Source organism: Glycine soja, chromosome 17, assembly GCF_004193775.1.
Source record: "Glycine soja cultivar W05 chromosome 17, ASM419377v2, whole genome shotgun sequence".
Classification (NCBI taxonomy): domain Eukaryota; kingdom Viridiplantae; phylum Streptophyta; class Magnoliopsida; order Fabales; family Fabaceae; genus Glycine; species Glycine soja.
In genome coordinates this window covers 14,662,435-14,734,523 of record NC_041018.1, presented here as the reverse complement: position 1 = coordinate 14,734,523, position 72,089 = coordinate 14,662,435, and the positions used below count along the sequence as shown (strand labels likewise).

The window sequence follows — 72,089 nt, the reverse complement described above, 5'->3', positions numbered from 1 at the left end:
TTGTAAGCACAATTTGATTTTGTAACTTGTCAAGATTTGAGACGTTCAATCTTTTACAGCACAACTCCTTGAAAAATGAGCAAAACTCTACGAACACTATAGTCACTTGATCAGGTAAAATATTGCATATAGCTATTGTAAGTAAATGTTGCATAAGGATGTGACAATCATGACTCTTAAGCCCAAATATCCTAGAGTTTTGATCATCAATGCAACGGGATATGTTACTTGAGTAACCATCTGGCATCTTCACATTCTTTAGTGTAGTGAGAAATATCTTTCTTTGTTGTCTTGTCATTGTAAAAAATAAAGGAAGATATTTTCCATTTTCATCTAGCCAAATATCTTTTTTTATTCCCATATCTTTTAGATCTTGACGAGCTTGAAGATGATCTTTTTATTTTTCAGCATTAATCAATGTGTGCAACACATTGTCAAAAACAATCTTCTCAATGTGCATAACATCAAGGTTATGGCATAAAAGATTATCCTTCCAATAAGTAAGATTGAAGAATATGATACTCTTCCTTTATTGCTCCTTCTGACCATCTGGCTAAAAGATCCTTTTAGAAGTTACATTCATATCATCAAGCTGCTTCAAAATGTCTAACCCGGATAACAATTTTGGTGCATCCCTTTCTTCAATTGTGCCATCAAAGTGCATCTTCATCAATCTAAATCTATGACCTCTCTCCAAAATTGTCGATGACCCATGAAACACCATTTGCTACTAGAAAATAATCGACAAGGGAAAGCATCAAAGTTACAAGATGGGTAAGCATATCCAATATAAGTATTCCACCTCGATAAATTACAAAGTCCAGGGAAATCACTGATTGTCCACATGAGAGCTACTCGTATTCTAAACACTTCTTTCAAAGAAGAATCATAAGTTTCCACACCTTTTGTCCATAGCTCATTCAACTCATTGATTAGAGGTTGTAAGTACACATCTATCTTATTCCCTAGCATTTTTTTACCTAGAATGACCATAGAAAGAATCAAAGAAGATTGCTTCATGCACTCCTAAGGAGGTCAGTTGTATGGAATTAGAAGCACGACCATATACTATGCTTATTATTCATGGTTCGGTATAGGCTGAAGCCATCACTTGCAAGGACAAGGAGAACATTTCTAGGTTCTAAAGCAAATTCAGGGTGAATTTGATCAAAACTCTTACATGCATTAGAATCTCTTGGATGCCTTAACAATCCATCTAGGTTGCTATTTAAAAAATGTCATCTCATGGACTTTGGTATTTTGGAACATGCAAATAACCTTTGTAACCTTGGTTTCAAGGGAAAGTATCGCAAGACCTTTGCTTATACGTTCTTTCTACCTCGGTATGGGCTGAAGCCATCACTTGCAAGGCCAAGGAGAACATTTCTAGGTTCTAAAGCAAATTCAGGGTGAATTTGATCAAAACTCTTACATGCATTAGAATCTCTTGGATGCCTTAACAATCCATCTGGGTTGCTATTTAAAAAATGTCATCTCATGGACTTTGGTATTTCGGAACATGCAAATAACCTTTGTAACCTTGGTTTCAAGGGAAAGTATCGCAAGACCTTTGCTTATACGTTCTTTCTACCATTAGTACCTTTGGCTTTCCATCTAGATTTTTTGCAATGTTTGCAAATCTCCAAATTTTCATCTTCTCCCCAATACAACATGCAATTCTTCGGGCAAACATCTATCTTGGTATAATTAAGAAAGAGCTTGTAGATCACCTTCTTTGCCTCATAAAATGAAGTAGGAATCTTTGCATATTCAAATGCATCTTTCAATAACTCCAAAATCATCATCATTGCTTTCTCAGTCATACCACACAAACATTTTATATGATACAACCTTAATAGAAAAGACAACTTTGAGTACTTTCGACACCCTTCATACAACTCTTTGATACCATCTTTAAGAAAATCAACAATTTCTTCATTTACTTCATTAGGCACAATGTCTACAAACTCATATGCTTCTTCATACATATCAGGCTCCACATCATGGTGTTTATTGTTCCCAAATGCATCATTTATCATATCTATCACTAGATTTTCATCTTGTAATGGTTCATCTATTGCTTTAATGTCCCTTAATTTCACTATTTCATATATTTTGCCATGCCATATCCAGACTTTGTAATTTTTTGGGAATTGCTTACAAATTAAGTGGTCAAACACCACATCTCTAGTTTCCCATCTATCGCAATGACATTTACGAGCGACACGGACACCTTATTGCATCATTGACAGAGCGGTTCTCAAATGCAAAATCTAGAAAGTTATTTAACCCCTCTAGATATTCAGTTGTATTTTAGGGCATATCAATCCATGATTTATCCATTATTCAGTTATTCTGGTAAAATCAATAATCAGTTTATAAATTAGAACATAGCCATAAAATGAAAAAGCTTAAGAGATCAAAGGAGCAACAATACATGAAAAGAAATTCTTGAAACAAATCAATAATTTTTAAGAGAAAAAGAGAAAAAAAACATATTGGTGCAAAGGTTTAGACTTTAGAAAACTATGAAAATGCAATTCTTGTAACAAAGAAACACAATGTTCCACCAAGAGTCCTTTATTAATCCTACAAGTAAATCTATAGTATCTTAATTATTTGCTCCTTTAGAAATTCTGGATATGTTCTTGAACATTTGGAATTTTTTATCAAGCTGATTTCAACTAAATCATTCTTCAATGCAAACTGAGTTCAAATTAACAAATGAATATTGTACCTAAAATGAATAATCACAACAGTAAAGATAATGAAGCATCCTAAGAAGTGCATTAAACAAATCCAAGATTTAGAAAAGCTCTCTACTTACTGAAATTTTTGGCTTTATGGTTGCAGCCTTAGTATGACCAAATCATTTGAAAGAGCAGCAACTAACAAGGCACGTGCTATAATTATACTGCCAACAAAAAGAGATCGGTAAAAATTGATCGTCTTAGCTTGTTATTGTCGGGTGGTTATAGTCAATTATTGATCACTTATTTTTTTTTTAAATCAAGATCAGACCTTATCTTATGAAGGGTGTGAATGTGATTATGTACGTAAGTAAAGAAAAGTAAACTAACATAGTAAATTGGCAGATAAAAGTGCATGAATACGTAAGATGGCATTAACTATCAAAGCATAGAAGGCATAATTAAACTTGTAAGGAATTTACCATGACTAGATTATGATATCTCCAAAAGATTACTTATTTCCCTTATTTATGGTCCTCCATTGTGTAGTTGGGAGAAATGAAGCCAATTGATCATGAGAGAGAAAATGAGTGGCAGGGTGAGGGAGCTAGATTCTAAAACACCATATACTTGATTTTTTTTTTTTTAATTTGAGAAAACAACAAAACTTTCATGTCTTATTACCTCTGTGCTTATGCTTGCTCTTTCAATTTTAGAATTTATGTCACCAAGTAACATCTTAATTAATTTCAGAATTTATGCCACCAAGGAAAATAATCCTAAGTAAATTAAAAAAATTTATTTTATATAGTTAAGTAAATAAAAAAAATAACGTTACCAGACTCTTATATTTCTTATGAAACCATATATTTTTTCTCTTTTGATAGAAATTTTAAAAAAATAAAGAGAGGAAAAAAACATTTCAACCCATGTTGGTGCAAATATTGAGGTAATTTATTGGTGATAGATTGAAAACAACATACTCATAGTTTGATCACATTATTGCATTCAAAATATATGGTCCCGGTATTAAAAACTAAAGTGATAAAAATTCTAGAACATACTCGTGAAATTTGTTGATTGGAAGATACTATATGTCTCTCAGGGAAATAGAAAAATCTAGATAGATTTGGAAATATTGTTTTAGACTGTCGTTAACATTAAATTAATAATGTCAAACCAACACATATAGGCTGTGCAACATTGTTAACCGTAAATAGCTTGCTGCAAATCAATTGTAAACATCACTTCCGTAATAGCTAGAGGCCTTTTCCTTCCAAATTCTAGTCTATTGTCTTACTAGTCCTCTTATTCACTATTTAACTGTTTCATAAAATAATTTATTTTTCTAATTATACTATTTTTATATTTTCAAAAACTAACAATAGCATCATTTTTAAGCAAAAGGGTTAATCCAACAGGGAGAGTGATTTGGATCATAAAAAATTCTTTAAAAGTTAACCCACTCGTTTTTGAAAATCATTTGAAAATTTAAATTTTAAAATAAATATAAAAACTTGAACAGTACAGTAATTCCTATTCTAACTCCATGAAAATTAAAAGAACTTGCAAATCAAGCATGTACTTATATCATCTAGAGCATGTCGTTGTAGAAGTTGTTATGCATTTCCAGTCAACATCACTATAATTTATATTACAGTCAATTTACATATCAAGCACAAGCCAAAGCTTTCTATCATATATCCTTTGGTCTCCTTGTGAAATATGGCAGCAAAAAGTCTCATCTTACGGCCAAAGTAAAGCACCAAAGGCATGTGTATGCCTAAACATATCATGATTTTGAAAAGTCCACCTATTTCTCTTCAATTACTTTTGTTTGGTATTATTACACAACACACATAGTTCAACTAAAAAGTACTCCAAATTCATGGTCATGGAGAGTAAAAGTACAGGTACACAAATAGCTTCAACGAAATTGATTATGGACACATTCAGCCAAAGAAGTTACTCATTTAGGGGGAAAAAAATGAAAACTTAGTTTTTAGTGTATTCTTTTTCTATTTGATGATCAATAGCTTGCTAGGGCAATAAGCTCAGGAACAAAACTTGTACCGTGCAATAATTCCTATTCTAACTCCATGAAAATTAGAAGAACTTGCAAATCAAACGTGTATTTACATCATCCAACAACTTATTGTTGCGGTTAGAACCAAAGTAAGGTGAAATCTACAACAAAGTAATAAGATATTAGTTCATATAGAGAAGAGTAATTTTGTGAGAGGAGACAACAAAATTGAAGGAAGTCATTATTCAATCAGGACAAATTACATCATCTTAGAAACCTACGTTACCACTAGTTAAAATATAAATACATCACATTGTAAAAATCCGAAAATTCATAACAAAATTAGATATTAATTAAATAGGTGTTTGAGTATATCTAAATGATGCAAAACATGTATTCTTACTCTGAGAAAAAAAGCTTATCATAATTCCTTCAATAACATAGTAGAAATATGAGCTATGCGAGATTATGATTTTTTTTATAAGATTAGCAACAACACTTATATAGGATAATTAATTGGCCATATAAAGGACGACCTCGTCTATAGTAGGAAATCTGTTACTTAATTCCTAGTAACAACTTATTTATTGTTCCCTTAAGCTTGAGCAATGTAATTTTGTCACAAATAACATTCAAGAAACCCCTTTAGTTTCTCCACTCTGCTTGAATCCCATGGTTTACAGTTCTATTTATTGATGTTGCCATGAAAGCATATCTTAACAAAACAGAGTTACATGAACACTACCTGATCAGAGAGAGAGAGAGAGAGTTGCACGAACACTTCCAGATCTACGAGAAAAAAAGTGTTACGTCAACGATTCCATATCTACAACAAAGAGAATATGAACATTTTGGACACATAACTATATCTGAGTTTGTAAATTGCATTGAGAATAGAAAAGAATGCTATGCAGAATCCTAAATCGAAAATGAGAGTTGGAGTTTGGGTGCTGGTATTTTGCCATAACAAAGGTTTACACTATTGAGTTGTAATTTTTTAAAAAATAATAATAATATATTGCTGTTAAGTGACACGCGTAATATAAGTTGGTAATGATCGTTAGTTTTTTTTGTAAAAAAAATTATAACATTTGTGGCAGTTTATTGAGATTGCCAGAAAAAACAGCCAGAAAAATATTATTATTTTTTTTTTGTAGTGAACGAACGCAAGGAGGACGGGACCATTATCAACTGAACATGACATTGTCACCAGTTACATTCTGCACTTATAAAGTATCAAAATTTTTGTAGTTTTCATAAGATATTTTGAATTTAAAAGGTGGCGGGGTGTTTATACTTTATACACGTGCGGCTGGTTTATGATAATTGCATATGGAAGTTTGATTAATCATTGAATAATAAACAATTTTTTGTTTTTAAATATCGCAACCAAATTTGGCTTCCTGATTCCTTTCTTGCTAGCTAGAAGGCCGCCACATAGCTAACAAGAAAGGGATAAACTATTGTGGAGCAAAGAATCAAAGAGGAAATATTCTGTCATTGAAATAAATTTTAATAATCTATCGCTCCAATATATTTTAATGTAACGTGTTACAATTAGTAAGCATGTCAGTTTTATCATATATTAAGTTCTTTGTTGAATTTCTCAAATCCTATAGTTTATATTTTTACAGTTGTTAGTTTCTACAAGTTTCTATTGGGTTAAGATTCCCTTAAAACTAGTATTTTAACTCTATAATGTAAGGGTAATTTTATATTTACCTAATACTTACAAAATGAAAATAAATCAAAAATAAAAATATTATATATCTTAAAAATTAAATAAATATTTTGAAAGAATAATTAAATAGATTTTTTAATTGTTTGTTTATTATAGTTTAAAACAAGATAAAAAAAAGTCATACAAATGTTATTATTATATAAAAAATCTACATTTTAGCGTGGAGAGATGAGAAGAGTGGGAGAAAAAGAAAACAATTTTACTCTCTGATTGTGAGTAAAAGTCACACTCAAAAAAGAGAGCAAAGAATATAAATTTGAATCAATTGAGAGAGTGAGAAAAAAAACAAACATATTCTTCAAATTGTGTATTTTAATTTATATATAGAAAGAGAAAAATTTCACAAATTAAAAAATGATTTATGGTTATTTATAAAAAAATATTATTGACATATATTTAAAATGTTATATTTTATGAAAATTTTGTATGAGGCAATTAAATAACTTAAAACTATTAATATATTAGTGTCCATAAATATCACTTGATAAAAAATAATGACACTAAAGAAATATATCATATATTAACAAAACTACTGATCATTGTAATTGTTTCCGGTAATACACAATATTTAAAAAAAATAAAATCTTAGTATAATTGAGTTTAATTTTTATATGTACCTTCACTGTAAAATAATTATATTAACCTAAAAAATTTTATACTAGGTACGACTTTTAAAATGTTTAGCGTAAATTCTAAAAAATTAGCATGTATATAATAACATGTGATTAAATAATGATATAAAAGAAGTTTATATTATTGGTAAAAATAATTTTACAATATCAAACATATAAAAAATTACAATTAATATAATTTTTAAGAGATTTATTGTAAAGGATAAAACTATGATTTAAGATTAGATTACAATATAAAATTTATATATATATATATATATATATATATATATATATATATATTAATTTCTTTTTAAATTTAAATATTTTTAAAGTCTACGATAAATGATGAAATTTTATTATGAATTTTTAATAAATTTCTTTCTAAACTTAAACATGAGTTTTTATTTTGAGTTTTCTATTATCGATTAAGTGATTTAATATAATAAAAAAAATTATTAGAAATCCAAAACCATCATTTTAAACATATTTAAGTCTTCTTCTTTTTATCTTCTTCTTATGCTCCATTATACTCTTAATGAGTGCACAATGATATTTTTGTATTAAAATATGACCTTGATGTTTGTTATAGGATCTCCCGTATTATAGGTAACATGATAACTTCAACTTAACCAGCATATTTGTCAGCTAGGAAAGGAGTACAGTATATATTTTCCTTTTCGATGTTTCCGTTTGGTTCTTACGAGTTACATCAAGAAAACCTGACTACTGCCACCTAAAAAAAACAGCTTTTTTTAATCAACGCCCCAATATACGTGTTGCTTAATCTACAAAGATGATGTTGCTTTCCTCAGTGATGATCCACACATGAAGGAATATGGTGTGGAAGATGATCCACAGTGATGAGAGAGTGAGATTAATCTATGTACTAGAAATTGTGTTGCACCACGCATAAACCACATGAAAGAGTGACTCATTGCAGTTGCGTAATATTTTGTTGTATCTTTCCATCAAATTCTTCTAATAATTCTTATTGTTTGATAAAAAAAATTAGATAAAGATAGATCTATTTAACATATTAAAAACATAAAAAGTATATTCAACATTTTGATTAAGTAATTAAGAAAAAGATTAAAAAATATTATAAGAAAATTAGAATTATTCTTTTAGAATTAGGTCACAAATATTTGATCCGGATGAGCTTTAAATTTTCACTACACTCCATCTTGATCCAGTCACCCCCATCCCATGGTGCTCGACTGCACGGACATTATTAAATTGAAGCCCACTACTAAATGAATTTCATCACCTACCACAATTCAATGGCATACAACCAACTAACATCAATCAATACACAAGATCGATGAAACCACGAGCCCCATCCCCATTTCTTTTGGTCTTTTCGAAATGGACACACACACTCCAAATTTTATTTACTTTTCTCAAACCTACCAATAATGGACTCCCCACACCACACCACACCACACCGCACCATCAATCATAGATGACTCCATTTGTTTAGACTTCTCCCTAACCACTTACAAGAGAAGAGAAGAAAATAATGAAATAAACTTTTTAAAAATTAAAATTTTATTATGTACAAGTTAATTTGTAGAAACTCACATCATCCAATTACAATGTTTAGGGGAATGTGTTTAAGCAACACGGGAATAAAGATATCAGGGGAACTCAGTTGCGGCAAATGACCCTCCGTGGACATGACCTCAACGATGGACGCACCTCCAATGTGTTGGTGGAGGTACTCCGCGACCACGACGGGAACCGCTAAGTCCTTCATGCTCTGGATGATGTGGCATGGGACAGTGACGAGGTTCAAGATTTGTCTCATGTCGCTTCGAAAAATGGTCTGCAACACGCTCAGCGCAATGTCGGGTCTCATGTTGAACAAGGTTCGGCTGAATTCCTGCACCGCCACCGACTCCATATCCCCGCCAATGGCCATCGGAGCAAACCCTGAGCACCATGCCTTGTAATTCGCCGCCATAGCATTGAATAGTTGGTCCAAATCTTCTTGCTCAAACCCTCCAAAGTATTCCATGTCGTTCACATACCTTCACAAAACACCAAATTATTCAACAATTCGTTCTTAATAATAATAATTTTTTTTATTATTTGTAAGAATTAAACTCCAAAGTTTACAATTATTTTGAGTTGCTCAACTAACTAATGAAGTTAGACTTTCTTATTATAATAATATTAATAACTTTTACAATAATAGAAGAGCATTGAATTAAAACCTAATGAATGTATAATTGGCAAACACATTAAGTTAATGGGGAAGAAGAAAGAATTTTTAACATGATTAAGTTTAGAATTAAGAATTAGTTTTATTATCTCTGTCGTCTTCATAAAAGATAAAAAAAAAAAAAAAACCTAATTAATGGGGTGAAAAAAGCATTGAATTGAAATTTACTAGATAGTTATAAACGAAGGTCAAATACATCATTATCACACAATCATTAAGCTTCAACTTTAAATCATTATGTAATGATTACCTAGGTGAAGCGGAGATCATGATGATTTTGGCGAACAGTTCGGGGCGAGAAATAGAAGCAACAGTACCGATCATAGCAGACACTGAATGACCAACAAAGATACACGAATCAACTCGAAGCTCTTCTAAGATAGCAAGCAAGTCATAGGCATAGCCTTCCAAGGTTGAATAGCGCTCAAAATCGAAGTAATCGGGGTTGGTGGTGCCAGCTCCCATGTTGTCGTAGAGCACGACACGAAACTCGTCGAGGAGATGAGGTACGAGGTGTTTCCACACGGATTGGTCCGTGCCGAACCCGTGAGCCAGAACTATGTGCCGCGTGCCGGATCCTAAAACCTTCACGTTGTGAGCTTCTTCCACTATCCCCATTTTTTTGTTGTTGTTGCTTAACTTAAATTAATTTCTCCCTTTGATTTTGTGTTTTGTGGGGTTTCTCTCTCTCTCTCTTTGGCTCGCTCAATGAGATTGACGCGTAGCTTCCCAAGTTTCAGACCTGGTTGCGTCGTATTTGTAATTAAGAAGCCTGTGATGGCAACGGAGAGAAGGACCAGACGAATAGAAAACTATATTTGAAAATGATACCCTCACATTATTTCTTTGCATCATCTTTTAAAAAATGAATAAAAGAACCTGTTGAATCGTATTTCTTATTCTATTATTTAAAAATATAAAAAAATGTGCTATTAAAATATTCTGTAACACACACACATATATATTCAGGGACAGATCCTGAAGTTTATCAAAGGGGTTGAAATTTTTTTCATAATTATTTTTAAATATCCAATTTTAATAAATAATAAGTTTTTAAAAAATACTTATTATTAATTTTATGAATAAAATTAGATTTTTTTTCTGTATAAATCGGGGTACTCTCGGCAAAACCAAAGATTAACCCAGATCGTGTCTAGAATTTCTAGGCCTCCAACAAATTTATATTTAAAAATTATAAGTTAAAATTTAATAATAAAATAATTTACACATCTCGTTCAATCAATTTAAACACCTCATTCAACAATAAGTAATTTAACCAATATCTTTGCAATATAATTTATCTCAAGTTAGTTTAATTAAAAAATAATTTTAATTTTCTTTTAAGAATGAAAACAATTACTAGTATTATTAATAATATTATGTAAACATTGCATTGCATGCATGTAAAAAAATTAATTTTAATATTTCTAATAAAACATTGATTTCTTTTTTTAGTACTTTGTTTGCTTCACCAACAAATTAAAGAAGATTGTATCAAATTAATGTATACTAAAACTTTAAAAATTAATATAATATTTGTTTAGTTCATTCTCATTTTAAATTTTCAACTACTACGAACTAAGAGTTTGGAAGGAACCTATATATAAGCTTAGAGCTTGGAGGGGGCCTAAGACAATGACCTCATCATTGGCCTTGTGATAGGCCTTGTGATAGCTACCACACTAGATTAACTCTCGAAATACTAAAATTCATTTAAGAAATTGACTTCTTTCAATAAATGTTTTTCTCATATTTATGAGTCAGAAGTCAAACTCATGACTACATATTTTTAAAAAATGTTATCTACAAATCATCCCACAACATGTTGGGTTGTAAAATTAATTAGAGATATGATCTACTAGTAGATTTTTTTTAAGCAAATATCAATTCAAAAACTTATTTTTTTATACATTTTCCTATATTAGTATTTTTTAATTTTATTTTTTCTTTATTTTTTTATATATACATAAAACATCCTTAAGGAGGGGAACGGGGCAATGCCCTTGCTTGTTCCCTAGATTTGTCCCTGCATATATGTGTAAAAAGTAATTAAAAGCAATCCAAATTAAAAATAAAACTTTTGTGGTATTGTATCTATAATGTATAGGATTTTTTTTTTTATAAAACCAATTAAAAGCATTCCAAATTTAAAACAAAGGCATGCTCTTTCTATCAATAAAATAATCTATTAAGTCCTAAAATGAAAAAAAATATTATATATAGGTAAAATATGTTTTTAGTCCTTAATTTTTTTACATTTATGATTTTGATCGTTAAACTTTTTGACGACAAGCCAATATCCTGGAACTATTTTCTTCGTTCAATGTTTTTGTTATTTTTGTCAATTTTGATTGTTAAGTGATGACATAATGTTTGTATTATTGTTAATGTATTACCAATTCATTTTGTGGTGACTAAAAATCAACAAAAATTGAAAAAAATCCATATGAAAAATGAACGAAAATGAAGAACACCAATAGATAATGAACCAAACAAAAAAAAAAAATCAGCCAAGGATGCAAATCATACGAATAAAAATTAAATCACCAAAATCAACCAATCTTGTCTTCCTCATCGGATTTGGAACTCTGGTATTCCTCACCGAAAAAAATAGTGAACTAGGTCACCTTCAACCCCAAGAAGCTTTGTTTTGTTCTTGCAACTTAGGCAACGAAATTAGACATATGGGCATGTGTTTTGATTGTCTACTCATGGAGAACAAAATCCGTCAATCAATTTTAAAGATTGTTGAACAATGAAGTAGAAATTTAAGAAGGCAGAAATCTTGTTTGCGAATCATGCCTAAAATTGATTTTGTTTTCAACAATCTCTCAAAATAGCCTTTCCAAAATTATGTTAGCATGCTTCTAGAAAGATTATTCCAAAAGTATAAAAAAAAGAGTGTCTTCCAAAATAGACTTTATGGAAGCATGCTAGCATAATTCTAGAAAAGGCTATTCTAAAAGTATGATATCATGCTTTTGAAAGGCTATTCTAGAAGTATAAAAAAAAACAATGTCTTTTGGAATAACCTTTCTGGATTTATGTTAGCATGCTTTTGGAAAGGCTATTCCAAAAGTATATTAGCATGCTTCAATAAAGGCTATTGTAGAAGTATAAAAAAAAATAGTGTTTTCCATAATAGCCTTTTTAGAATGGGTTCACATTTCTCACCTCCTTGGTCATCCTAACTCCCTCGCACCTTCTTCCCTGCACCATGATCGTCGACAGTGGTGTTGGCTATTGGTGCTTCCGTATAGTGATGGTGTTGGGTGGAGGTGAGGCACGATGGTATTGAGTGGTTGGGTGAAAGGATAGTTCGGTCTGATTGGGTCTTTTGGAGGTGTAGGGAGAGAAAAGGGTGCATGAAGTAAAATCCTCATGATTCCATAGAATCAGATTTCATTACTCTCAAAGGAGAGTTACTATTCTCACTTTCAAAATTATTATTTGCAGTACTCGTGATGACAATTTTTAAAATTTCAAAAATACCCTCTCAATAGAAATATAATTTTGTTGAACTACTATACAACAAAATTACATTTCTGTTGTTTACTAAAGGAAAAAATATATTAATGAAAATATGATTCTATCAATTTAACATAATCATATTTTTGTAAATTTATATTTTTCACCCCTTAATAATAACAAAAATATAATTTTGTTGCATAATAGTCCAATGAAATTACATTTCTGCTGTTTACTTTTTTTCACCCCAATTTACTAAAACGAAAGTACTTTCTTTGAGAAAGATGACTGGATTTACTAAAAAAGTATGCTTCCGTTGAGAAGGATACACAAATTTGATCGCAGTGTTGAAGTATATACTTGAAGTGTTGCTCAATTAATTTCAAAACGAGAATTATGCACCGTATTTATTCTTCTATTTTTTTGAATAAGCAAAAATTTCATTAATCAGAGAATAAGAATGACCACAAGAAGTGGCCATCCCATTACAGAGATTACAAAAGACAATGCTGCACAAAATACCAACGGCCCCAACCCAAAAAACGATAAACACAAGACAAAAACTGCCTACAAATTAAACACCCCTAAACTTAACTGCGAAAACCAATCCACTAATCAAAAAAGAAAATATGGAAATGAAGCTTGACACAAACCCGAAACTAGCCTTCAAAAGCAATTGTCACTGATTACGAAGCAACTCCGCCATGGGATATTTGAACAAGGCTGATGATATGGGGGAGGGAACGGGTGTGGGGAAATGAAACTAAGGGTAATCGAATAATTTCAAACGTTTTGGTAGTGAGAATAGCAATTTTGACAATGAGAATATCAACTCCCCCTCTCAAAGCAAGAGGGACCTGATCCAGAGAACCCAATAAATTCAAGAGCAGTAGTATTATTCAGTATTCGTCTCTTATAAATGTGGCATTAAGCCCTAAAAAATTTAATATAATGATTAGTTGAGCTTTCATACTTCCTTATTAATGTGTTAATTGTTAAAATGTTTATTAAATTTATATCTTCATGTCAGAGTAAGCTAATGTGTTCATTTAAATTTAGTTATAAATTTTGTACTTTCATTGAAGGGGTAAACTAACGAATATGTTTTTTTTACTGGAACTAACGAATATGTTAAAACTACCAAAATACTGTTAAATTGATTCGTGAAAACAATTAATAACAGACACATTTTTTAAATGTGAAAATTTCACATTAATCTATAAGAATCTCATTAATTATTAATAGATATTCATATGTTCAATCTTGAAAAGTTAAGATTGTAGATTTAACTTTTTTTTAGGGAATTATTGATTTAACTTAAATTTTCACTTTACTTCATAGTAAAATGTTGTATTTTCATTGTCAAAAGATAAACTATACTTGTACAATAAATTTTACAATCAAAAGAGAAAAAAAGAAAAAAGTATTAAATATAACAAATGATACGATTAAAATAAATAGACATAAAAAATGATATTATATATGCATCATATTTTTTTTTTTTATTTATTGGATGTATATGTGTCACATTGTTGTCAATATATTCAGGTAAAAGTTTTAAATTCTCAAAAGTTAACATGTCAAATTTGTTATAAACCATACATAGAAATATATTTTTATATAAAAAAAACTAAACCTAATTGATTGGACAAGGGTATAAAAAAATTTGATCAGCAAATGAATACTTATATTGAATAAAGGATAGGTGTAAGACCTACCTTCCTAATAGTTACAAAATCAATCAGAACCCATTCTAAAGATCCTTGTGATCAATCATTTAGGGTCAAACATTCAACAAGGTAACTAATGTCAAGGTCTAGAGCCCCAAATTTATAAGGCTCCCAATTTTTTTTTAATTTTTTAGTTTTTCAAATGAAAAGTCACTCAAGAGGGATTCAGTAAATCCGTTTCCTCTCTAGTCTCTCTCATTCTCATTCTTTCTATTCTCAGTTGTCTACTACTACATTCAAGCAATTATTTGACTTTTCAACTTTCATATAATCATATTCTAATTTGTGAATTGGTATACCCCACATCAAGTGACCAACTCCAATACTCCATCTCCAAGTGACAAGAAGAGGATACTCACAAATGTTGTTAAATCTCAAATTCTCAACAGGTTTGATCATTTCACTCATTTGCTTTGTATTTTAGTCTATAAAGCAATTGATTGAATTGAAATTAAATTGAATGAACATTTACAAATTACAATTGTTACATCTCATTTTTTTTAATGTTTATCGTTGTAGGTGCAAGCAAAGTGATTGTCACTATGGTTTGGATTTTGGATACTCATAGATGTGACGGTGCATAGTCATAGCTTAAAGAAATTTATGTTCACGGATTTAATTTTTCACTTTCCAGGTTTTATTGTTATCTTCTTTTAATTTTAAAATAATTGTGCTTGTTATTTTTATTTTAGTCTATCAGTAAAATATGTCAAATAAAAAGTATGCATCTGGTTTTAAAAAATTGAAAAAAGAGAAGAAGAAAAGAATTGAAAAATTGATTCAATCTCAACAAGGCGCTCTTCATAAATTTGTTACTATTCATAAAAAGGATGTTACAACTAGTTCAACACATACAAATATGACAGAAAATCCTCCTCTAGAAATTCCAAATAATATTAATACGTTAGAGTAAAATAGTGATAATGAAAACATTCAAGGGTAGAAAATCTTAACAATATGAATAGTCCTAATCCTAGTCAAGAACAAGAGGATAATGAAAATTTATAAGAAGATAGTTTAGAAACAAATAAGGAGCTCAATAGTACATCAAATGAAGTTTCTAAAAATATTTATGATCTGGGACAATGGAAAAATATGGATGACAACTTCAGAGATTTAATTGTTGACAATGGTCCAATTAGATATTCATTTTACTACCAAAAAGTAATACCAAATGGAGAAAATATGATCAAAGATGGCTAGTGTATTCAAAGGATTTAGATAAAGTGTATTGTTTTTGCTGTAAGTTGTTTTGCTCAAAAAGTAGTGCTTGTATTGCTAATCAATTAGTTAATGAAGGACTAGAGATGGGAAAAATATTGGTTCCAAGCTTAAGAGTCACGAAACAAGTTATGAACATGTAACTAATATGGATAAATGGGTCGAATTAGAAACAGGATTGGGAAAGAAAAATACAATTTATAAGGAGATCCCAGAACAAATTAACATGGAGAAAGAACATTGGGAGAAGGTTTTGGTACGGATTATAACTATAATTAAATATCTTTCTAAAAACAATTTATCTTTTCATGGGACAAATGAAAAAATATACCAAAAATACAATGGAAACTTTTTGAGTTTGATTGAGTTGTTAGCGGAATTTGATCCAATTATGCAAGAGCATGTTAAGCGTATAAAAAATGGTGACCTTCATAATCATTACTTGAGTAAGACTATATAGAATGAACTTATAGAATTGTTAGCTGAGTGAATAGGCAATTTAGTCCCTGAGATTGTACCCATTTTGCATATTAGTCCCTAACTTAATATTAAATTCAAAATAGTCCCTATCTTTGCATAAGTGTTGCAAAATAGTCCTTCCGTTAAATTTTAAAGTAACGCCATTAGTGAAGTCAATTTTAGTGCCACCTGGACTATCCAACGTGGCACTAAAGGATGACGTGGCATGACACGTGGACGTGCCTCTTAAAAGATAGGGACTATTTTGAATTTTTCATTAAGTTAGGGACTAATATGCAACAGGGGTACAAAGTCAAGGACTAAATTGCCTATTTACTCGTTTTGTTACCATCAAATGATGTGACATCTTTTAGGAGGCACGTCCACGTGTCATGCCACGTCATCCTTTAGTGCCACGTTGTATAGTCCACGTGGCACTAAAATTGACCTCACTAACGGCGTTACTTTAAAATTTAACGGAAGGACTATTTTGCAACACTTATGCAAAGATAGGGACTATTTTGAATTTAACATTAAGTTAGGGACTAATATGCAAAATGGGTACAATCTCAGGGACTAAATTGCCTATTCACTCATTGTTAGCTCCTCAAATAAAAAATATTATACTAAAAAAAGTTAAAGATGCAAAATATTTTTCTATCATTCTTAATTGTACTCCGGATGTAAGTCATCAGGAGCAAATGACTCTTATTTTGAGGTGTGTTGATACTTTCAGTTGTCCCGTCAAAATAGAAGAATATTTTTTTAGAGTTTTTCCAAGTCAATGACACAACAGAAAAATGTCTTTTTAAGGAACTTACTCGGGTATTAAAAAATATGACCTTGATATTAATGATATAAGGGGGCAAGAGTATGATAACGGGTCTAATATGAAAGGTAAAAATCAAGGAGTACAAAAGAGATTGCTGGACATAAACCCTAGAGCATATTATACTCCTTGCAGTTGTCATAATTTGAATTTAGTTCTAGGTGATATGGCCAACTCATGTACAAGAGCCGTTTCTTTTTTTGGAGTTTTGCAACACATTTATTCTTTGTTTGATTCTTCGACCAAACGGTGGAAACTCTTACAAAAAAAATGTATATAAGTTTTCAGTTAAATCACTATCTCAAACTAGATGAGAATGTAGAATTGGAAGTGTCAAAGCCATAAAGTTTCAAGCACCAAAAATAAGGGACGCACTTGTTCAATTATCAAAAACTAATGAAGATCCTAAGATAAAGAGTGAAGCCATATGTTTAGCAACTTATGAGATGGAGAATTTTGAATTTTTATTGGGAATGAATATTTGGTATGATATACTTTTTGCTGTGAATTCTATAAGCATGATCATGCAATCCAAAGATATGAATATAGATGTTGCTATAGATCACTTAAGAGGCCTTATAACTTATTTGAAAAATTATAGGGAAAATGGTTTTGTATCTGCATTAGAATCCACCAAAGAAATGACTATTGAAATGGATATAGAGCCCAAGTACAATGAAAAACGTAAGATTCATAGGAAAAAAACATTTTGATGAGATAGTTCATTTCACTAAAGATTTTTTTCGCGTTGATTATTTTTTGTATATACTAGATCAATCTATTTCTTTTATTGAGAGTCGATTTGAACAATTTTTAGAATATGAAAACATGTTTGGATTTTTATTTGATTCAAATAAATTTAAAATTTTGAGTGAAGATGAATTGAAAAAATATTGCATCAATCTTGAAAAAAATTTGAGTTTTGAGGATCATTCTGGTATTGATGGTCTTGATTTGTTTTTATAATTAAATTTATTGAAAGAAGATCTAACAAATGAAATTAACACACCATTAAAAATATTGAACTATATAAAAAGGTTAGGTTCTTTTCCAAATACATACATTGCTTATAGGATACTATTAACATTACTTGTAATTGTTGCGACCGCTAAAAGAAATTTTTCAAAATTAAAATTAATTAAATCATATTTGAGATCAATCATGTTACAAGATAGGTTAAATGGATTAGCTATGTTATCTATTGAGAGTGAGATGTTAAAGTTACTTGATTATAAAACTTTAATAAATAATTTTGCAACTCAAAAAGTCAGAAAAATAACATAAAAATAAAAATTATTAGTCTATATTAACATTATAATATAGGTCCCTATCTTTCTTTTTTTTAAAAAAAAAAAGCAAATAATAGTGAATTATACTTTATTGCTGCAAACCAACTACAACTCACAGACTTCATTTAGGTAAAGCAAAACAGGAGGCTTTACCTCAATCACGTACTTATTGATATACATTGGTCTTAAGTCCTAACTTATTGATAACGAAGTAACAACAAAAGCAGCAATGTAAAATAGCAAGCAATAATAGATCATTATAGTGTAATATAATCATCATCATATTATGGATAGTTAGATACTACCATACTAGCAGGTCAAGTAGATAACTAAGCAATTTGATACTATGAAAATATATAGTAGCTAGTCGCATATTCGTCCATCCAAGTGGTTTGAGTTCTTGGAGAAGCTAGCAACATATATCAGAGTTTAGGTCATGGGTTGTATAGATTTTTTGAGCAAATCAGGTCATCCCTTTAACATCAAAAAGTAGAAACCATTCTCATATTTCATGAAGCAAAACAAACCCAACAATAAAATGTATATTTAGCATCTTAATTACCTTTACCCTATGAGCTAGTTTTTGGCACAACATTTGGATTGACAATCATTGGCCTTTGAGTATAACAGACTCTTTCTGAACTCTATCCAAAAAGAGGACTTAGTGGGCGATGTGGGATTGTGGGAGGATGGGTCTTGGCGATGGAGATTGGAATGGAGAAGGCAATGGTTCATGTGGGAGTTACCTATGGTGGAAGCACTCATGGAGGATTTTGGGAGGGTTACTCTATTGCAAAATGAGAATGACAAGGTGTTGTGGAAAAATGGTTCAACAGGGGTGTTGTCAGTTAAATTGGCATATCAAACTGTCTCTTTTAACTCCTCTATTGTTGAAAACCTTTGCTATAAGCACCTTTGGAAACTTTAATTTTAATTACGAAAAATGTGGTGGACTTTATTTGGAGGGTCTCTTTGAATAGATTTCCAACTATGGATAACTTATTGTCTAGAAGAATTGAAGTTCAAATGCTGGGATGTTCTAGCCCCTTTTGTCATGAGCTTGATGAGACTCTAGAACACCTTTTTTTTCACTTGTCAATTTGCAATAAGAGTCTGGAATCACCATTACTCTTGGTTGGGAATTTTCACTGCCCAACATAGAGAAACAATACATCATTTTTTCCAACATGATTACAGCTGGTTTGGATCATTGAAAAACTAAGTCTGGAAATCGGTTTCTTGTGCTTCGGTGTGGGAGCTGTGGTGTCACAGAAATAATATCATCTTCCTCTAACAATTACTGAACCTGAATTCTGTTTTGGAGGCTATAAAATATAAGTCTTAGGCATGGCTGGAGGCTACACTAAAAGCTTTTCACTTTTCCTTTTTTGAGTGGCACTCTAATCCTTTGACTTGTATCCAGTGCCTATAATGGATGGGAATGTATTAGTTGGGAGGGACACATGTTAAGTTGATTAAGTTGGGGCTGTTATGTTGTTAATTATCAATCTGGGAACTATTTTATTTGCTTGGGTTCGGTATTTTGGGGTTGATACTTAAGTTGGGTTTATGTTATATACGTAATTAATAGACACAAACATAGTGCAAGGTAGGATTTTATGTTGTTGCTTGCGTACACAACGGTATGATAATTGTATAACTTTATCAACTTGTTTTTGGTGGCCGCTACCACTGGTACCTCGATAATAATATATGTTTTGGCTTAAAAAATATAACTAGTTTTTTAGCTTAGTTAATTAGACTCAAACCCCACATTCTAACAATTAAAGGAAAAGAGAAATAAGAATGCTTTTATAATGGTAACACTCAAATTAAAGAAAAAATGAGGCAACCTTGTTATCCAATACGAGCATACTCAAATTGTAGGGCTTTTTTTCATCAGCCTAAATTGTTGGGAGTGTATTATGATTAATGAATCTAATGAGTTTATTGCAAAAGTATTTCTTTCGCACGTGTTAGACGTATGAAATTTCAGGTACCATGAACTAGTCTTGTGTATTTACTGAGTTTCTCACAGTATTACTAATCAATTAGAACGATAATGATGTTAAAATTGAAATTTATTTATATGAATAAATTCACAAGAGAATTTATATTTGTTCTGAAGTGTAGGCATTGTTGGTTGGAAGACATTCAAGTAGACCTATAGCCTAATTACAATGGGGCCCAATTTTTTCCTCAAGTTGGAAGAAATCAAGATTGATAACAGATATACGTACCACGCATTAATTAATGATTCTATAAAGTACACTATTAGAAAATATGCCTTTTACATCGGTTATTTATGACTTTCTATATCAATTTTTAATCGATGTTGAAAATACCGATGTTGAAAATATTATCGTTAATATCGGTTTTTTAAAATCAATGTTAACGTAAAATTGACAACATCGGTTATTTAAATAACCGATGTTATATAACAAAAATTACACCAAAAAAATATATGAATGTTGACAGTTCACATCAGTTTTTATACAAAACCGATGTTAACGTTTTGGATATTAACATCGGTTTTTTTAAAAACCGATATTGTTATTAAGAATTTTTTTAAATACACTTTCTGTTTTTACAAAAACATCCAAAATTTAACCTGTAAATTTCAAATCAGAACACACAACACAACATATATCATTTGCATTCTGCTTTCAAACAGTTTTTAGCAGAAAGCTAACTAGTAAACTATCAATTGTAAAAAATTAATTGGTAACTATGAATAAATAATTTATTAATAACTATCAATAAAGAATATTCAATGTTAAAATGAAACAACAATTGTAAAAAATGTAAAGCAAGCTAGTAAACTAATTAAGTAACCTAAAATTACATAGTTCCTTAACATCCTAAGTTTGATTTCTAACTTTGAGATAATACTGTGTCCACTGGATGCGAAGCGCCTTCAATCTCTATGCTTCCAATGGTCTAACATCATTAAAATATTGCATGATCAAATAAAACATAAGTTAATAATGTAATACCAATGATAAGAAAATCAACTCTGTTTGAAATAAACAATTATCGTTTTTCAATTATTCTTGAAACTTCCTAAGATTATAGTGGATATCCAGTGCATGACATAATAGTCACACTCAGTGTTTCCTTTTTGTCTATTACACTAAATACATAATGAAATTTGAATATTAAACGTTAACTACAATTAGTGTACACATACATAAAATATATATAAGTAGAAATTTTATTTAAATCACGTACCTTAACAACAATCCACCTAGCACCAGCCTTGGATTTAAGTTGTGGAGTATCATCAAGTCCTTTCAAAGCACTGTTGAATATAAGGAACATTAAAATATTGATGTTGTTGAGTAATGCTAATGCAAATGTATTGAAAAACAATATTGACATGTTAATTATTCCTTTCAGGTAGTTGTCTGGCCTGTTATGCAAGGAACAAAACCAGACAACAAGATTTTCCTTAGGCAAAATGTCGACCATTTGTCAGTGTGCGCTGCAGTGGAGACCAATATGGGTTATTGTAGTATTATACATTATTTAAATTCAGTTGTTCAGTTTTACTTATCCATTCAAGTAGGCTCCAAGGTAGACATTGCGTTTTGAATTCTGCATCTAACTCTTCATGTAACTTTCTAATTCAAATTGCGATTGTCCAGATCTCTAAATGGATCGTGGCTCGAGGAATCCATACACATCGGAATTCCTCACTCACATACTTGTCTCAGTCAAATGTCTATTGTTGTTAACACAAAGTTAATTATGTATAAATTTAAAACAATAACTTAAGTAATTAACAATAATCTAAATTGACTTACAGAATTCACAACTGTATAACAGAGATGCTGAGACATTGACCACCGTGTGCTATAACAGAGATGCTTCAGGGATATCAAATTCAGCCTGATCACAAATAATAAATTAGGTTTTATTGTTAGTAAATTATAAATTTTGGCTAATAAAGAAAATGAAAGATGAAAACTAAAATACCTGAATAATCTCCCATATCAAATCCTTCTGAGTAGTAGGGACTTCCTTCCAAGTCTCGTATGTCATGTCGACCTTATCACGAGTGACAATCCCCAAATATATTCTTAATTTCTTCTTGTGGGGATTGTCAGCATTCCCAGTCGCAGGATCGACGTGGACCACCGGTCTCTCTGCCCCAGGTGGTCTAGTGGCCAAGGATCGTAGTCGTGTGGCTTTACGTGTCCGCTTAAAGGTAGACGGAGTTTGTGATGCTACTACAAGAGGAGGAGGAGGCAAGCCAGGTGGAGTAGCCATGGGCCTATAAAGAAAAAAACTTGAGTTAGTTAACATTATCAAAAAATTGAATCAGTTATGTAAATGAATGTACCGAAATGAAATACATAATTAGAAAATTACATTAGACGATTTTAATTAATTTTCCTTCATCATGATCATTACGATTAGCATGAACGTCGTCAGCTTCTTCTTCTCCGACGATGTTAGGAGTCATTTGTGTGGACAAAGGACTAACATAAGTATCAATTTATGAATCATCATCTTCTACATTAACACCAATTGTTTTCCTGTGTAGAATCAGGGATCACCTTTCATCACAAGGGTCTTGAACATAAAATACCTGTTTAGTTTATTCTGCCATGATGAAAAGGTCATTGTGGTAAGCTAGTTTCTTTAGGTCTACCAACGTAAATCCTATAATATCGGTCCGCACACCAATGTTGTTGTCAACCCATTTACATTTAAAAACACAAACAACAAATTTGACATAGTTAAGCTCCCAAATTTCATCAATGAACCCAAAGTAAGGGATGGAAACTACACAGGGATTGTCATCATATACACTGACGAAGTGTTGAGATTCAGCCCTTAGGGTAACCCCACTGTTTTGCATTGTACTTTTCTCGTCTTGTGCTTTTGTATAAAAGGAATACTTGTTTATGTCATATCCTTGCCAAGTTATAACATTTCTTTTAGGCTCATCTGCTTGCTTTCTTAATGTTTCAGAAGCATTTTCATCAGCAAAGATTGTATCTTTAAACCAATAAAAGAAAGACTTGTTATGCTTTTTCAAGACCCAGTTCTTTGACATTTTTGGATTACTTTGTTTGACTAAACCTTCATGCTGAAGTATGTATGACAAAACTTCATTACTGTTATTCAAGACATACAAGTGAGCTTCTAACAAATCTTCTACACTTGGAGTGATAACATGTAATCCTCTTGAACCCTTACCGTCTACTCTGTCGTCATGTCGAGACTCGGGAAGCCCAACAGATTTAGCCTTTTCAATGTACTCTAAACAAAATTCAATGGTTTTTTCTGCAATGTACCTTTCAACAAAAGATGCTTCGGAACGATGTAGATTCTCCGTATATCCTTTTAAGATCTTCATGTATCGCTCAACCGGGTACATCCATCGCAAATAAACAGGACCACAACATTTAATTTCTCTGACCAGAGGACAATTAAGTGAACCATGATGTTAAAAAAAGCAGGAGGAAAATACATCTCCAACTAGCACAGTATAATTGTAGCCTCGTTTTCCAGGTCATCAAACTTGACAAGATCAAGGACTTTGCTACATATGACATTGAAGAAAAAGCACAGGTGAGTTATGGCTAACCTTACTTTGTTAGGCAAAATGTCTCATATGACCACAACTAACAATTGTTGCATCAACACGTGACAATTATGAGACTTTAACCCTACCAGCTTAAGCTCCTTTAACTGCACAAGGCTCTAAATATTTGAATAGTATCCTTGTGGGACTTTGACCCCCCGCAGACACTGACAAAAACCGATCTTCTCCTTTTTCGACAAAGTATGACAAGCTGGAGGCAAGTATATTTTTTTCCCTTCAGACCTTGGATGCAACTGCGATCGTATGCCCATCTCGACTAGATCTTAACGGGTATTCAAACCATCTTTCGGCATGCCTTGAATGTTAAGGAGCATCCCAATGACACTATCATATACATTTTTCTTCACATGCATAACATCAATACAATGTCTAATGTCAAGGTCAGACCAGTATGGAAGATCAAAGAAAATAGACCTCTTCTTCCATATGCAAGTCTTACTTTTTTCCTTTCTTTTGGGTCTTTCCAAATATAGTATTCAAGTGTTGAACCTGCTGGAAGACCTGCTCACCAGTTAACGATATCCGCGCAGTTTCGTGTTCTTGACTTCCATTAAATACTTTTTTCAATCGCCTGTAAGGGTGATGAGGTTTTAGAAAACGCCGATGTCTATTGTACACTTTTTTTCTACCATGTTTCAGTTGTATGTAGCTTGTGTCTTCTTCATAGATGGGGCATGCATGATGACCCTTAACACAGTAATCGCTCAGATTCCCATATGCTAGAAAGTCATTAATGGTACAAAAAAACATTGCACATATTTGAAAAGTCTCATTCCGAAACTCATCAAACACTAAAGTCCCCTCGTCCCACAACTTTGTCAGGTCTTCAATCAACGGACTTAGATAAACATCAATGTCATTTCCTGGCTATCTTGGGCCCGATATCATCATAGACAACATCATGTATTTTCGCTTCATGCACAACCAAGGAGGCAAATTGTAAATTACTAGTAGAACTGGCCATGAACTATGTTGAGTGCTTAAATTGCCATATGGATTCATTCCATCACTGGCTAGTGCAAGCCTAAGATTTCTTGGCTCTATGTGAAAATCCAGAAACAACAATCTATCTTCTTCCACTGGGAGCAATTAGCCGGATGACGGACCATTCCATCGCAGTTTCTGCCATTTGCATGCCATGTAAGGTCTTTAGCGTCGTCTCCATTAGCAAAAAGACGCTTAAACCTTGGAACGATCGGCAGATACCACAACACCTTCGCTGGAGGGCCCTTCTTTGAGTTTTCATCACTACTACACTCGTCATCATCCTTGACTTTGTACCGTGATACCCCACACCTAGGGCATTTGGACATTTCTTCAAATTCATGTCTGTACAGTATGCAATCATTGGGGCAAACATGAATCCTTTGATACTCCATACCCATTGGACACAATATCTTCTTGGTCTGATAGTAACTTTTAGACAACGTGTTTTCCTCTGGAAGCATATTGTGCACTACTTGAAGCAGTGAACTAAACCTTTTGTCACTCCACCCATATCTGGCCTTCACATTAACCAAACTTAACATTGCCGGCAACAGCGTCAACAAATTCTTGCACCCCGGATACAAAGGCTTCTTTTAATCACTTTGTAATGTATCATACATAGGAGTGTGTGCTTACTGAAAAGACTCTTATCCAAGGTCATGAATCATATCCTTCAAGCGATCTCTCATTTGTACATCAAACGGTTCATATTAGAACCCATTCTGCATGTCTATCATTTCACCATGCCATATCCATGTCGTATAATTCCTCTTAATCTCATCGCACAATAGATGCTCCCGTATGTCGTCCACTATTTGTCGTCTTCCGTTCAAACAATTGATGCAAGGACAATAATATTTCCCGTCCTCATCCGGTCGACTTCTTTCAAAGGCACATTGCAAGAACTCTTCAACGCCTTCCTCATATGCAGGGCTCATGCGACTTTCATTCATCCAACTTCGATCCATCTAAATAATAACTTCGTGATACTCACAAAGTTATTCGATGTATGAATATCTCACTTTTTTATCATAGGTGTGGCCCTATCCCATTCAGGAAGACCTTTTTTTTATGGTAGCTTCATACATCAAAGTTAATTCTATTTTGTTAAATTTGACAAAATTTCGGCAGCATTTCACATTGGTCTCCAAGTATACGACATGAAATCGCTGAATTTAATTTTCCGATAATCAAGTATGCACTCAGAGAACAACTAGAAATGCTTTGTACCGAAATTTCATCAAATTCAACAAAATATTGTTAACCTTAACGCATGAATCTACCATAAAAATATCAACCTCCCCGAATTGTCCAAACGGACAATTCAAGATTGAATAAAATGATTAATGTAAACTGTCCGCAAGAATCATTGTTTTCAGTCTCAAATGGAAATCTAAGGTTCACTCATAAAGAACACTATTTGTATATCATATATCAATTGTAATTAATGGCAGGGAACAAGTAATAAAAACATTAATTGGTAACAAACATTTGTACCTGTGATGATGAGCAGCACGATTCAAAATGAAAGGAACAATCTAACAAATAACTCAATGACCACCTACATCAATCATCATTCCGAAAAATAGATATCAATATGTGACAATGAGTAGGCTTAAAGTATGACAAAAACATCAAATTTTCCAATCATATGAACCTTTCAACTAGAATGGAATAAACAAGTGAATAAGGACATAGTTAAGTTTCTGAGTGCAGATCCAATAACATGATTTTGCATGAGATTATGGTTGTGTTTCCCCCTAGTATTGCTCTTGGTAGGTCTTTAGTGATTCCAACATCATTGAAAAGGTAAGTTTTTTTAAAAATAGTTGATGATAGATGTGAAAAGTCAGATTTATTTGAAACCATATTTTTACTTAACATCAACGCTGGCCTTCCTATCAGTTATAGTTATGGCAGTTATTTCAATCCTCAATCATATAAAACTGGCCTTCCTATCAGTTATAGTTATGGCAGTTATTTCAATCCTCAAGCATATAAAGCTGGCTCAGAATGCCTGTATTTCTAAGTTTATTCCTTTGCTTATAAACTTAGCATATGATAGGTTTACATTTATAGCTTTTCTTTGGTGTTCTTATTACAATATTAAAGATAATTGTCAATTCTGACATGCAAAAACTGGCAGCCTAACTAGAGTTTTATTTTGTTTTATCTTTGGGTAATCCGTGGCTTTCCCCTGTTTTATCTCAATTTTACTTTGCTACCTTGTGGTTTCAAAATGACACTTTGCCCCTCTGCACTTTAATTAGTTAACACATGACCCTTGTAAGGTATGTCAATACTATTCATCACTGTATATAAAATTTATCTCGCGTATAACTACTCTAAACATTTTATGAAAAATTTACACATGCATTCAATTTTGGGCAGAAGTTTTCACACTGAATTATTGACAACTAGAAAGCAGGCATAGATGCTTAGTTGAATTTACAACCTAATATCTGTCTCATGATTTGAACATTTTACACATATTATACATGCATATAAACCTTATCTCACGGACAATTAATAAAGAGATCAAAGGATTTTGGACTTGTTGGCTTCATGAACATGAATCTTCTTGAAACATAGAACTGATGGACTTGAAAATTTAGCTTCACATTTGAACTCCTACTTTTATTCTTTGACTAAACTATCTACATCAATTAACAGTTACATAAAAATATAGAAAATAGACAAGAAAGATCAATGATCAATCCTCAAAGTTACCTATAAGGCTATGACGCCATAGTTTTCTGTTTTGAGAGCCTGTTTGATTCAGCTTTTCTCAAGAAAAAATGCTTTTATTTTGAGAGTGTGTATACGTCACTTTTTTAAAATGTTTTTTATGCTTTAGAAAAAAATAAAAACCCAAAAACAATTAGATTTCTGATTTCTTTTGGAAGGAACTTTGGCTTTTGGAAAAGAAAAAGGCTAAAATTATAGCTAAATTTTAAAATTAAAAATAGTTTCTTGTAGTTGTAACTAAACCAGAAATAGTTTCTGCTTAACATAAAAATCTATAAAAAAAATCACTTTTTTTCAAAATCTTAAACAAACAGACCCTAAATGTGCTCCTTACCTGGATTTGAAAAAAATCACTTTCCATGCCTAGATAGTAGGCTTGAAATTAAAAAGGCGAGAAACTATATAATGTAGGGACTTCATGATTACGATGCATAATATTAAAAGTAAAAACCACACAAAGGTATTTTCTAGCTTAGAAAGGTTATGGGCTGCTGGAAATCAATTTCTCATTTTTAGGAATATATCAGACCATTTGTGTTAGGGGGATTAAATTCTGTTATCCTTAAACTCCCTTTCCTTTATTCCTCTATTGGAGTGCTTATGTTTAGAAAATTAGTGTTTACTTTCTTTCTTTTTCTGCTTTTGATATCAATCCGGAATCCTCCCTAGCTGACCTTGAGCCATTTATGTATTGGTCTTCTGGTTGAAAACAATACAGGAATTATTTTCCAGGCCTCAGTTTCCAGAAGTAAACAGCCATTTTTTTAATCCACTAGGAGACAAAGTGAAATTTGGCCAAACCAAAGGATAGCAGACCATAATTTACCTTACCCTCCTATCATTGTAAAGTTCCCTCTTTTTTCTCAAATAAAATATTTTAATAATAATAATAATAATAATAAATAATAAATAATTCTAAAAAAGCATTTTCAGAGCATACATCACTTGTAACATGATAAATATTTATTGACTATGTATATACTGCAAAAGTTCAGATGGTCATCATTTGTGCCCAATCCGAAGATTGCTATCATAACATTCTTTGCTAAAATTATAAATGCAGTAAGAAAATGAAAATCTTCAAAAATACATCCTCCAAGCAGAATCAGATAAAAAAAAACGAACAATAATAGGCATTAGATACTATGATATAAAAATTATAATTATTAAATACTAAGATGCTAAAAGATTTGGATAGCCTATCCCCATGTTTATTAGCTGTTATCCCTAAACATACTCTGCAAGAAATCGTCCACAAGTGACAGCCGATATCAACTTAAAAATGGATTGTAAATATGCTAATATTATAATTAGAAGGTATTTAGCAAGGAAGTGCATCCTGCAAGAAGGTTATAAAGTTCAATTGGGTAGTCCTGAAAGTACCTAGAGGAACCTATTTAGCAAGGAAGTGCATCCTGTTGTATAGGTGATGTTTTTGAATATTTTGTTGGCATACTACACAGTCTACGGTCCAAGGGAGATGCTCATAAAATTCTAATTACTTTGCAAGTTGGAATAAGTAGTAGAATTGTAGGATCTACATTTTCTGTGTTTCATAATTTTTAATGGTCAGGTATATATATGTTGATTGAGAAGTGTACTTACTGGCTTTGTTGATAATTTCCTGTTCTAGGTGCAAATGGAGGCTGATGACTCTTCCACACAGAAAGAAGAGCAGATGAAACCTATGCGAAATAAGGTAATGGGGTTGTGTGAATAAAGCTTCAAATAAGGAGTTAAACTTCACGTAAATAATATCCTGCCAATGTATACTAAGGATGGAATTAATACTTCATATTAGCTATTTATACTTCACATTAGCTCAGTCATTTCTTCAAATAGGTTGTAGGCAAGTAGGCAAGTAGGCAAATTGAAAACGAAAACACTACGAGATCACAACACACGAGACCACATCATGTTATCAACACAACATGAACTATTTATACTTCACATTAGCTCAGGCATTTCATCAAATAGGTTGTAGGCAACTTGGTTAAATACTTAAATCCCAAAAGTCCTAACAACCACCCCAACACAAGGCATCAACTACCATTCAAGATCATGTACGACAAGTAAACAGAGCACAGTAGATTGGGTGGGAGAAGGACATACCTGTGGATCTTGTGACGGTGAGTGTTTTCGCACGCCGGAGAAGCACACTTGTGACGGTGGTCAGCGTGGTGTTGCGAGAGTGCGAGCGAGAGTGTGCAGACAGTCCAGTTTTGGTTTTTAATTAAGTCATCCAAAGTCGATTTTTTGAAAAAACCGATGTTGATAAACTTATTTTATTTACAATAATGTCACCGCATTTTTGTTAACATCCGTTTTGTCAAAAACCGATATGAATATGTCGATGTTAAAACTGCTTTTTGTAGTTGTGGTAGTTATCTAACGATCGGGTCATACTCCTAACTATGTGAGATCAAAATTAATTTTGCTATTCTTCTCATAAAGCAAGAATTAGCCAGTGAAAAAAATATCTAGGTGAATGGGAATTGAGCTAATTCCATATTAACAGATATAAAAAAACCGCTACTTTTGCGATTCAGGATCATATGCGAGAAAAAAATGTTCGTATGTGTAATAATGTCATTTATTAATTTTTAGCATTAATAGTTCTCTCAATTCTATGGCGCATGAATATTAAGTTGGAGTTTGTATGGCATTCAAATATAACTAGAAAACTCATGAATGCATGTGATAGCAATTGGTAAATCTTTGGCTTACAACAAAATATTTTGATTCATGGGTTTTTTCCTCACCAACTCACTTGCATGTCATGTTTTATCCGTCTAGTGTTTGGTTCATAATATAGGAGACAACAAATTCAGATGCATTGACATTCATGATGTTAACCTAAGGATTTTTTTTTAAAAAAAACCCTCAAATATTTTATTAATTTTTTTGAAATATGCAGAGAATTGTTGAATACTTTGTAAATATTTAAAGGGAACAAATCCTACATTGATTAAATGATGAATAATAATATAAATGTTTATAATTAAAAAATATTTTATCTACAATTGTTGTTTGATAAATTTTTACTTGGTATATTCTTTTTACTCAGTCAAACTTTATATTTTCTAAGGGACCACTTTTCTCCTTTTTTATGCGCACATTTTCTTCTTTTCATATATACCAGCACGTTTAAATTACATAGTGTGAAGATAATAAATTTGTTAGGCTACCTATTTTGTTCTAATTTTAAGACACCAACAGCATAATTTTAACCTAGAGTGAATAAGTTATCTTTTTGAAAGGAGAACGAACAAGTTATCAATCCATCAATCATTACACTTCTTTTTATAAAAAAATATATATTAAGGGTTAGTTTTGTTAGATTATTAGTAAAAGAGATTTGAACTTACCATTTTTTTAATCACCAAATTAATTTTATAACGAATATATTTTATTAACTAATAATTTAGTTATTATATATGTCTTATTTTAAAAAAGAAGAAAAAGAAAAGACGACATTATTAAGGATGGGGGCAAGAGCGAAACGGGGGCGAGGGCGAGGGCGGCCACACTTGGTGCCTCAGTCGCCGGTAACTCATCTTCCACCACCGGAATCATCAGTGAAGGAAACTCTGGTTCGATCAGATGATAGAATTACTAAAGATCTGAATGTGAATGCTGAAGAATTTGAGGAGGAAAGAGATGTAGAAGTCGAAGATGCGGAAACCCTAGAATCAATTGATAATCGTCCTGTATCACCAAAAGCTGAAATCAAACCTATGGATCCACCAAAGCTATGGGTTGATGCTGTTAGTGACAATCGCAACCCCTCAAAAGGGTTATCTATGGAGTATGTTGCTCCTAATATGGTTAATGGCGAAGTGGAGATTGAGATTGAAGAAGATGATATAGCCACTGAGATGAAGTTTTGGGAGACAGCGCTAATTTTGTATGTTTTGGGTGAAGATCTTAGTATGAATGCTGTGAAAAGCTACATGGTGAAGATGTGGAATTTCGTTAAACTCCCAGAGATGTATTACCATGACGATGGCTATTTCATCTTGAGATTCAATTCACATGATGACATGGATGTTGTTTTGATGAAGGGCCCCTTCACAATAAGAAATGTGCCATTGTTGTTGAAGGAGTGGAAGCCAGACTTCAACTTGCAAAAAGACATGTTGCGAACACTACCTCTTTGGGTCAAGTTGCCGAAGCTACCATTACATCTGTGGGGAGTTAAGAGTTTGAATAAGATTGGAAGTGCCATAGGTGTGCCTTTGGTAACAGATGAGTGCACTGCTAGTAAAATTCGAGTGTCTTATGCTCGTATTCTTGTAGAAGTTGACATTACAAAGACCCTGGTGAAAGAAGTTACCATCAAAGACTGTGAAGGTAGGAAGATATCACAGGGTGTAGAGTATGAGTGGAGGCCATTATATTATGAGAAATGTCATAAACTGGGTCATCAATGCAAAAAGAATGGTATTCAAAAGGAGAAGCAATGGAAGCCTAAGACAAAACCACTTGATGAAGCAGTGGTGGCTAATGTTACTGCACCACCAGATGTTCATACTAGTCATGAAGTCATAAATGAAACAGGGGTGACAAATGCTGTTGTGACTCCAAAAGAAGACCAATTGAAGATAAATGAGGAGTACAAAGGAGACATTTGGACAAGGGTTAGCAAGCCAACTAGAGACAGAGGTAAGAGGAAGATTTATACTGGATCTACTTCTGATGTTAATTGTATGAATGGGTTTGAGGCACTTAGGGTTTCGAGTGACTCTATAGTGGCCCCTGATAGGGGCCCATGATAATCTCATGGAATGTCAGGGGATTAAATAAATCAGGTAAGCTTCGAGAGATTAGCTCCCGTCTCTCCAATTTAAAGCCTGATATTATGATATTACTGGAAACTAGAGTTAAGGAGACTAAGGCTAGTAGAACAAGAGAAAAGCTTAATTTGCATAACATCTATATTGATAACTATTAGTCTCATGCTAATGGTAGAATCTGGGTGTCTTGGGATGATATGAAACTGACTGTGCAGCAAATTAGTAACATAGATCAATTTATTCATTGTGGCATCTATGATAATATGGGAAAGTTCAAATACTGGCTGACTGCAATATATGCTCAAAACCAATTAGAACACAGAAGAGTGATATGGAAAGATCTGGAGCATTTGCATAGTACTATTCAGGGTCCATGGTGTGTCATTGGGGATTTTAACAATGTGGCGAGTGCTAATGATAGAATTGGAGGCAGGATGGTTACTGAAAATGAGTATATTGATTTAAAAGAGATGATGAATGTTGCTGGCTTGAGTGAAATGGAAAGTATAGGAGATTATTTTACTTGGAGCAATAAACATAATGTGGGAACTATCTACTCTAGGATTAATAAAGTATTGGGGAATGTGAAATGGTTTCAAGACCGTTTGGATTACCACCTGAAAATTCTACCTCCTAGCGTTTCAGATCATGCTCTGTTATGTGTGGAAGGTAAGATGCAGCCCAAGAATAAAACCAGAAGATTCAAGTTTTATAATTGTATGGTTAATATGATAGGTTATGAGGAAGTGGTTCATAATAGTTGGAATAGGCCTATAAGAGGTACTCCTATGCATGTTCTGTGGCAGAAACTCCAAAGACTTAAACTTGAATTGGTTCAACTTGGTAAAAGCATGACCAATGCTAGACAGGAATTGGTTAAAGCCAGAAGAGATTTAGACTTAGCCCAAAATGCTATTACTCATAATAGGATGGATGGCAACTTGATTGATACTGTGAAAAAGTGTACTGAGAGGGTGATTAATTGGAATGAAATGGAGGGTAATATGTTAAGACAAAGAGCTAAGGTGGATTGGCTTAGAATGGGAGATGAAAATAATGCTTTTTTTCATTCTATCATCAAGGCCAAGCATCAGAATAGAAGTATGAGTATTCTACAGAAAGGTGATGGGACTATTCTTACTGAGCAAAGTGACATCCATAATGAAGTGATGGAGTTTTATAGAAAGTTAATGGGAAGTACTGCTAGTAATTTGAGGCATATTGATATCCAAGCTATGAGGGATGGTAAGCAAATTACTTTTGACCAAGGAGCTTTTCTTACTGCAACAGTTACAGAAGCTGAGATTGTTAAAGCTCTGCAAGGAATTGGTGATTTGAAAGCACCTGGTATAGATGGTTATGGGGCAAAATTCTTTAAAAATAGCTGGCATATAGTAAAGAAAGATTTTATTGCTGCAGTGAATGAATTTTTCGAGAAAGGAACTTTATTAAAGGTTTTTAATAGTACTCTTGTGACACTCATTCCTAAATCTATTACTGCTAAGACTGTCAAGGATTACAGGCCTATTGCAGGTTGCTCTACTTTTTATAAAGTGATCTCAAAAATTTTGACTAGGAGGCTAGGGAGTGTGATACAGGATATTGTTCATACTAGCCAAGCAGCTTTTGTGCCCGGTCAAGTCATTCACAATCATATTCTCCTTGCAACTGAGTTGATGAAGGGGTATACTAGAAAGGGTAGGACCCCTAGGTGTATGATGCAAATAGACCTCCAAAAAGCTTATGATATGGTTGACTGGGGTGCCTTGGAGGGGGTTCTTACTGAATTTGGATTGCCAAAGAAGTTTATTGGGTGGGTCATGAAAGTCATTACTACTGTGAATTACAGGTTCAACATTAATGGAGAGTTGTCTAATGTGCTAGAGGCTAAAAGAGGCATTAGGCAAGGGGACCCTATTTCCCCTTTGCTGTTTGTCCTAATGATGGAGTATTTGAATAGGATTATGGTCAAAATGCAAAAAGATCCTAACTTTAATCATCACAGCCAATGTGAGCGATTGGGGATTACTCATATGTCTTTTGCAGATGATGTTCTTCTTCTTTGTAGAGGTGATGAGAGGTCTATAGAGATGATTCTAAAGGCCTTCAGTTTCTTTTCCAAGTCTACAGGACTACAGATTAATCCAGCAAAGTGTAAGGTGTTTTGTGGTGGCTTGAATTATGACAACATACAAGTTGTAAAGAATATCACAGGGTTTGAAGAAGGAACTCTACCTGTCAGATATTTGGGGGTTCCTTTGTCTTGCAAAAAAACTCAATGCCCATCATTACCTGCCTCTTGTGGAGAAGATAGTGGGGAGAATCAGACATTGGTCTTCTAAGCTGTTAAGCATAGCAGGTCGAATTTAGCTTGTGAGGAGTATTATCACTGCTATAGCTAAGTATTGGATGAGTGTTTTTCCTATGCCAAAAAAGGTTATTCAGAAAATTGATAGTATTTGTCGATCGTTTATTTGGTCTGGCAGTGCAGAGGTGAAGAGGAAAAGCCTTGTGGCTTGGAAGCAGGTTTGTAAACCTACTAGATGTGGTGGTCTAAATTTGATTAATCTTGAGCTGTAGAATTTAACTGCTATGCTTAAATGTTTATGGAATATCTGTTCTAAGGATGACAATCTTTGGGTAAAATGGATCCATGCTTATTTCTTAAAGGGAAACAATGTCATGAGTGCAACTGTTAAAAGTAATAGCACATGGATACTAAAGAGTATTATGAAACAGAGGCCTCAAGTTAGTAATCTACAACAGATTTGGATTGAAATGTTGCGTAAAAGGAAATTTTCGATGAAGCAAGTTTATATGGAATTGGTGAAGGATCATAACAGGGTTGACTGGTTTAGGTTGTTGAGATATAACAGAGCTAGACCAAAAGCCAATGTCACTTTGTGGCTTGCTTGTCAGAATCGGTTGGCCACAAAGACTAGATTGAAAAACATGAATCTGATTCAATGTAGTTTGTGTAGTCTTTGTAAAGAACAAGATGAGGACTTGGATCACTTGATGTTTAGCTGTAGAGTCACAAAAGCTATTTGGTTAGAGGTCCTCAAATGGATGGATATTGATCACACACCTCAAATGTGGAGGGATGAAGTTAGATGGATTATGCAATATACGAAAGGAAAAGGATGGAAAAGGGAAATTCTGAAATTAGCTTTTTCAGAGGTTGTTTATGGCACATGGATCTATAAAAATAGAGTTGTTTTTGAAAATGATAGTGTAAATATGAGTATAGCTAAAAGTATCATTGATACAATAGTGCATAGAGGGTGGCATTATGTCAAGTATAGGGCTCATATAGCAACAATGTTAATATAAGTTTGTTTTATCTTTTTGTCGATTTAATGAGCTGTATTGTTTGCGATCGCTTTGTACTTCTTTAAATTTTTGAGATATATATATACTCTTTTATTTCAAAAAAAAATTAGTTATTATATATCAAGAGATTCTTTAATTAATTAATATATATATATATATATATATATATATATATATATATATATATATATATAATAATCTCTTTAAAATATAAAGTTCACTTAAATGAATTTTACCACCAATAATAAATTCTTTTATACATATACAGCCCGGTCAACGTATTTGAGAAACACAAATTATCTATTTACTATGTTAGATTCCCATGGTAATAATTTAGATATTATTAATGCATGGGACACACGAGGGGTGTGAATTGTGAAATATTTGAGGTGTAGGACAACATAAACGGCAGTAAAAAGAAAAAAAAAAAAAAAACAAACAGCAGTAAAGACGAACCAATTAAAGTAGGACGCACGTACTACATAAGACCCTGTCGTGGCTCATTCATTTTTGGAAAATGTTCGATAAACTTAACGTGCTATTCAACATACAGAAAATAAAAATATAAGAATACGTAAAAATAGAAAAAAGTAAAAAATATTAATAAAGTGTTTAAAATGCAGAATGATTGATGTATTATTATCAATTATTTGTCCTCTGCCAAATTGTGTCGGATGTGGTTGAGCAAAACCGGAACCACAATATCCGGCGAGCTCAGCTGCGGCAAGTGGCCCTCGGTGGGCATGACCTCCACGATGGTCTTCCCTCCCAAATTCTGCTGCAGATACTCCGCCACCACAACCGGCGCAGCCAGGTCCTTGGTGCTCTGAATGATGTGGCACGGCACCGTGACGTGGCATAGGATTGGCCTCATGTCGAACTGGAATATGGTCTGCGCCAAACTCAAGGCTATGTCTGGCCGCATGTTGAAGAGCGTTCGGCTGAACTCCTGCACCGCCACCGAGTCCATGTCGCCGCCGATCACCAGCGGAGCGAACCCCGAACACCATGCTTTGTAATTCGACCGGATTCCATCGTAGAGTTGGGTCAGATCTTCTTGCTGGAACCCTCCAAAGTATTCTGAATCATTCAGAAACCTATAGAACAACGAAAAAAAGAAAAAAAACTATAATTAGTGAAAAAATTACGGGCAACATGAAAAAAAAAAAAAAAACTTCACGGTGTAAAATTAGGGTATTCTGGCTTCGAGTTAGAACTAATCACTCAAAACACAAATATATTTTAACATGTTGATTTTCTTTTCGTCAGAGATGCACTTTTATATACACAAATTTAAAGTAAAGATTCAATTTAATCATGTATATGAAAATTTTTGTACACTGTATCCCCGTTTTGCTCTCTCTATTTAATTTTTTCTTGTGTTATTTTAAGAAATTTAAGAATTTTGAATTATTATTGAGAATTTCTCTCTTTACTGTTCCATAATTCATTCAACTATTAGCCCAGAAAATAACTCTACTAAAATTCTTAAGATTTCTATCAGAACTATAACAATTCTAATTAATGTTTTTCTTCTTTAGGAAATACTCATAATAACAAAAAAAAAACAGAGGAAAAGTAAGTTTACATATATAATTAACTTAATCAAATATTAATTTAATAATTTTTTATTATAAGAAGGTGTAATTATAAATTTTACTATGAAAAATCATTACATGCAATAAAATTAATAAAAAAGAGCTTATGAAACTGCAATTTTATTTTGACGAACAGAATAAATTAATTTAGTAAAAAAAATCTTGTACACATAAAAAATAATTTAATTAAACAATTTTTTATATCAAATTCTACTTATTTTTTTACTTAATTCCGGATTAATTAAGATTTTTTTCTGATTAACTACAAGATTAAGAAAGAAAGAAATGATTTAATTTACCTTGGAGAGGCAGAGACAAGGATGAGTTTAGTGAAGAGATGAGGGTGAGAGATGGAAGCGAGGAGGCCCACCATAGCAGAAAGAGAGTGGCCAACGAAGATACAAGATTGCACCTGAAGCTCTTGCAAGATGGCGAGTAGGTCATAGACAAAACCATCGATCGTGTAGTAACGTTCGAAGTCGAAGTAGTCTGGGTTCGTGGTACCAGCACCCATGTTGTCGTACAAGATCACTTGGTAATCATCGACCAGATGCGGTACAAGGTGCTTCCACACCGATTGGTCCGTGCCGAACCCATGAGCAAGAATCACGATTTCATTCCCCTTCCCTACTATTCTCACGTTGTGAGCCTCTTCCACGATACCCATAATCTTTCTCTTCTTGAATTGTTTGTTTATTTTGCTTTCCGTTTTCTTTTAGGATTGTAAGATTGTTGGGTTTGTTCGCTAACTATTCCTTTCATGTCCATGGCCGGGTAATTAAAGAGAGTGGGGTCGAATTTATGGTGGTTGACATTGTACAAATGATGCTCGAGCCAACTTGCATATATTATGCCCATTGTATCAATAAATGTGTGTACTTGTTCTGTGTCATTATAATTTTCTTAATCTTATTATAATTATCGTTTAAGAGAAAAAGTATGGTTTCAAATTAATTTTTATTTTAATTTTTTAATATAAATTAATTATATTTTTTTAGTTATATCTCTTATAATATTAATGATAAATATCAAAACCTATAAATAAATTCAGGGTGATATAAAATTACTATTTTCTTTCACCAATTTATTTATTATTTTTTATTGATATATATAAAACAACTCAAGAATAATGCTATTATTTAGGAATACAGTGAGTATAATAAATGATAAACAACACTCCTATCACACATTATATGTATGAAGTTTTTTTTCAAACTTCAATGCAATTATTATACACAAAGAATTAATTGAAAAGAACAACTCATATTTCACAACATGACTTCAAGTTCTATTACTAACATGAGGATCTTAATTAATCATTCAGTAATCTATAAATATTTCTTCAAAGGCTTATAGAATAGAGTTGATCTTCATAAGTTTCGGATAAATTCACCTAATTTTTTTAGTATAGAAAAAATTAATGTAAAAGGTGAAAGGCCACGTGACAAGAACTGTCATATAGGTATTTGGTGGGGGGTGATGCACGTCCTATTTAACTTAGATAAAAATGACATTCAAACCTGTTTTGGTCGATCGCCATCATTTTTTAGTTGCTTCGCTCTTTCCTTTAAATTGTGCAAATTTCAAAGGACGGTGTAGTTTTTCATATTTATGCGGCTAGGTTAACATATTGAAATATGTTTTTTAAAAATATTCCCATTTATATGGTAAAGTAGTTTAAAGAAATTTTCTATTTCAATAGGACAAACTAACACAATTGGAGAATCAATTTGTCGCAGAAAATTTTCCACACTCACGTATCTTCAGCCTCACATTATTTGAAGATTTAGCATGTATTACGTAGGGCCCATGCCACTTGTTCTAAGTTCCAATATAGTCAAACATATCCACAGCTAGATTGGCCAACGTTGTTTCTTTCTGGTAAAAAAGACGGCTATCACCACAGCATCTCCGGCGCAGGATTCTTATTGGGTTTTTTAGCATTAAGATACGGTTTCGTGAAAAAATTGTGCAGTAGAGAGGATCTCTGAGGCGGAATGGATTCCTAAAGAAAAAGAACCACATCTTTATATAAGAAAAAATGCTTAACAATAAAATATTATTATCCAACATCAACCACATATGTAAAAAAAGAGAAAAAATAACAGAAAGAAGAATAATGACATCTCATCTCACAAAGGAAAAAAATTAAAGAACAAACAATAACATGTGACCAAAGATTAATCTGGATTCACAACAATAGAATACAATCTTATCTCAAATATTGAATACAAATCAACTGTTGTAACAATAGTTTATGGTAAACCGAAAAAATTATTGGCTGAGTCACGGATAATGTCGCTTTCTTTAAGACGTTTCGTGATACTGCAAAAAATTGTGCAAGTAGACTATCAACCCCGACGTCCCCAGGATAAAATAGTCCAGATAACTGTATAAGATTCCCACTGCACTGAGGGAACCTTTTCTAGAATTACACCCTCTTGTATGACTTGAAAAGTCACTCTAAAGCCACCCGAAAATATGACTTGAAAAGTCACTTTAATAGCCAACCGAAAAATGTGACTTAAAAAGTCACTCTTAAAGTCAACCGAAAAATATGACTTAAAAAATCACTCTTAAAGCCAACCAAAATTTTAGAGCGACAGAAAGAAAGAGGGAGAAGTTTGTCGGAAATGCATCGACTGAAATATGGGAGGGAGAAAGAAAAGTTGAGGAAATGCTTCTCAACTGGGGCAAGGAAAAAAGAAGAAATGAGCTCTCTATATATAGGGAGTGAAGCACTATTCAAGTGTTTATCCTGAGCGATGTGGGACTTGAAGCCTTTTTTTTTTCCTTTCTTTTTTTTTTCAAACTTTCATCCTTTGTTCTAACACCAACAAAACAGAGCCATCTCAAATCTAAAATACAAACCAACATTACAAACCAGATTCACCAAATCAAGGGGTGAGATGGTGGTTGTGCGAGGGAGGGGTTGTGATAGTGGTTGCGCGAGGGATGGGTCACAACGATGGTTCGAGGGGCGGTGGTGGTTGCACGAGGGAGGGGTAGCAATGGTGGCTCGAGGGTCGACGATGGTTGTGTGAGGGAAAGGCTGCGATGGTGGTGGTGCAATGAAGAAAATAAGAGAAATAGAATGAGGGAAGTGAGAAGTGGGGGAAATCCGATGGAGAAAAGAAAAGAAAGAGGGGTGTGGCTCGATGAAGAAAAGAAGAGAAAGAGAATGAGGGAAGTGAACGTGTGTGGAGAAGTGGGAAAGACACTGAACGTGTGGGGAAGTGGGGAAGGCTCTAGAAGTGTCCGAAGAAGTTATGTATTGGGAAGGTTGAAAAAAAAACATAATTGGAATGTCGAGAAGAGAGAAGTGAATAATTGGAACGTTGGATGTGAATGTTGTGGAGAATTGGAACGTTGGATGTGAACGTTGTGGAGAATTGGAACATTTTGGATAAAAATTTTAGAATATTACCATTGAAAAGAGAAAAGAGAAATGGGTTGGGGGATGTTGTCCGTTGAGAATATTATCGTTGTGCACACAAATTTTTTTTTTTACCATTAAGGACACTATTCACTATAAATTTGAGTTAATGTGGCGGAGTTTTGCATATAATATTTGTACTCCTAATTTTTTTTTGGCAAAATTGCAAAATTGGTCCCCACTTTATCTCCAATTTTGGATTTGGTCCCCCTATAATTTAATTCACAAATTTGGTCCCTCAGTTTTATAAATCCCTGCAAAATTGGTCCTAGAAGCCCAATTTGGACGTTGACCGTTAACCTCAGACGTTGACTGCCACGTGTCAACGCCTGAGTGGTTCCCTGTAAAGACTTCATTTTTTGTAGGTAAAATTGCACTTTTGGTCCCTCAATTTTATAAATCTCTTTATAAATTGTTCCTGCAAAATTGGTCTTTTGAATGGTTTAGCCACTGGTGCTAGAGACATGGTAGGTCTTGATAAATCTCGCACTTCTTTTTCATCGCAAGTTTTTCACTCACTTGGAACCCAAAGAAAAATCACTATTTGTCTCTCTCCCACTTTCGGAGTTGTTTAACTTGGGAAAGTAGCGCATGAATCCCAACCTGGGTTTGAAATTTTCAGATATCTTACTTTAACAGGTTCTGTAATAACCCCCCCCCCCTTTTTTTTTCTTTTTTTGCTCCCCTATGCGGTATTATGTGTATACGACTGCTTAAGTGACCTATGTAATGGTATTTTTGTTTGAAATTTGAAATACAACTTCTCCAGTAATGAAATTTGGCTGAATTTATAAAGGGATTTATAAAACTGGGGGACCAAATGTATGAATTAAATTATAAAGGGACCAAAATTGAAATTGGAGTAAAACTGGGGGACCAAAAGTGCAATTTTACCTAAAAAAATGAAGCATTTACAGGGAACCACTCAGACGTTGACACGTGGCATTGACACATGGCAGTCAACGTCTGAGGTTAACGGTCAACGTCCAAATCAGGCTTCCATGACCAATTTTGCAGGGATTTATAAAATTGGGGGACCAAATGTATGAATTAAATTATAAAGGGACCAAAATTGAAATTGGAGTAAAACTGGGGGACCAAAAGTGCAATTTTTCCTTTTTTTTTCTTGTTCCTATCAAGCCTCAATCTTTTATATTCTCTCTAAAATAGATCCCAATCAATATAATTATCAATGTTATTATAGTTATTTGCAAAATCAATCATCCTTTACCAGTGAAATTTTTTTAAATCCACCGCAATATGTTATGTATCCACCACCACCCTATACCAGTGAAAATTCTCAAAATCCACCACAGTATGTTATGTATCCAACACCCTCACACATGTGATATATGCATCATTCATCCAATGTAGAGCCACCTACCAATGGTAGTTCTCAAAATCCATAATTTTGTAGTCAACCATCACCCTCCACCAACCAAAAGTCGTGTTATAGGCCTTCTTTATCCAATATTGAGCCCCCTAGAAATGAAGTTGAATCACTAATCGGTGTAGACAATATTCAACTAGATGAAGGATATCAAATTCTAGTGGGGAAAAAAGTCGTACAATATTCTCAGTGACAGAAGATGTGATTCTTATCTAATTGTGGCTCAATGTGTCAAAGGATTCGATTATAGGAGTCGACCAAACATCAAATTAATATTGGGCAAGGATAAAAAATGCGTACAACAATGATGATGTGTGTCAAAGTGGCCAATTTTTTGAAAGTAACTAGACTCAATTAAAATCTCGGTGGTAGTGAAATTTCAGAGAAGGATGTTTTGGTTGATGCTGATATGATTTACTCACAGGATATAGGTAAAAAATTTGAGGTTGAACATACTTGATTGTTGTTGAAAGATCAAGCAAAATTCGATGCAGAATTTATGTCAAAGTGTTTAAAAAGAACAAGGGTTTCTGCTAGTGGAAATTACTCGTCGTCTTCTAACCCAGAGACACCCATTGAAGTTGAAGAATATGATATGTCATCGCCAATGTCTCGCCCAATTGGACAAAAAGCAACAAAAAGGAAGAACAAAGGAATAGAAAATTCTAACACTCTCGATTTATCTGGCATAGAAAGTGTAATGAAGGAAAAAAATGTGAATACATCAAAACTTATTCGGTTAAAGGAGACATAGGAAAGGCATCTGCAAGAATAGGAATGACACATGGAATATGAAATTCTCATGAAGGATACATCCAACATGTCCAAACAACAATGCCAAGACCACGAAAAATATTGTGACCATATTAGGAGAAAAATAGGATATTAAATGTTTAGTTCTTATGTACGAATGTTATGCTAATGTTGTGTTTGATATTTAATTTTAGCAGTGTAGGTCATTGTTGTATCTTAAATTCAGAATTTTATGTTGTAAAACTAGTTGTTGGAAAATTAGCCGTTATGAAACTAGTCGTTATAAAATTAGTTGTTACAAAACTAGTTGTTGGAAAACTAGCTGTTATAAAATTAGTCGTTGGAAAACTAGCTGCTATAAAACTAACCGTTATAAAACTAGTCATTGCAAAACTAGCCGTTATGAATGAAGCTATATAAATGTCCAATGTTTCATCATTCTCACATGTTCTCATACAAAATACGCAATATTTCTCTCTGATTTCAAACATTTTAGTTACCATGTAATGGATCCAAACATTGATTTAGATGAAGTTTTGGATCAAATGATAGATGAGAAATTGGAAGACAATACCGATGAAGAAATCATTAGGTTGATACTTGATAGCCAATAACAATTACATGGCAACATGTTGTATCCTTGGTAAGTGTACCTAATAGCATAAGTAGTATAAAACGGTAAGATCAAGTATCATATTCCACAGAGACTGTGCTTGTACTCAGAGTTATATATATCTAATGATTAAGTAATTAATGAATGGAAAAGAGAGTTTTGTGCATTAGAAACAGTATTAACATAAATAAATTGATAATTAACAACAAAGCATTAACATAAAAGTTGAAAGAGTATGCTAGGGGCTTTGCTACCAGAACTTTTCTTGATGTAATCTTAATAGATTTTTCTCTTTTAACATTAATATGATTATTATCCACATCTACTAGTTTATTCTAACAAAAACCCCTTGAGTGAAAGAACCTAAATCATGTAATATTGCTCCTAATCTCTTAGTGATTGATTACTAAATGATTTGCATTAAGAGCAAAGATGCATGAATAGGCTAAAGAAGACCATTCTATCCCTAGATATAACTCACTCTAGATATTCTTCCCAAGTTCATAGCATGCAAATATTTCCTAATATTTATATCCTAAAATAGTACACAAATATGGATGATCAAACCATAAATATGTGAATAAGCACAGGGATCAACAATAATAACAACATTATAATAGTTCATAATCATTACATCATAGAGAGTTTTGGATTACAGAGCATCCAACACGGGGAAGTTTTAGTCTCTCATTGTCATGAGAGGCTTACAGATAGGGGGATAAGATATAAGGGATTTAATGGAAGAAGAATGGAGTGAAATGGATCGGCCAAAGCTTCGAAAATGGATTTCCTTGCACTGGCAGTGGACAACTTGCTTCTCCTCCAAGTATTCTTTGTTGTCAAGACCTCCTTCTGCTTTTGAAGTTTCTTTCTTATATAGGGACAATGCCTCCTTGCTAGCCAATCATAGCACGTCTATGCGCTTATCATGATTCTCACACAGATTCTCGCATCGAGCGCACATGTCTAGCTGGATTGCTAGTGGATTAAGTGGATCCACGCTAAGCCGCGAGTTTGCGCACTTGCCTATGACAATTGTCTTCCAATGAAACTTTCTTGCGCTAAATAAGTAGTAAAAATAGAGAAAGTTTAGATAATTGCTATGTGATTTTAGTATACTATTTATGTATGCATATCACTTATCACAACACCACTAGGCATAGCCAAAGAAGAAGAATGGTATATGGGAATCGTGAAAAAGGTAATGATCGATTGTTTAATGACTATTTCTCAGAAAATCCTATGTACACAAAGATTCAGTTATGAAGAAGGTTTCGTATGTGAAGGCATGTGTTTCTCTTAATTGTAGACGAGCTCAACAATCATGATGAATACTTTCAAATGATTGGTCGATGCACTGCGTCAAAAAGGTCTATCTCCATTGCAGAAGTGCACAACTGCTCTTTGTATATTGGCTTATGGCTTATCTGCTGATAGTGTGGATGAATATGTTCGAATTGGTGAAACAACTATAATGGAATGCTTGGAGCGATTTGTATCAAGCATCTGCACCATATTTGGGAATACTTGAGGAGACCAAATAACGAAAACACTGAATGACTACTACAAATGGGAGCGGCACACGGATTTCCAGGTATGTTAGGTTCCATTAATTGTATGCACTAGGAATGGAAAAATTGTCCAGTTGCATGAAAGGTCAATTTTGTCAAGGTAATCATCACAACCCAACAATCATTCTTGAAGCCATGATATCACAAGACTTATGGATTTGGCATGCGTTTTTTGGTTCCATGGGTTCAAATAATGACATTATTGTGTCAAATTGATCTAATGCGTTTGATGAAGTTTTGTTAGGATGTACGCCCGCAGTGCAATACATAGTGAATAGAACCCAATATAATATGAGATACTATTTAGTGGATGACATTTATCCATATTTTGTCACATTTGTGAAGACCATCTTAATGCCACAAGGAGAAAAGCGGAAATTATTTGTACAACGACAAGAATCAGCAAGAAAAGATGTGGAACAGGTGTTTGGAGTGCTCCAATCTCGATTTGCAATTATACGTGGTCCGACATGTTTTTGGGATCCTGGTAAAATGAAGAATACCACCTATGCATGCATCATATTGCGTAACATGATTGTTGAGAATGAATGTGACACTTATCAAAATAATATTAATTATGATAGTATAAGTAATAGCACGTCAACATTCGAAGTATCTTTAGGTGCTCACCCTAGTATCAGATCAACATATATCTAAAGGAGAACAGAGGTTCACGACAAACAAAAACATCGCCAACTTCAAACAAATTTAGTTGAGCATATTTGAGAACGTTTTAGAAATAAAAATAAAAATAATTAATTTTATGTAATATTTTTAATTTTTCATCGTTATGTTTTTTATTTCAAGTCGTTGTGTTTAATTATTTATTATGTAAACATGTATTTTTATTGTTACGCCTTTCCTTTCAATGTTATGTAATTTTGTTTATTTTTAAGTGATATTTAATATTTTCTTCAATTATTCATATTTATTATTTATATACATAAAATCTGAAAAACGAATTAATTATTTTATTGGAATAACAATTATTTTATAATAAAAAAAATTAAATGTGTGAATTTTTTTAAATTTCTTGCGTCAGAGTAAAATTTTGTATAGATTTTTTATGAGTAACATGATACAGTGAGGACCATAAAAAGTGTTAAAGGATCACAAAAAAATGATTAAGAAACTCATAAAAAACCTACGCTAGAGATGCTCCAAGGTTTCAACTTAAAATTCCATGAAAATTATTTAAACTTTATTACTAGACCGAGTATCTCTAATCAATTAGGTTAAATAAGTGTAAATAACTAATTAGGGTTAGAAAGAATTTATTAGAAATGCATTAGAGTTTATAATAATTTATGATTTTCATAATTTTTCAATTAAATTTGTTTAAATAATTTTTTAATATATGTAATTTACTAAAAGATTTTTTAAGATATTATAAAAAAATATGATCAAACTTATCATATGTATTTCATTTAATAAAAATTTATAAATAAGTGTTTAGTTATGACGTGTTTATTCGCATTAAATTTGTGATATAATCAAATATTATTTTATTCTTCTTAATTTCTTATCTCTTTTTATCCAAGAGTTTTCTAAGCAGGATTTCTTTAGCATTAATCTAAAAAATTTAATGAAAAAAAACTAAAAAAGTTTCTAACTTACGACAAACATTAATATCAAAGCCAAATTGCGGTATATCAGTATTATTCTGTTCTAGCTTATCGAAGATAGTGATGGTTGAAAAACAAAAGAAATAAAAAATTAACTAATTAAATTTCTTTTTGAAAGGCCAACTAAAAATCATATTAATTAACCTTTTGTACGACATGAAAACATGTTTACAGCTATTTAATTATTTATCTTATCATTAACTTTAATTAAATATTTTTATTTTATGTATATTTAGTTATTGTGAATATCATATTTTATGTCTATCGGTAACTGACTTAAATGTTTACAAATATTTATTCCTTACTTAGGATGTCTCAAATGTATCGGTGAGTGCTACACTTCTACTTCCAAAAGATTTTGAATCTCAGTCACGTGGAAGCACACTTAAGTAGGCATAAGCCAAATTTTCGTCAAAGTCAATAATCTCTTTCCAGACACTTCATTTATAACATTATTTTATAAATAATTGTGCATGTTTGTTGTTTACTCGTCACCATATTAAACATTATTTTTTTCCTTTTATTTTCAAATTCCCAAAATGTCTTGATGGTAATAAAGATTGATAAAATTTATGAAAAGATTAACAGTGTGTTACCTGTGCATTAGAAATGCTTAATAACTCATTTTTATAATGATTTTTGAAAATTGATTTGATGATGATAATTAAGTTTTCTATAAAAAAATGTGTTTCGACCAAAAGTAATAACTATTTTAAGCTAAGCGTATAGATTTATTGTAGTCCCCTATTAGAATAGGATTGTACCCTAATTCTAAGCCTATCAACTTGGGGCTTAGAATTGGTGTCCATAAGGAAATTTTATACCTTAGCTAGGGGACAAGGGGTATGACAAGGGCTGGAGTTCTCCTAGGTTCATTTTTCCTAGCCTATGTATTAGTGTTAAGTCAAAAAATATTTATATTTTAAGAATTTCTAATTATTTTGATTAAATATAAATGTTAAAAAGTTATGTCATATGTTATATCAAAGAGCATGCATAAGGAATCCGCATCTATAGCATCAGATAATAGTCAGCTAAAGTCATGATCGGATACAACATTTAAGATATGACATTTAAAGCTTCATTTAATAATATTATGTCTGAGATCCATTTTGTAAAGATATTCTTCTAGGATTTTTCAAAACATATGAAGAATAAATGAAGCTCAAGATCTGAAAGTCACCATCTCCGTCAAAACACGTGCTCTGTTGTGTAGATCTGTTTTGACAAAATGGAAGTGGTCTTCTAATGAAGTGTTCTACATGAAAATTAATTAGAGTAGTTTTCTTGCATGAGAAAGGACGTGCATTTAATGCATTAAATGTTCCAATAACCAAAATTATCAGACGAAGGTTAAGTGAAGAAATTCACTCATTGTGAGACAACATTCATTTGAAGATGAAAACCAATATATAACAGAAGCTTTGAAGAAATGAGAGATATACCTTATGTGCATTCGTTCAATTTCTTTTTGTAAAAAGCTATTATAAATTCTTCTAAAGTTTAAAAAAACTCTCAAAACACTTTGATTATCTTGAGAGAATAGACTAAGCGTTGAGATTGTATATTTGTCCATAAGATACTCAAAGAGTCGGTCATTGTGCAAACACAAACAATAAATCTTTCATATTTGTATAGAGCCTATAATAGTTTGGTAGAACAAAGAATACTATGGTTCAAACTTAAGGTAGAACTTGATTTGTAAGAGACAAAAGTGATTGTGATAGAATACTTGTAACTTGAAAAAATTGGTGAAACTTGATAGTTTGTCGATGTAGTATAAATGGTAGAGACGAACCAATATAATTTCTTGTATATGATCTTTGTTTATCTCATACGTGTTTTAAGTGAACTAAGGTTTTAGAAATTACATTGGATAATTAACCCATGTTACATATTATGCTCTATATTAATCATGTTACAATTTACATATTTTAAACGTATTCCTAATAAATATTAGTCTATAATCCATTTATTAATTTAAGATAAAATTATGACATTAATTGAATATAAAAAAATCAAGTAAAATTTGTCACATTTTTTCGTAATTATTTATTCTTATTTTCATATTTAAAATAATCATATTGAATGAATATGTTACATAAATATTTCAATTTTATTATACATATTTACATATTTTAAATATGTTTTTAATAAATATTGTTTAATTATTCAATTTTATTAAATAAAAATAAAGATATTTAAGATAAAATTATGACATGATAAAAAAATAAATAAAAATTGTCATATTCTTTTATAGACGGCTATATCCATTTTACAATTAAATAAAAATACACAAATCGTATGATTATCCTGTACATAACACCGATAAAAAAAATTATTATTTAAAATTTGTTATAAATTATTATTAAAATTTATTAAATAAGAAGTAAAATCTATAAATTTTAACCCATAATAAAGATTGTCGTTTATTATGATATATCTTCTCTCCTTTCTTTCACTTCAATTCTATTCATGTCTCTTCCCTTTTTTGACGTAATTCACTTCATACTACTATATCGCTATTCAAAATCTCTAAGGATAAGATTGGATTAATTTCTACCTCCACCCACCGTTTTGGATCTATCTTTTTCACATAGATGACAAAACCCCAATAACTAATTTCTTCATAATGCCATTGACCACAGACAAAAACCCATTTCTTTCCTTCTTCTTGAACATCTAAAAATACGCCATCTTTTACAATAGTACGAAATGGGAAAGACAAAAATGAAACAAAGAAACCTTTCCCACCTCCGTATAACTTTGCCTTTATGTTTCACGGCTTTCCCATCCTCACTCCGTTCCGTCTTTTCTCTCTCCAACTCTCAACTCGCGTGACTTGGTGCAGTCCCCAAATCCTATTTCACATTTTCCACCCAACCAACCACAAAGCATCGAAGTTCACACTTCAATCATGACAAGCATAAACACCAATTTTTCACTACCCATGTTGGAGCTTATCATTTAAGACTCCATCATGGCCACAAAACCACACCCACATAATATCTCAGCAAACCCATTTCAATTAATAATTACTAAAAATTACCAAGAACATTCATTATGTCATGAGATATTTAAGAAGAGACAAAAAAAATAGAAATGAATAAAAGTGTATAAATATCTTTATGTTATTTGACATCTTAAAAGAGAAAGAGAAAATATATATATATATATATATATATATATATATATATAATAAATGATATGATCTTATAAAAAAAGGTACGGAGAAAATAAGATTATCGATTAAGATTAATAAGTATACATGATATATGAAATGAGAAGTGTTAATGAAATATTTAAAATTAATTACACCTCAAATTAACACCAAATGAAGAAAATGAAAATAATAAAAATAAATAAATTACAGCCTCGTCCTCGCGAGAAAGCAAGAACTTTTTGTTACAGCACCTGCACTACAATATTATAAAATTTAATATTCAAATGAAAGGCAATCTAAACCCAATCTAATCTAAATCTAATCTAAGAATCTTAAAGTAAACTCCAATTAAGCATGCGACGGAACCACTCATGATGCGTTTGATAACAAAGCCTCTTCATCATCAGGTTGGCTTGCATGAAGCTCCTTTATCCATTCAAACGTTCGGCGACGTGACGTAACCTTCTTTCCCTGCTTTTGCTGCTTGTGCTTCTTAAACTCGACCACTTTTTCTTTCGCGGCGTGCGTTGTACTTTCTGTCATGTTCGTGCTTTTAGCGGTACCACCACCACTATTACCATTACCACCTTTTATCATGACAATGTTGTTGGGTTGCACTGTTTCAAAGGAACAATCACAACCACTCAATAGACCACCGCCTTTGCCCACTAACTGTTTCAAAACATTATTGTAATTGCTGCTGCCCTTCTTGTTGTTCCTGTTACTTGTTTTGACACTTTTCGAACTGTTGTTGTTGTTGTTACTGTTACTATTACTACTATTACGACTGACGACGACGCAGTTTCGGTTTCGAACCTTGAGATCTTGTAACCCTATCTCGGGAGCAGGGACAACACCTAAACGGAAAATTCCCCATGCTGACGTGGATTTTCTACCTTGGTTGTGTGTTGGAGCTGATGCTCTTAATTGCGGTTTGGGACTTGGGTGCGTGTGAAATTGGTTTCGAATTTTGTGCTTACTTTTGGGAATTGTTGTGTTTGTGGTTGTGGAGCTAGTGCTAGTGCTAGTGGAAGAGTTTTGACTTCTGAGACTACTACTTCTACTACTATTACTACTACTACGATAATCGCTAGAATTGCGATCCAACGATTCTGACCTAACGAATTGCTTACCGTAATGTTGTTGAGATTGGGACACCGTGGCTAACAACCCGGCCTCGGAGCTGAACGAGACGCGCAACGGGAGGATTTGGCCCTTGAAGAAGACTTCATCCGCTGCACACATTTCGGGCTCTTTGTTAAAGGGAGCACGCCATAACCGGAAATTGAATTCTTCTTGCGATGTTTCGTTGGGGCGAGAGTGTTCTTGGTTTCCCGGTGGGTCCTCGAGGTTGATCGGAAGATCGCAGAGTGACAATGCTTCATCATCTTCTTCTTCTTCTTCTTGTTGCTCATTGTCTTTGTGATCTTCGTCTTCTTCGGAGTGGTGGTTCCATTTTGCTTGGAGGATGTTTGTGGCCATTAAGGAAGAAGGAACAGGTTTGGTTCGAAAGCTGTTATGTGTCGGGGGGGAAGGTGGGGAGGGTATGAATTAATGGGGTTAAGGTTTTTGATATGGTAATGGTATTTTGAACAGGGGAGGGAAGGTGTGGGAACACGGACACAGGACATTTGGAATATAAAAAGAAGTAAAGGAGGGTGGTGCCCAGCTCTAAAGTAAGAGCTTGTCCATGAACTAATATGTAATTGTTCTAATGTGATCACCAAATAAAGTCTTTGAATATGTAATTAAATATGAAGTATTCATAATCATAATATCTGACTCGACTCCAGTAAAATTATTTTCTTTCACATATTTATAGTATCTAGAAAAGAAAAAGTGAGAAATAAAATGGGGGTGGGGGTGGGGTAGCAATCTCTTAAGGACCCGAGGAAATAGTGTGTTAATTTACTTGATTGGGAGTGAAGAAAGGAAGTGTGACTTTTTGGGCATGCCATAAGTAGAAACAGGACCTCTCTACCATCGCTTTAGATGTTATTCTTCTGGAAATGAACTCAAGTGGGTTTGCCTTGCCAAATACTATTATTGTTTATGCCTAAGTGCGTGTAGGGACAATGGTATAATTTGAAATTGAATTATACGGGGAGGTGAAACATGATGCAAGTACATACGGTACTTATTTGTCTTGCAAAAATGAGGATACTGTTATTCTTAAAGGTTCGCCCCCATCTTTCGGACCTCACGGGTGCAAGGAAGAGCGAGTGAGAGAAAAAATTATTAATGAATTTAATAATAAATGGTGTAATGGCAAATGAAAAATAATTAAAAAAGACTGGGGGTTGAACTGTAGAAGTGAGATTGATGAAAAATAAGGTATACAATATCATAACTTACTCTTGTAATAAATTTTTACTACAACAGATATTTACTATTTTTTCCTTAATTTATCATTGCATTATTATCTATTTGATGGATCAGATTTTCAGATATAATGCCCAAGACCTCTAAAAAGACAACAATACTCTGTCTTAGTATGACAACAAAATACTTTACTCCAGGTCCAAGTATAATTTAGGTACATGTTTGGTTTTCAATTAAAATTTATGTCACGTGTTTCAATATAAATCTAATAGATAAAAATAAAAATACGAGTTCTAATCCTTTTATAAAAGTACTTTTGCCTCTAAAGTCATTTTTCACCTGATTTCCAAACACGCTCATCCAACTCATAAATGTATCTTAAGTACATTTCAAGATTACTTCAACCAAGGGCTACTTCCTAAGGGATAATAAGGCATTCCGGATCAGCATAACACATTACACGAGTCGAGTCATAAACCCAATTCGTAACAGTATTTTAATATGCAAGTATAGTTTAGTTGAAAAATTATAGGCCCTAATTAGATAACCTGCTTTACTTCAATAATCTAGACAGTGTAGTGTGTGCTTTTGTGTAAGTTTTTGCATGAATATTTGCATTTAACCTGTTCTGTAAAACATTGTTGCAATTTATCAAGTGTATTATTGTTCTGTTAGATCAATTGCAGAGTTATCAGATAAGTTTTTGTGCACACTTGAAGAATTGAAAGAAGTGGAAATGCATGGAAGCAGAATTGTTTGTCATCATATGCACGCTTGGATACTTTAGTGTTGGTGATGGATTTATGATTTAGTGAAGTTAAAATGCTTGATGAATTAAAGCAGAAGTAACAAAATTGTAAGAAGTTCCATTTTTTTTTCGATTGGTAGATTTTGAGTTTACTATCTTGATACAAAAGGTAATATTATATATTTAATTGATATTAGGAATTTGGATGTGATTGTTGTTTGAATGGGTGAAGCAGTGCAAATAGGAATGATTTTTTACATGAATTTATTCAGCTGAACTAAGTGTATTGTTGTTCATCACATTTTATATATGTTTTAATGTTGGATTAGGCTATTATTGTACAATTATGGTCTTGTTTCGAATTCGATGATTAATTTAGCTTATTATCATTTATCTGCTTGAAGTTGTAAAATTGATTATTTAATGTCCCTTCTTGCTCATGCGCAGATAATGTGTTGGAAAGGTTTGGAAATGCTGAAAATATTCAAAAAACATACTTTGAAGACACCTTTTCTTGATGACTTTATGCAGTATGAAAACCGTCAAAAGATCATGTAGGATGAGAAAGCTAAATTGTCAGTCAAGAGTTTTGGTAGTCCATTATTTGTACCAGATTGGAAGCTCCTCGAAACTTAAACTTTGATGTTGACTTACCAACATACAATTATGAAAAGAATTTTAAGCTCAAGAATACATGATTCTGATGGCTTAAAACAGATTTCAATTTCAAGTCCTGAGCAGATTGTTAGTAATTCTAATGTCACTGGCATCAGGTCTGTGGATGAGAATAACAACTATTCATAAAAAGGTTTGCTTTAATAAGGAAAGTTTATTTTTTGTAATATGATTTGAGCCATAAATTTTGATGAGAAGAACAACATTCATGATTCATACAAAGGCTTGCTTCAATAAGGAAAAAAAATTATTGGGAGATGTCCGTGCGAATGGTTAGACTATGTTAAACTGTGTTATTGTGTGAACTGAATAAGAGCATTATATATTATTTACTGTATTTTACAAACCCAACTAATTGAATTTTTGGGTAACTTATCTTTAAATGGAGAATAGGTAATGATTATAATTTCGAAGTAGTCACAGAAATTTTCAGGAGAGGTCAACATGGTGGAGGTTGATTTCTCTGCACATTCTCCCCAACCCTTGCATCATGACTATGATCACCTTAGAAATGCTAGTTTTGACTTTTGTTAATACTTTTCTTCTAGCAGCAGTGCTTGAGTAATAAAAGAGAAAATACGTAATATCAGACCTCAAGCACCTTAGAAAATATCTCTATGGATTGATGTCTGAAATGTTTAAGTTCTAGAGAATTGTCTCCAGGTTAAGGAAAGGAGCCTGTTTTTTTTTTCTTATCACTGAATTAGTATTTTTCCTCCTTCATTCATGTTTAACTTACTGAATGGCTTCTAGGTAACTGTCACTGATCTATTTGATTTTGATTTCTTCTAATCTCAGTAGAAATATAACAGATGTTCAATGATTGCTTTCTTTCTTTTAAAAGAGTTACTCTCTACAAAGAGAAAAAAAAAATCAGCTGGAAAATTCGCAATCTTTCTTATCATCTCCTATGAGATAATAGATAAACCTTCGTATGTAAATATAAATATAAATTCATTCCTTTTTCTTTTGACTTCAAAAAATCATTATCTCAAAGAATTGAAAGGAACGAAACAAAAATCATTGGGTATCACGTGAGAATGAAACGATCATATTCAGAAGGCCCAGCCCTTCCTGCAAATAGGCCCAATTTTACGTTGGCGGTTGAGTGGTTGACCCATTCAGCTGGATACGCGAACTCCAGAGACAAAATTATTAGCATTTTTTTCATCCTAAAACACTTGTATCCTTCCTTTCTTAGACAATTTTCTTCGAACTAAAACATACACGATTAACTCTTCCAATGAAAAAGAATTCTATAAACAATACTCAAATCCAAAATCTTACACACATATACCTAGTAATCTTACTTAAAAAGAATGAAAATAAAAAGAATTAAAATACAACCACAATTGTTTCTTAATGCACGGTATCCCCAATTTAATGGACCAAAAGCTAATCTGTTTGTTTAGTGGCTTCATATAATTCAAAAAACACTCATTTTCTCAAAGCTTCTTATTCATATCTCAAAAAATACTCGTTTTCTCAAAGTTTCTTGTTCTCTCAAAAAATACTCGTTTTCTCAAAATTTCTTGTTCATATCTCTCAGATGTCTGTTTCAAGAGAATTTTAAATATGATAAAATTCAATATGAGTTATTTTATTAAATAGATTATTCTCAATGAGATTTATTTGTTATTGTGATTTATGACAAATTTTACCTAATAAAAATTGAACATAAATTATGATTTGTTATTGTGTCATAATTTATGACAAATTTTATCTAATAAAAATCGAACATAAATTATTCTACTAAATAGATTGTTTGTGGCTGTTGTGTTCCTATTGAATTATGAATATGATAAAATTCAATGATGAGATTTGTTATTGTGATTTATGACAAATTTTACCTAATAAAAATTAATAAAAATTAAACATGAATTATTCATAAATTATTCTACTAAATAGATAGATTATTAGATTATTTGTGGCCGTTGTGTTTCAAGAGAATTTTGAATATAATAAAATCTAATGGATTATTTTATTAAATAAATTATTTTCAATTATGAGATTTACTCGTGCGATTTGTGACAAATTTTACATATCATAAAAATGGAACATGAACTATTCTATTAAATAAATTAATTCTCAATTACGTTGATTAAATAAATCGTTCTTGTGATTCGTTATCAATCATGTAATTAACGTTCTTGTGCATCTTTTCATGAAAGTGAAAATTAACCCAAAAAGAAAAAGAAAAAAAAACTACAAAACTACTTTCCCGATTTGCGAAGACGTAACATAACATAACAGCGGACCAAAAAATACAATAAAAGAAAAAGGGATCATTTCCATCCATGGTATATATCACAAAATACAAGAGAATCCTATCCTGAGATAATCTTACCAAAACATGACAACATCCAAAACGTGTTGTATAGAAAAAGTAGTACAATATGACAACATCCAAAACGTGTTGTATAGAAATTAAAAGTAGTACAATATGCTAAATGCAAACTTCAAACGTGTAAGTAATAATAATACAAATTACTGAGATGTTCACACATTTAAAAAACGCCACCCCAAATTAAGAAAACGATTTCTTATTAGCAAAGGAACGATCTATTCTAGGAAGTGTGAATAATTAAGGGACTCCTTTACTGTTAATGGCATCAGTGGCAGCGACTTGTGCATCAGATGAAACTGCAGCACCAGAGAGAGTGGGTGCTTCAGTGGCTCCAGCTCCACGACCTGTCTTTGGTTCTTGATGACCTTGTGTACCATAACCCTGACGCTTATAATCCTCCAAATCCTTGTATTTCACATAGGGACTATCCTCCATTGGAAGCCCTTCAGTGCTGCTTTCTTTAACTGATTCATCACTCTGTGCCTTTGTTTCCTTAGATGGTGCTTGTTGTTGTTGCTTCTCCATCTTTCTCTCCTCTTACTTTGTTTTTTTTTTTCTTTTCCATTTTGAACCATTCTTTATATAAGATCCTTCTTCTACTTCTATTTTTTCTAGTGCTGTGCCATTTGGCTGAGTGTAACACACGTGGGGATCCCCGAGAAATTTCAGGAAAACGTGGCGAGTTTTGGAGGAATTTCTCGTTTCTATCCACAAGATAATCAATGAACCAGCTGAATCTCCACATAGTTCTCAGCTCCACGTATTATTTTTTTGGAGTTTACCCTATGAATTATGATTACGTGTATGACAAAGATTTATAAGTAGCTTAAATATATTTTTATGTAATATAATACATTTTGCTTTTATTAAATTTTATACTTTTCTTTATTTTACATTTCATTACCTATTTTTTTTATTAGCCTTAATGTATCATATAACCATGATGATGTGATATACTTTGTTATCTTATCATATTAATGGATTCTAACAAATAATGACAAGCACTCAAATCAAACATAAAAATCTTAAATATGTATACTTTAAATTGCTAAAGTCAATTTATATAATTGACTAAATACAGATAATTTTCCTAATGAAAATATTGAAAGAAATGGCCATTCATATTAAATTACACACAGTTACGTGCTAGACTACAGATTATGGGATTGTTGGTCCACTAAACATCTAAAAGTGTTACCGACATAATTAACTCATTGATTAAATAAAGGTAATGGTCCTAATGGAGATATTGAAAGAAATGACCATTCATGTTAAATTCTCTAAAAAAAAAATTAATTTAGTATCAAAGGTATAAATTTCATAAAAAAACTAAAACATTATTAATAAAGTACGAAAAAAGATAAATGCTCAAAATCAACCATATAAAAAACATGATCAAAATTAGTACATGTAATTATGCAATGTAATCTTCATTACTTTTTGGTCCCTCCAAAAAAAAATTTCCAAGCTCTGCTGTCACTATCTCTTGTTAAATAACTTGTCACTCGTTTCTTAAATTATTGCAGTGTTTATTGTCTATATAAATTTACCACCAGAGGATTAAAGTAGCTTAGGTTCCTGGATAAATAGAACCTAGAAATTGAACAAAATCTATGAAGTGCCTTCTAATCAAAGATCAAACAGCTTGAGTTTCACAAAACTAAAATTTGTACATGAGAAATAATATCAAAATCTACAGAAATTGACAAGTGTACCAATTTGTTTTAAATAGTAAAAGACTTGAAAGTTTGAGTGTTAATCTACAGGGATTTTGGTTGTACTTAAGTAATGTAAACCCAATTTTAAGCAATTAGAAGAAGTAGAAGAAATAGACAATTGTAAGTGTGAAATTTGGAGTAAGGCAAAGAAGAAAAAAATAACAAGAAAATAAACAATAATTGAAATGTAACAAGATAAATTTAGAATGTAATAATGTTGGAACCTAACTTGCCAAAACTACTTGTAATGCACTTCTAATGATTTTCTCTATCCAATGAAATATTTGTTTCCACCCACATCTACTAAGATACTCTATCTTTGGTTTCCTGCACGAAGAGCTTAGTTTATTTGTCTTTTCCCCCCCAAATTTCTTTGCGAAGATAAAAAATAACAAACCACATTAAGAGATGTAAAAATTAGGCAAAACAAATATCAATCTTTTTCTAGCAATGAATTTATTTAGATACCATTTCTCAGTTTTTTAGAAAATAAGCATTTTTCAATGCATTACCCTCTAAACATGATAGAGGGTTTAGCCTTTTTCAATGTATTACCTTCTTCCATAATAAACAAAAAAACACATAGAAGAATAATAGAAACAAAATTGCATTAAATAGATAATAGACAAAGTTACATTACAAGAGTTTGGTTGCTCCCAACAATAAGGGTTTAGCCTCTCATAGTCATGAGAGGCTTTATACTTCAAGGGCTAATGTGGATGGAAGAAGGTGCTAAATGACTAGAAGAAAGAAAAGGGGAATGGCTAAGAAGGAGAGTTTTTCCTTAGGAATAGACTCAGACTTTAGATTTCTTCACTAGAGCTCTAAGACTTTGTGTGTTTTGTACTTCTATTTCTTATTCTTTTTGTAGGCCTAAGGTAGCTTGCTTTTCACGCTAACTTTGCGCTTAGCGCAGGTTTTCGCACTATGCGCGTCTTTGGATTTCCTCGTGGGCCTTCTTCGCACTAAGTCTGGATTGCGCGCTTAGCAAGACTACGCGCTAAGCTTGAATTTGCCCTCTAAGCGAGAGTGTGCGCTAAGCCTGGATTATACGCTGGGTGAGCTGTCCAATTCTTCCAACTTTTCTTCATGGATTTTTCTTCCAGTTTTTGCATCAATTTTCTTCTAAAGCACTTGAAATTTTCTTCTTTTGACTTTTGCTAATAAAAAATTGTAAAGATGTTAATTTCTTTGTTATTTCATTAAAAACAATAGTAAAGTGAAGAAATTGCAATCATTGTTGGCCAAAATTGATTGTCAAATTAACTCAGATTTCACAGTTATCAACTCCCCCAAATTAAAACATTTGTTTGTCCTCAAGCAAAAGACAAGTTTTGAGTGTACCAATACATGAGATAACTGCGAATCCTTTCAAACATTTCAATGACTGATCCTGAGTTTGCATTTGTCTTGCTCTTGTGATAGAAGTATAAAGGAATGCACATGAAGATGAAAAATGTTAGAAAATAAAACTTCATCAAGGCAGAATAACAACACTTCATTCCTCACAAGGTTAGTGTTTCTCTCAACGTACGAGTGAATTGGCTAAAAATGTTTCTAAGTTTAACAACTGAACTAATGTTCCCAATTGTGCACTTCTTCTTAGTTAATGCAATAATACATACATATTGTGGATCACTAAGAGCTTTTAGGCTTGTAACGTGGCTGAGCTAACAAAGAACTCATGATTTTTCTTTGGAAACAAAATTAGGTTTTAAGAGAGCACCTACCTGATAACCTATGACTTTATATTTCACAGCTCCCAACTTTCCTGCCTTTTATTTCTAACAGCACACAAAATTTATTTGGCACTTTGGTTGCTATCAACTCTTTATTTGAACATAAGTTTTTTTTTAGTATTGTAGCAACTTATCACACTTTACATTTGAGTGTGTACTGTTAGTGATGTTCTTGAAACACAATTTTTCACCCAAACCAAAAATCCAACTCCCCCAAATTAAGGGTAAATTTGTCTTGGCTCGTGCTCTCCTACAACTTAAGATAAGGTGGTCATTAATTTCATTCGGCTCAAGTTTCAAAAACAATTTATTAGACTAGGCTCAACGGGGTGCAAGGGATTCATTTTAGTAACAGGTTGGCTATTTGGCTCAATGGCTAAGAAAATCAAACAAGGCCTTAATTATTTCCACCTTATGTATGTATTCAAACAATCTCAGAATCATGCAAAATCAGGAAATTAAGGACAATCGTTCTCTCACAATTATAAGGTCACACATCTCATTGGATATTTATGAAGTGCTTGGCTTACCATACCATGATTTTCGTTCAGATGTGCTAACCTATTTACTTTTGTGCTTTCGATTCATACTTCACCACTCACAATGATGCCTGCTCACAAGAATCAGAATTTTTGCAATCATTTCATCAGTACATCTCATGCATCAATTCATCCAAAACAAGTCACAACCAATTACTGATTTCCTATGTATATATCATGCAATTTTTATTCAATGACTGAAATTAAACTACTGGAATTAATGGTTGAAATTAAATTAAAGAAAACTAAAGAAAAATGAAAAATAAAGAAAAGAAAAGAAAATCCTAGTCAAAATGGGCCTCAATCCTGTGCGGGCGTTGGATCCCAAGCTCTATGGGCATCACTGATGTCTGCAACATAGTCATCATCAGCTTTGACATTTGTGGCATCATCATTAACAACACCAAAGGTGTCACCCCCCACCCCCCCTAACAGAAAGAAGTTGGACTCCTGGCCAAGCAACCTGGGCTAGGAATGCCTCTGGTGTCATCACCGGTTGTTGGAGGGAGAGATGGTGGAAGCTCTACATCAGTAGGTACTAGTTGTGGTGGAGGCTATGCAGCATAGGGAGGATCTGCTTCGGTTGAGAAAAAGGCAGAAAAGTTTGGTCGGTAGGTGGAGAAGAGACGTCTGGAGGAGGGACCGCTGGTGGAATGTCTAGAGTGGCTAGGGTCCTGGCCTGTTTTGGAGCCAGAAAGACACTAGAAGAGTCTACAGGATTCACAATTGGCTTGGATTCATCTTCTTCTAGAAACACAGAATTTAGGTGCCACCCAACAAGATTAGCCTTTTGCTCAATTTCCTCCACCTTAAAACAAATCTTGTTATTACTAGGATGCTTAATCGCCTCAAACAAGTTGAAGGTGGATTTCTGTTCCTCCACACTCATCTCCAAGTTGTCATTCCCCAATTCCACAACACATTTTGCAGTCAGCATGAATGGCCGACCCATAATCAAGGGGATCTTAGCATCTTCTTCAATGTCCATGATTACAAAGTCCACCGGAAAAGTGAGTTGGTGGACTTTGACTAGGACGTCTTCAACTAACCCAAACGGTTTTGTGATGGAACGATCTACTAGCTGGAGTGTCATCCTCGTAAGAGCTATCTTCAGATTTCTGATTCTTTGGCACATGGACAAGGGCATCAAGTTGATGCTTGCTCCTAAGTCAATGAGAGTCTTCCCTACAACACATCCCCAATGGAGCATGAGATGGTTACGTTTCCTGGATCTTTGAACTTGCGTGGTAGCTTCCTCTAGATCACTACATTGCAATTGCCCTCTATCACTATGCTCTCATTGTTGATATATTTCCCTTTCTTTGTGAGGAAATCCTTCAGAAATTTGGTATATAAAGGCATCTGTTGTAAAGCCTCTCTAAAGGAAATGGTGATCTCTAGCTTATTGAAGATGTCAAGAAAACGAGCAAAGTATCGTTCCTTGTCATTCTTGGATGGCACCAAGGGATATGGAACATTCTTCACTAGGAATGAGGGTATCTCCTTTCTAGCCTCCCGAGCTAACTGTTCTTGGTCTTGGTCTTAGTGGTTGAGACCTCATCACCACTCTCCTTACTCTTATTTTTTTTCTTTTTCTCCCTCTTCTCTCTTTTTCTTTTCTCTTTCCTCATCACTCACATCCTCCTCAATTCTCTTTTCCTTCTCAGCACTTTTCCTTCTAGTGAAAATTACCTTGCACTCCTCCTTGGGATTCTTCTCAATATTGGCCACAAAGGTTCCAATGGGTCTTTCAGCCATTTGCTTAGCTAATTGGCCTATCAGCATCTCCAAATTCTTGATTGCTAACTCAGTGCTCTTTTTGTGTGACAAGGTGGCTTGCATGAACTGCGCCGACATTTCTTCCAGCTTGGTGGTTTTCTCATATAGGTTGGACTCTGGGTTGGGAGGCCGATGGAATAAACCTCCTTGGTTGACGTTATTCCCTAGATGGGATCTCCAACCTTGGCCCTGAGAGAAATTTCCTCCCTGATGGAATCCTAGTGATTCTTCTTGATGGAATCCTTGATGATTCTAATTGTCCATGTAGTTGACTTTGTTAGATGCATCGTCTTGGACCATGCATGAGCCTGACTCACGAGCACCACCATAGATGTTGCATCCCTCAATGTGCATGACTGAATATGGAGGAGGTTGCACTGCATGCAACTATTGAGGAAGATTACTCAGAGTTGTTGTAAGGGTCTCTAAGGTCTTAGTCATGAGCTTGTTTTGAGCCAACATAGTATCTTGAGAAGTGAGCTCAAGAAGACTCTTCTTTGTGGGTGTGTAGGCTCGATCACAAAGGATGGCATGATCACTGACTGCCATATTCTCTATCAGCTCCATGGCTTCTTCTGGAGTCTTTAGTTTAATCTTCCCACCAGCGGAGGCATCAAGGAGCTGCTTGGAATGTGGCCGCAAGCCATCAATGAAGATGTTGAGCTGGACTAACTCGCTAACCCCATGCGTCTGAGTCTTCCAGAGTAACCCATGGAAGCGATCAAGTGCTTTACTCAGCGATTCATCAGGGAGTTGGTGGAATGATGAGATTTTCACCTTTCCCTCTGAAAAGTATTTCTTCATGAACTTTTCCACCACCTCTTCCCATGTCTGCAGGCTATTCCCCTTGAACGAGTGAAGCCATCTTTTTACTTCACTAGCCAAGGAGAAAGAGAATAGGTTGAAGCAGATGGCGTCTTCTAGCACTCCTGCTATATTCACTGTCTTGCAGATCTCGATGTATGTGGCAAGGTGTGCGTACAGATCTTCACTCAACAAGCCATGTAATAGATTCCCTTGGATCAACTGGATAAGGGAGTGTGGATATATGATGTTGGCCACTTGAACGTTCGGTCTGGCTATGCTAGTGAAGTATTGAGGTGTAGCAAAGCTAGAGTAGTCATCTAGCATCATCCTCAATGGACGGTCTTCTTCCTTGATGCGTTCTTTAGAGAAAGGATGTGGACTGGTCACATGAGAGGGAGATGATAATTTGAATGATGAAGGTCCTCTCTCTCCTTGATTACTCTGCACCTCTTGTTACTTTCTCCTTTTTCTTGCAACGTTGTTCCTTCTGTAGGTTGGTTCAATTTCTAGATCCAAAGGAACAAGATTATTTCCTCGCATACACAAAAGAAACAACTATCATGCAAGTTATCACAGAATAAAAATTAAAACAAATTAAATTTATTTTTTAAAAAAAAAACAAATAAATATAAGAGTAAATAAAGAAAAATTTATATATATATATATATATATTTGAAGATTTAAATTAAAAATAAAAATAAAAAGTTAAAAGATAAAAATTGATTGCTTTAAAAGTGGAGTATGCAAAAAATCAAGTACAAAGGACAAAGTCCCCAACAATGGTGCCAAAAACTTGTTAACTTATTGACAAGTGTTTCAATTCATTTTAAGTAGTAAAAGACTCAAAAGTCCAAGTGTCGAATCCACATGAGTTTTGGTTATACTTAAGTGATGCAAACTCAATTATTAAGCAATTAGAAGAAGTAAAAGAAATAGGGTATTGTAAGTGTGAAATTTGGAGTAAGGCAAAGAAGAAAAAGATTACAAGAAAATAAACAATAATTGAAATGTAACAAGATAAATTCAGAATGTGATAATGTTGGGACCTAACATGCTAAAACTACTTGTAATGTAATGTTAATGATTTTCTCTATCTAATGAAATACATGTTTTCACCCACATCTATTAAGATACTCTATCTTTGGTTTCCCGCACGAAGAGCCTAATTTATTTGTCATTTTCCTCCAAATTTCTTTGCAGAGATAAAAAATAACAAACCGTATTAAGATAAGAGATGCAAAAATTAGGCAAAACAAATATCAATTTATTTCTAGCAATGAATTTATTTAGATACCCTTCCTCAATTTTTAGAAAATAACCATTTTTCAATGCATTACCCTCTAAATATTATATGAATGGTCAGGTCATAATATACAGAAAAAACACATAGAAGAATAATAAAAACAGAATTACATTATAGGAGTTTGGCATGTCAGACTCCTAACAATAAGGGTTTAGCCTCTCATAGTCATGAAAGGTTTTACACTTCAGGGGCTAATGTGAATGGAAGAAGGTGTTGGATGACTAGAAGAAAGAAAGAGGGAATGGATAAGAAGGAGGATTTTCCCTAAGGAATAGACTCGGGCTTTAGATTTCTTTCCTATAGAGCTCTGAGACTCGGTGTGTCTTTTCCTTCTGCTTCTTACTCCTTTTATAGGCCTAAGGTAACTTACTTTTCATGCTGACTTCGCGCTTAGCGTAGGTTTTCGCACTAAGCTTGCCTTCGAGATTCCTCATGGGCCTTTTTGGCGCTAAGCATGAATTGTATGCTGAGCGAAATTGCATGCTAAGTCTGAAATTGCCCGCTAAGCGAGAGTGCGCGCTAAGATTGGATTGCGCGTTGAACGAACTGTCCAATTCTTCCAACTTTTCTTTAAGATTTTTTCTTCCAGATTTTACATTAATTTTCCTGTAAAACACTTGAAATTTTCATCTTTTAACTTCTACTAATAAAAAATTACAAAGATATTAATTTTTTCGTTACTTCATTAAAAACAATAGTAAAATGAAGAAATTGTAATCATTATTAACCAAAATTGACTATCAAATTAACTTAAATTTTGCAGTTATCATTTATCATACAATAGGTTAAAAAAATAAAAACATCAACGAAGGGTTAAAAAAACATCTAAGCATAGGTTTGGGTGGCCGAAGAAGGCCTTGGCCCAATATATTTCACAGTAGTTCATCAAAGAAGGCCTTGGCCCAATACACGATAAATTTGATTCATTTCCTAAACTTGTTTTACAAGCATAAAATATATATTTCTACATTCGATTTCAGTACTTGCAGCACTGTCTTCACTCTTCAATTCGCCAAAACCATCAACGTCACTTTTTTTTTAGTCGACACAACGCAATTGCAACCGTTTATTGAGATATAATAAAGTTCGTTAATGAAACAAGCATCAGCTACTTTGAAAATACTATTAATGTATATAGATCTATTGCGTACAAGAACGGTTACAACTACTAGCTGCGAAGCAAGCAAACATTAAATTAAAATGGAAAGTTTGAATTCACTTTAAAGTAGGTAATCCAATCAAAATAGTTGAACAGAACTTTAATGTCAAGATGGTCGGTCTAAGAAAAATAATATTCATCAATGATTAGAACGCTGTACACTGGGAAGAAGAAACACATGAGCCCAACCATTTAAAATTTCTTTCCCCTTTGCAACATTTCTCCCAGGGAACAAACAGACCAACACCAACCAAGCATAAGGCCCCAGCTATCATCAATTTCCAGCTGGATAAATAAATAAACCCAACATTTTTGTTTGCAACAAAAGTTAAATTTATTAATAGTAGTAATAATAGTAACATATTAAATACTATAATCACTAGCCAATCAAGACACACCCCTCTTCGAGTGAGTGATGAACCTTGCAATTTGCATCAACCTTTTTCAAGTTTCAACCCCAATTAACCGAAATTGGGGATCCAACCAGGTGCTTCCCATCGGACCATTCTACCCTTCCAAAAGCGTTTTCTGTATGCTGTGGCGAACCCGATGACGAAAACGTGACGGTGAACGTTTTCTTCTCGTTCTCCTTGAAACTCAACACTTGCGGTTCTACCGAGATTTTAACGGACGCAGTGTCTGACGTCACGGAAGCTTTGTAAGTTCCCGCGGGCCCCACGTTAGTGAGAGTCCTCGTGTGCTTAACCACGCTCCCTGATGATTCAAACAACACCGCAAACGAAGGGTAGTTGAGGTCGGTCACACTGTACTGCTTGCCCGCGTCGCACTGGAATTTTCTCTTGGCTAAAGTGCTGATTTCCGCAGCTGAGTAGTTTAACGCGCAGAGAAAACCTAAGTAATCATCCACCGTTAGATCGTAGACCAGTCCTGGATTGAGGGCAGCGACTGGGTCCACGTGTCCCGAACCGTGATCGAACGGCGTGGATGGTTTTCCCGTTGCGCTGTCTTGCAACTTCTCACCAGTTTTGTAAACTGTGTAAGCCGTTGTCATCAGAGCCGATCTCACCGCGGCTGGGCTCCAATCAGGGTGAGCCGATTTGATCAGCGCGGCTAAGCCGCTCACGTGAGGGCACGACATGGAGGTGCCAGAGATGATGTTGAAATCCACGCGCCTGTTATCAACGGGCAACCCGGTGGGCCCCACGGCTTTAGACCACCCCGCTAGGATGTTGACACCTGGCGCGATGAGATCTGGCTTCAGGATCTGTGGCGTGATCGAGTTGGGACCTCTTGAGCTAAACGCAGCAACCACCGGCGATGGCTGAATCCCCACCTTGGTTCCCTCAAAAAAAATCTTCACCGTCGGTTTCGCATCGGAAACCAAATACTTCTTAATAGCGTCACCGGCTTTCTGCCCAACTGCGGTGGCCGGTAATAAATGAGCATCCGCCACTAGCTCCTCGCCGTTAGCGGCGGTGTTGGACAGCACCATCCCCAACGCTCCGGCGGATTTCACCACCGAGCCTTTCTGAACCCTAGCGGTCAACCCACGGTCACACAACACGATCTTCCCAGCAACTTTCTCAGGAGACAACGTTCCCGTGATACACAAGTTCCCATTCATAGCACCATTACTCACATTCCCTGCATAAACCAAAGGCAAAGAAGAATCCGGCAAAGCGTTACCGCGGTAAAGCGAAACGCCGGAGAAGTTGAGTCCATTTCCGAGCGCCACGTATGCGGGGAAGTCACGATCCAGTGTACCAGCGCCTACGGTAGTGATCCATGGAGCCACATTGGAGAGACTGTAGGGACCCGGACCCGAGTTCCCAGCGGAGCATGAAACCAAAATCCCTTTCTCCATCGCTGAAAAAGCTCCAATAGCGACACTGTCTCTGTAATAATCAGAAATGCCACCACCGAGAGATAAAGAAAGAACATTCACGTTGTCCAATATTGCCCTTTCAATTGCGGCAAGAATGTCAGAGCTGAAACACCCTCCTTTCCAGCATACCTTGTATGCAGCAACTCTAGCGCGCGTGGCCATCCCACGCGCTGTTCCGGAGGCGTAACCGAGGAGGCTCGCGCCGGAAACAACTGATCCAGCGGCGGTGCTGGACGTGTGGGTGCCGTGGCCGTCGTCGTCGCGCGCGGATCTGGACTCCTCGGTTTCGTTAATTGGACCAAGCATGGCTTCTACACCTTTAGCAAAGAATCTTGCTCCGATCAACTTTCTGTTGCAGTTCGACGCGGTGAAATTCGTTCCCGTCTCGCACGCGCCTTTCCACGTGCTCGGAACGGGTCCGAGTCCGGTGTCGTCGAAGCTCTTGCTCTCCGGCCAGACGCCGGTGTCGAGGACTCCGACGATGACGTCACTTCCCGAACTCGACTCGGGGAACAAGTCGGCGCTCTTGTCAAGTCCGAGAAACAAAGGCGTTCGCGTCGTGAAAAGCTCGTACCTCGTCTCCGGCAAAACAGCCAGAATCCCCGTTTGGCGCTGGAGCAAACGCGCTTCCTCAGCGGTTAATCTCGTCGCGTAGCCGTGGATGGCGTTGTCGTAGGTGTAAATCATCTCCGCCGAGTCAGACACGGTCTTCAGTGACGACTCATACCACACAGCGTGGTGCTCGAAGCTCTCGGGCATCTCCGATTTCGCCACGTGTACAATGTAAGTACTCTTGTGAGTCTGAGTCTGTTCTGCTGCTGCCTCATAGAGACCCAGAAATAGAACAACCGAGAGAAATGCAAGGAAGGGTTTACGAAACGGACCCATGGAAAGAGAGTGTGTGTGTGTGTGAGTGAGTAGAATGGGAAATGAAATTATATGATGCTGGCTTTAACAAGTGATGCTTTTAATGTCAGCTTATACAAAGGGTGTGAAATAGAGTAACGAAGCGGTGGGTGGTTGTCTGCTTCTAAAAAATAATTGCATTGAGACAAAAATAAAAGAGAGTGGGGGTAGTAGTGGGAGTGTAAGAGTCAGGATAGAAACATTTTTCATTTCCTTCGCATGTGCGTTTACGTTTACGACCGTTTTCTTTCAACCCATCGAGTGTGCTACGCTGCTACTTTATTTTATCATTATTTCTTCTATCTTAGAGTATAAATTAGGAGTATTTTGTAACCGCCTCTCCTCTTAAACTAACTATTGAGTTGCTTTTTTATTAAAGATAAAATTATGATAGTCTATTAAACATTAAGAATATCTTTAATAAGAAATCTTATAAAAAAAATCTTAATTTTAATATTTAATCTTGTTAAAATTGGAGTAGGATATTGAATTTTTACTTAAAGATTTAGTATTTATTTCAAAATAATTGATTTTTTCATAAAATTAATTTGTATTTATTTCTTGTATACAAAAAAAAATATTTAAGATATTAAAATGAGATTTATTATTAAAATAAAAAATAAAAGAAATTATGAGAGTGATATAATATTACATAAAAGATGATTAAGATATCAGATATTCGAATTTGAGGTTAAATTAACCTTTTTCTCTTCCTTTAACCTTTTTCTCTATTTCCTTTTTTTTTCAGATTAAAGCCTCATTATACTTTGCCTTTTGGCAGTTCCGTGCAGACCATCGATCACACTATCACGCTCTCCAAACATAACTTCATACACCAATTCTTGACCTACTAACCTTCAATTCCTAACTGCGTCTTTTTGCCGATATTTTATAATACGATGGACAGTAATATGGAATATACATGCATACTGTGTCTGTGCTTGACAGTGAAGATAAGGTGAAGCTCAAAATATTGTAAACTATGCGTTTCGATTCACGGGTATTTTATTTTTAGTGGACATTTATTTATTTATACAATTAGACAATCTCCACTTCAGCTTTATTCCATGCGAGATATTTTTTAAAATTTTACCAAGGTTTGGACCTTATCGTCTCTATATGTATACCAGCCAGCCATGAACCAACCAAGTTTCTTTTTTTTGTTTTCGTAATTTCCATTTCCTTCTATGTTAAGCAACCCGTTCACGGATTACCAATACGAAGAAATTTCAATCACGGGCTTGCTTCTATGCTGGGGAATTTTTACGGGAATGGACAATCGAGAACGACTTGTTTCTTAAATCTAATTTTGTTTGTTTTTAATAAATATTTTAATAATAATTTTAGATAAGTGCTGTTGAGATTTTTGCTATCGAGCCTTTTTTGTTTCCACTCCTATAGCTTTTGTGACGTGAATTTACTTTGGTCTTGGACAAATTCCACTTTAGCAAAATGATTCACTTTTTCTTTTCTTATTCGTACAGATCAAATCAAAATCTTATTTATTGACAGCAAAGTGTTGTTCCTCGAATCAGTATTGACAGTGGAACAACCTGTTAATATTTATTAAGTAATTAATAGCATCTCTTATAATGTAGTGAGTAGTATTACTTTTTTTAATTCACCAAAAATTTGAAAATATAAATTAATTTTCACATAATTAGGGATGTGTTTATGCATGGGTTGGCAAGGGGATAGGATGACTTGTCAAAAACAATTAAAAATTAAAAACAAAATTTATAATATTTAAAATTTTAAAAGCTAAAAGCATTATAAAAAAATGGATTTAAGCTTCTACTAGTAATTATTATTTCCCTTGTCCACCTAATGATTTTAATTGCATTATTTTATCTAGCTTTTTTAACTGCTTTATACACATTTTGAAATAAAATAAAATATAATTTTTGTCCTCTTACTTTTTATAATTCATGATTTTAAGTTCTTTTATTTTTTTAATTGAGACATTTTGTTTTTCATTTTTTTAAAACCTGCAATTTTAATCCTATATTTTTTAATTGAAACATTTTGTTCTCCAATTTTTTAAAAATATATAATTTTAGTCCCTTTTTTCAATTCAAGACTTGACTATGTATTTTTTCAAAAAAAAAATTAATAAATTAACCTTATTAGCAATTAAATATATATTTTTTAAATTATTTATCATGTAAATAATAAATACATACCTGTCAATCAACATTTACAAAATACATAGATAAATTTTTTAAATTGATCATAAGAATTAAAATTACGAATTTACCTAAAATAAAAAACAAAATATCTCAATTAAAAAATAAAAATATTAAAATTATATATTTAAAAAATATGTGAATAAAAGTTATATTTTAGCCTAATTCATATAACAAATCATGTTAAATGAGTCTTTGATGTCAAAGATACAATTGTTAACCTCAACAGTGAAAAATTGCGTCCAAGATCTATAACCAAACATGTTGATTGTCTCTAAAAGAAATTGTCCTAAACACATATTTTACCTTTATTCAAATTACTTGTGAAATACATCATACATATATTCTCAATCAATTCAAGTTTACTTTTTTTTTTTTTTTTTGCTTTTAAAATAATGTCACAGTGATAACAAAAAATATAATCAACATGTTTTAAATATACCTTTCACCTAAAAACTGTATATGCTTATTTTAAATTACAAATTGAAGCTGTATGAAAAAAAAATAGTACAAAGTGAAGTCATTTACAATTTTAGATGTACAAAATTTTATGCTAAAATCGATATAAACGTATAGAAATTTAAGAATTATACTTATTGTTATCTTTCTCGTGTTGGCCGCAAGCCGAAAGATTCCCCGGTTTAAAAAAAAGGTAAAATTCTAAAATTGGTCTTTCACTTTATCTTCAATTTTAGATCTGGTTTCCCAATTTTTTAATTCACGAATTTGGTCTCACTATTTTTTATAAAATCGTACCATGTTAGTCCCTCAGGATATAACGTTGACGGTTACAAATGAATGTTAACTGTCATGTGTCACAATTTTATTGGATGATGACTGTCAAGTGTCATGTTCTGATTGATCAATGAAAACAACAATACATTTCATCTTTCATGGAATTGATATTCAATCAGAACATGACACGTGTCAGTCAATAAAAATATGACACATGATAATCAACGTTACTTGCTAACCGCCAACGTCCCATTGTGATCCGAAGAATCAACATTACACGATTTTACAAAATTGGGAATCAAATTTGTAAATTTAAAAACTGGAGGATCAAACCCGAAACTAAAAATAAAATGGGGTGAATTTTATGATTTTGCCAAAAAAAAAAAAATAGTTAGTGGTATAAATTTTAAATTACAGTATGATTTTGTAAGCGTCAGTCCCCAAAAAATTAAAAAATATCATTGAGAAAAAGTCATTTTATTACATTGAAAGTACAAAAGTTATTTATTTTTTATTTTTCAATAAAATATTCCTACTTTCACTTTCTTAATTAGTCTCAACTTCTAAAGTTATATGCATGCGAGTCATTGTTCTTTCTTATCTATAATAATATTTATTAAATTCGTAAAAAAAACATTTTAAGTTTGAATAGTGGAAATTATAATTTAGCACATGCTTAAAAATTAGAATGTGTTGATTTTGAAAAAATAATACTTTTTGTAAAAATCTCTCAAAAATTAGTAAGATATATATACATTTATTTAAATAAACTGAATCAAGTAATCAACTACATATATTTATTTTTATATGAAAGCTAACTATATATTTATAGTATTTTTTTTCAATTCATTTAGAGCGACATGGATAAATCCATATCTATAGGTATAACTTTTGTAGAAATCGAATAAAAAATCTCTTTATAAAGTATCTTGTATACACTACTCTCAAGTCTTATGAACCTATCACTCTTCCACTAGACCAAATTCCTTTGGCTACTTCATATATATCCATGTTTTAATTCCTGATAAAACTTTCTATTACTTTTTGCTAGTAGGATGTCGTAATACACACAAGAAATGTGGAATCTGATACTCCGATGCACTGTTCAACAACGTGGATAGCCTTCCTTAACATGTGTATTAATCATATGGAAGGGAATTGCCAAATAAACTTAGGGGGGAAATCAATAGAAAGTAAATGTAATTTAATTAATTAACGTCTAGAGAGAAAGAAAGAAAATATAAAAAAAAAAATTGTAGATATAAAATAATAACTGACACTATGTAATAAGAAGAGAAAAGGTAGAAAAATAATAATAAATAGTAATAAATTTTTTTATACAAAAAATATTTTTATGTT

At 33.2% G+C, this 72,089-nt stretch overlaps 7 protein-coding genes and 1 pseudogene across 8 annotated transcripts; 1 reads left to right on the top strand and 7 right to left on the bottom strand.

The window, feature by feature from the left end:
* Nucleotides 1-8,588: 8,588 nt before the first annotated feature.
* LOC114392907 (probable esterase D14L) lies at nt 8,589-10,101 on the bottom strand. Its single transcript, XM_028354160.1, has 2 exons — nt 9,546-10,101; nt 8,589-9,101 (listed from the first exon to the last, which is right to left on the bottom strand). The coding sequence occupies exons 1-2, from the start codon at nt 9,911-9,913 to the stop codon at nt 8,654-8,656; spliced, it is 816 nt and encodes a 271-aa protein (XP_028209961.1). The 5' UTR covers nt 9,914-10,101; the 3' UTR covers nt 8,589-8,653.
* Nucleotides 10,102-22,124: 12,023 nt separating this feature from the next.
* On the bottom strand, nt 22,125-30,206 carry LOC114393268. 2 transcript variants are annotated; one of them, XR_003662516.1, is made up of 5 exons: nt 29,756-30,203; nt 29,249-29,328; nt 26,393-26,456; nt 22,270-22,567; nt 22,125-22,182 (listed from the first exon to the last, which is right to left on the bottom strand). XR_003662516.1 is itself a non-coding variant. In XM_028354543.1 (4 exons), the coding sequence occupies exons 3-4, from the start codon at nt 22,561-22,563 to the stop codon at nt 22,147-22,149; spliced, it is 330 nt and encodes a 109-aa protein (XP_028210344.1). In that variant the 5' UTR covers nt 22,564-22,567; nt 26,393-26,456; nt 29,756-30,206; the 3' UTR covers nt 22,125-22,146. The 2 variants fall into 2 exon arrangements, 1 of the variants encoding a protein (XP_028210344.1); XM_028354543.1 differs by lacking the exon at nt 29,249-29,328 and having other exon boundaries at nt 29,756-30,206.
* Nucleotides 30,207-36,248: 6,042 nt separating this feature from the next.
* Nucleotides 36,249-38,185, bottom strand: LOC114391956 (probable esterase KAI2). The gene is made up of 2 exons (XM_028352979.1): nt 37,670-38,185; nt 36,249-36,869 (listed from the first exon to the last, which is right to left on the bottom strand). The coding sequence occupies exons 1-2, from the start codon at nt 38,035-38,037 to the stop codon at nt 36,419-36,421; spliced, it is 819 nt and encodes a 272-aa protein (XP_028208780.1). The 5' UTR covers nt 38,038-38,185; the 3' UTR covers nt 36,249-36,418.
* A 5,270-nt stretch (nt 38,186-43,455) lies between these two features.
* On the top strand, nt 43,456-45,790 carry LOC114391480 (annotated as a pseudogene).
* A 4,500-nt stretch (nt 45,791-50,290) lies between these two features.
* On the bottom strand, nt 50,291-51,403 carry LOC114391479 (probable membrane-associated kinase regulator 1). The gene has a single exon (XM_028352488.1). It carries the CDS (start codon nt 51,401-51,403, stop codon nt 50,291-50,293), a length of 1,113 nt encoding a protein of 370 aa, XP_028208289.1.
* A 4,528-nt stretch (nt 51,404-55,931) lies between these two features.
* LOC114392797 lies at nt 55,932-56,580 on the bottom strand. The gene has a single exon (XM_028354021.1). The coding sequence runs from the start codon at nt 56,536-56,538 to the stop codon at nt 56,251-56,253; it is 288 nt and encodes a 95-aa protein (XP_028209822.1). The 5' UTR covers nt 56,539-56,580; the 3' UTR covers nt 55,932-56,250.
* A 3,967-nt stretch (nt 56,581-60,547) lies between these two features.
* Nucleotides 60,548-61,866, bottom strand: LOC114391478. Its single transcript, XM_028352487.1, has 3 exons — nt 61,648-61,866; nt 61,290-61,533; nt 60,548-61,194 (listed from the first exon to the last, which is right to left on the bottom strand). The coding sequence occupies exons 1-3, from the start codon at nt 61,864-61,866 to the stop codon at nt 60,548-60,550; spliced, it is 1,110 nt and encodes a 369-aa protein (XP_028208288.1).
* A 3,290-nt stretch (nt 61,867-65,156) lies between these two features.
* Nucleotides 65,157-68,055, bottom strand: LOC114394108 (subtilisin-like protease SBT1.7). The gene has a single exon (XM_028355681.1). It carries the CDS (start codon nt 67,789-67,791, stop codon nt 65,509-65,511), a length of 2,283 nt encoding a protein of 760 aa, XP_028211482.1. The 5' UTR covers nt 67,792-68,055; the 3' UTR covers nt 65,157-65,508.
* Between the last annotated feature and the right edge of the window lie 4,034 nt (nt 68,056-72,089).

Excerpts from the sequence above, each read along its gene's own strand:
- LOC114392797 (XM_028354021.1), bottom strand. The coding sequence starts at position 56,538 with ATGGAGAAGCAACAACAACAAGCACCATCTAAGGAAACAAAGGCACAG.
- LOC114393268 (XM_028354543.1), bottom strand. The coding sequence starts at position 22,563 with ATGGCTACTCCACCTGGCTTGCCTCCTCCTCCTCTTGTAGTAGCATCA. Across the intron at positions 22,183-22,269 it reads TGATATGGGAGATTATTCAG|GCTGAATTTGATATCCCTGA; the intron begins GTATTTTAGTTT and ends ATTTGTGATCAG.
- LOC114391478 (XM_028352487.1), bottom strand. The coding sequence starts at position 61,866 with ATGTCGGCGCAGTTCATGCAAGCCACCTTGTCACACAAAAAGAGCACT. Across the intron at positions 61,534-61,647 it reads AAAAGAGAATTGAGGAGGAT|TTAGCTCGGGAGGCTAGAAA; the intron begins GTGAGTGATGAG and ends GACCAAGAACAG. Across the intron at positions 61,195-61,289 it reads TGAGAGCATAGTGATAGAGG|GGAAGACTCTCATTGACTTA; the intron begins GCAATTGCAATG and ends GATGTGTTGTAG.
- LOC114391956 (XM_028352979.1), bottom strand. The coding sequence starts at position 38,037 with ATGGGTATCGTGGAAGAGGCTCACAACGTGAGAATAGTAGGGAAGGGG. Across the intron at positions 36,870-37,669 it reads CTTGTCTCTGCCTCTCCAAG|GTTTCTGAATGATTCAGAAT; the intron begins GTAAATTAAATC and ends GTTGTTCTATAG.
- LOC114391479 (XM_028352488.1), bottom strand. The coding sequence starts at position 51,403 with ATGGCCACAAACATCCTCCAAGCAAAATGGAACCACCACTCCGAAGAA.
- LOC114392907 (XM_028354160.1), bottom strand. The coding sequence starts at position 9,913 with ATGGGGATAGTGGAAGAAGCTCACAACGTGAAGGTTTTAGGATCCGGC. Across the intron at positions 9,102-9,545 it reads ATGATCTCCGCTTCACCTAG|GTATGTGAACGACATGGAAT; the intron begins GTAATCATTACA and ends TGTTTTGTGAAG.
- LOC114394108 (XM_028355681.1), bottom strand. The coding sequence starts at position 67,791 with ATGGGTCCGTTTCGTAAACCCTTCCTTGCATTTCTCTCGGTTGTTCTA.